The following is a 72,089-nucleotide window of genomic DNA, read 5'->3' as shown; positions in this document are numbered from 1 at the left end:
CCTCAAGGCCATTAGAACTCTTGCACATTGATCTGTTTGGCCCAGTCAAAACAGCATCTGTCAGAGGGAAGAAATATGGATTAGTCATCGTTGATGATTATAGCCGCTGGACATGGGTAAAGTTCTTGAAACACAAGGATGAGTCTCATTCAGTGTTCTTTGAATTCTGCACTCAGATCTAATCTGAGAAAGAGTGTAAAATCATAAAGGTCAGAAGTGATCATGGTGGTGAATTTGAGAAAAAATTCTTTGAGAAGTTCTTCAAAGAAAATGGTATTGCCCATGATTTCTCTTGCCCTAGAACTCCACAGCAAAATGGAGTTGTAGAGCGAAAGAATAGGACTCTACAAGAAATGGCCAGAACCATGATCACTGAAACCAATATGGCTAAGCATTTCTGGGCAGAAGCAATAAACACTGCGTGTTATATTCAGAATAGAATTTCTATAAAACCTATTCTAAATAAGACTCCTTATGAATTGTGGAAGAACAGAAAGCCCAACATTTCATATTTCCACCCTTTTGGATGTGTATGTTTTATTCTGAATACTAAAGATCATCTTGGTAAGTTTGATTCTAAAGCTCAAAAGTGTTTCCTTCTTGGATATTCTGAACGCTCTAAAGGCTACAGAGTATACAATACTTAAACATTGATTGTAGAAGAATCAATCAATATCAGGTTTGATGATAAGCTTGGTCTTGAAAAACCAAAGCAGTTTGAAAATTTTGCAGATTTTGATATTGATATATCAGAAGCAGTAGAACCAAGAAGCAATGCTGCAGAAGCTGGCAGTCTCAGAAGCAATGGATCAGAAGATCAAGTTACTGCATCTTTAGAGAATCTCAGGATTTCTGAAGAGCCAACAATCAGAAGATCACCTAGACTTGCTTCAGCTCATTCAGAAGATGTGATCCTTGGGAAGAAAGATGATCCCATCAGAACAAGGGCATTCCTTAAGAACAATGCAGAATGTCAATTAGGTCTTGTTTCTTTGATCGAGCCAACTTCTGTTGATCAAGCTCTAGAAGATCCAGATTGGATAATTGCCATGCAAGAAGAACTCAATCAGTTTACAAGGAATGATGTATGGGACTTGGTTCCTAGACCAAAAGGATTTAACATCATCGGCACTAAGTGGGTGTTCAGAAACAAGCTAAGCGAGAAGGGAGAAGTGGTAAGAAACAAAGCCAGACTGGTCGCTCAAGGTTATAGTCAGTAAGAAGGGATTGACTACACAGAAACCTTTGCACCAGTGGCCAGGTTAGAATCTATTCGTCTATTAATTTCTTTTGCCACTCAACATAACATCACTCTTTATCAGATGGATGTCAAGAGTGCCTTCTTAAATGGTTATATAGATGAAGAAGTTTATGTCCATCAACCTCCTGGTTTTGAAGACTCCATGTCTCCAAATCATGTTTTTAAATTAAAGAAATCATTATACGGATTGAAACAGGCTCCTAGAGCTTGGTATGAACGTTTGAGTTCTTTCCTTCTGGAAAATGGTTTCACTAGAGGAAAAGTGGACACTACTCTCTTTTGTAAAAAATTTAAAAAGGATATTTTAATTTGTCAAATATATGTTGATGATATTATCTTTGGAACATCTAATGCTACACTTGGAAAGGAGTTTGCTGAGTCTATGCAGGCTGAATTTGAAATGAGCATGATGGGAGAACTCAAGTATTTCCTTGGGATTCAAATCAACCAAACTTCTGATGGAACCTATGTTCATCAAACGAAGTATGTGAAAGAACTGTTGAAGAAGTTTAATCTCTCTGAAAGCAAAGAAGCCAAAACTCCTATGCATCCAACATGTGTCCTAGGTAAGGATGAGGTAAGTAAGAAGGTTGATCAGAAGTTGTACAGAGGTATGATTGGATCTCTTCTATACCTAACTGCTTCTAGACCTGACATTCTCTTTAGTGTTTGTTTGTGTGCTAGATTCCAATCAGATCCGAGAGAATCTCATTTAACTGCGGTTAAGAGAATTCTGAGGTATCTGAAAGGTACTACTAATGTTGGTTTGGTTTACAGAAGATCCAAAGAATACAACTTAGTATGATTCTGTGATGCTGACTATGCTGGAGATAGAATTGAAAGGAAAAGTACTTCTGGAAGTTGTCAATTTCTTGAAAGTCATCTGATCTCATGGTACAGCAAGAAGCAAGCTACAATTGCCCTCTCAACAACAGAAGCAGAATATGTTGCTGCTGCTGGATGTAGCACACAAATGCTCTGGATGAGAAGTCAGCTAGAAGATTATCAGATATATGAGAGTAACATTCCTATTTTCTGTGATAATACTTCTGCTATATGTTTATCTAAGAATCCTATCTTACATTCAAAAGCTAAACATATTGAGATTAAACATCATTTCATAAGGGACTATGTTCAGAAGGGTGTTATATCTTTAAACTTTGTGGATACAGACCATCAATGGGCTGATATCTTTACAAAACCCCTTGCTGAAGATAGGTTTAAGTTCATTCTGAAGAATATCAGTATGGATTTATGCCCAGAATGAGAAGATGAGAAGATCTTATGTATGAGTATCTTCTGAAATGAGATTGGATTAGTCTTTTATAAGAAGTTCTGTTTGTAATCAATTAGAAGTAGTGATTCAGTTATTACTAACACTTCATTGTCTAAGTTGATTCAGAATCTCTTTAAAAGTAAAACAGCTGTAACTGGCTATCCAGATGGTAAACACGTGTTCACTATTTCTGGACAAACGTGCGTGCAGTTGAGGGGACGCCTACTTAGGTAACTGTGCTAATCACTTCTTTTGTCATTATTATCTCTTCTCACGTCAAATAACATTAAATGCCATTCATCATTTCTTTTATTGTCCTTTTTCGTTTTTTCATACCCGTCAAACGTTTTCCTTCCCTAGAGCGTTTCCTTCCCCACATTCTCTCTATTTATTTCTCCATTTCCTTGCATTCTTCAGTCAATTTCTGTGCTATCTCTCTCTCTCTCTCTCTCTTTCTCTCAATTTTCTATGAATATTTGTTTGCATAAATCTTAGTTCATTCATCTTCAACCTAGCATTCATCATGAATCCGCCTTCAAGTTTCTCTCAAGAGGTTTCTCCACTGAAAACTTGCTTCAGTCCTTCATTTGTAACGGAAGTTTTGTGCAAATCTCATGTGGTCACTGATGATTTGGGTGCTTATGGTTTCAACCAAGATGCAAAGGCGAAGGCTCAAGGGTGGTCGTTCTATATGATTAGAACGGTTGGAAGGGTTGTCTGGTTCCAGGTTGAGAAACAACTATCGGGGATCACTGACATTGATTTCAAGGCGGATCTCTCAGGATTCCGAGAAGTCTCAAGTCAGATCTCTTCTGTGATGCTGTTATCAACATTTATCCAAAGGAAGAAGACTTTCTTGAGATATTGGATGATGTTAAGGATCATGTTCTTAACTTCTATGTTAAGGGAAAGCCCCGTTTGAGACATCAACTCTCATCCTGTGAACTGTCTCTCACTTCCTCCTTGAATTCCTGCATCTCTCCTACAGTGGAGGTTCTAGTCTGGACAGGCATGCAGAGTTTCAAGCTTTCATGGCTGAACAAACTGAGAAGACCGCAGGGATTCATGATATGTTAGCTAAGATTGTCTAAGCTAGGGTTGTAGTCCTTAAGTCTTTGTAGTTTTCCTTCCTTGTTGCATCTGTTTCTGCATACACCTTTTGTAATTCTGTTTGTTTAATCAATGAAAAGTTTATTTTTGTTTCTTTCCTTTGTCGTTTTCTGCATCTGAATTTTTTACTCTTTTTGATGTTATGACAAAAAGGGGGAGAAAATATATGATACATGATCTGATTAAATTTTATTAGTTACTGGGTAAAAAGGCCCCACATTACTAACAGAACTTGCAAAGTTCTATGTTTTTAAGTTGTGTTGTTGCAGGAATTGAAGATTCTCTTTTAAAGAGCAACATAAGAAGCAACAAGATGAATTAAGCTCTTGGATTCTTGAAGCATGCTGAGTGCTATGAAGCTTCAGAATCAGAAGCAAGAAGGAAGAATGTTCAGATATTCTGATGATAGAATATGATCTAAAACATTATGTCTATTTGTTCTGATACATTCTATATGGCTCTGATACATATTATATGCTCTGAAACATTTTTTTATGTTCTGATTCATTCATGCTGACTTCTGTCGTTTAGTTTTGTTCTGTAACATTTCAGGATGTAGAGATGCTCTGATGATGCTCTCGTACATTCAACAATGTTCTGATACAATCTAGCATGAAGTGATGAAAGAATAAATTCAAGTTCTGAAGCTGTCCGATGGAAGCAGAAATCAGAAGCTGTTAATGTTCTGAGGATCTAAAGAAATTCAAGTTCTGAAGCTGTCCTATGGAAGCAGAAATCAGAAGTCATGAATGTTCTGAAGATCAAGCACTGTGAACGTCTCTACCGAAATAATCAGGGAAGTCTTTTATTATTAAAATTCTTCTAGTATTAATTTCAGGGGGAGATTGTTAATCTCAGGGGGAGACATATTCACATGCTTATGCTATAGCTGTGTAATTGTCTTTAGCCGTCTGCTCTTTCTGATCGCAAATTCATATCATTTATATATGTTTTTGTCATCATCAAAAAGGGGGAGATTGTTAGAACAAGATTTGTTCTGATCAATATTCTTAGTTTTGATGATAACAAGGATATGAATTTTGTGTGAGATAATGTGGTACTCTAATACATTGCAATTTCCCTTTCAGGAAATATATAAAGAGTATGCACAAATCAGCGCTCAGAAGCTTTGTCTCAGAAGGTTCAGCATGCAACATCAGAACATGGTCTGGCAAGACATCAGAAGATGGTCAAGGCAGAATCAGAACATGGGTCTATGGAAGCATCAGAAGAACTTGAGATCAGAAGCAGAAGCACTGAAGCTCTCATGGTATCACGCTCAGAAGCACTTCAAGGTCAGAAGACAAGAAGATGCTATGCACCAAGCTGTTTAACTCTGATGATATTCAAACGTCTTATTCACAAACATCAGATCAGAAGAAAGTACAGGTGGCAGGCTACGCTGACTGACAAAAGGAACGTTGGAAGCTATTAAAGGCAACGTCAGTAGACACAGCGTGAACAAGGCTCGAGGTAGTTGACAAAAGCGTGAAACATTAAATGCAATGTTGTACGGAACACGCAAAGCATTAAATGCTCCCAACGGTCATCTTCTCAAGTGCATATAAATATGAAGTTCTGATGAGAAGCAAGGTTGACGATTTCGCTAACAATTAACTTGCTGAAACACTGTTCAAACTAAAAGCTCAGAAACTTCATCTTCATCAAAGCTCACTACATTGCTGTTGTAATATATTAGTGAGATTAAGCTTAAACTTTAAGAGAAATATCACTGTTGTGATTATAGCTTTCCAGAAGCATTGTAAAACTCTTATTTGATTACATTTATTTGTAAGTAATTAGAGTGATCACGTGGTGGTCAGGATACTCTAAGAAAGTCTTAGCTTGTGTCTAAGCATTTGTTCCTAGAGTGATCAGGTTGTGATCAGGATACTCTAGAAGACTTAGTTGTGGGCTAAGTGGAAAACCATTGTAATCTGTTGCGATTAGTGGATTAAATCCTCAGGTGAGGTAAATCACTCCGTAGGGGTGGACTGGAGTAGTTTAGTTAACAACGAACCAGGATAAAAATAATTGTGCAAATTGTTTTTATCTTTTAAGTTTTTAAGACTACACTTATTCAACCCCCCCCCCCCTTTCTAAGTGTTTTTCTATCCTTCAATATGGACCAAAACATTATAGGTCCTTTTCAAAAGTCAACAAAAAGACACTTTTTTCAAAAGGACATAAAATGAGCATGGAAAATAATTTTGATATGAGACCAAAGACACTGGTTAGAGGACTCTCTAAGGTTTCCAAAGAATCCACAAGCTTGAAAAAATATTGAGATATGAAGAAATGGCATGGTGTACAAGTTCACCTATTTTTAAGGGTGTATAAGAGAAAAAAAGCCTAAAACTCAAAATATTTCTAAATGGGCTTACATTCTTTTTGTTCTACCCTCATTATAGGCCCATGCACGCCCTAAAACCAGAGTTTTTATTATTTTTAGGGTTTAATCATTTATTTTATAGTTTTATTTGTTTTAAATCATAAATTAAACATATAAAATCATAAAAATAGTTAGAGATCTTATTTTGCTCCAATTCCAATCAAATATATCACATTAATGGTTCAAATTTCGTGATCCATAAAATTTGGTTGAAAAATATTGGAATTGAACTAAATTAGAAACTTTTAACAATATTTTCAATCAAATTTTCCAAAATTGCAAAACAAAGATTCATCAAGATTTTCTTCAATTTTATTTGCCCTAATCCATCCCTATAAGTAGACAAACAGTCCAAGGGCAAGGGTTCACGTTTTTTGGCAGCTTCAAGAGAACAAAATCCAAGTGAAAAATCAAGAAAAAACTCAAGATTCAATTCTGAGATTGAGGTCGATTCAAGTGTTGCTATCGATCAAGACTGGTTCCCAGGGCATCTTGGAGTGTGTCTCAATCCTCTTCCAAGTTCCCAGCTCTCTGAATCCATCGCAAATCCTCACGGTTTATCGTTTTTAAAATTTGCTCGATTTGCATATTACAAGCATCCTCATTGATTTATGATTGCATATTCATGTTCACATTGATGAGTGGATTGATTCTGGAGTTTTAATTACATTCCTATGCTGTCTCGAGAGTTATACCATGTTAGGGTTTCAAAGCTTCAATTTGGGGATTTCTATTTTAGCCAAAATCAGGTTAAATCGAGGCCATAATCGTGCTTAGGGGTGTTGGACGATCTCTTTTGAGTGGTCGCGCCAAATTTTTGGTATGGTTTGGGTCCCTTTTTATTTCTGCAGGTGTAATAGGTAATGCTATTTTATAGCGCATGTTCCAAAAGCGGTGTAAAAGAAGGTGTGCAGATTTTTGGTGAAGAAGGTGACTGTGTGGTGCAGTCTGATTGGCCCATTCAAACGTTGATGCGCGCGAAAGTGGAGGGAGGTGCCCTCGGATCCAATGCATCATGACGCACCAGCTTGCCATGCGCCCTCGTCTGCCAGCCACTTGATCTTCAATCCATCAAATCCAACGTACCTGGAAGCGCATGTGCATCATACACCCCCCAGACGCACCACATACGATCATAGCTAAGTTTTTTTCAATTTTTTTTTATCTTTTATTACATATTCTATTTTTTCATTTATAATATATATATATATATCTTGTTTTTTTTAATTTCTTTTTCTATCACAACAAAATATTATATGTTTTATTTTCAAAAAAAAAAACTTTTTTTTATATAATTAGTAATAATAAGTTATTTATTTTATTAATATCCTTTTAATATTTATATTATTTATTAAATTTATAATATATATCATTCAAATTATTATTTACATATTATTCTTATTTATTTATTTATGATTATATATTGCTTTTATTTCATTTATTTTCTTATTATCATATTTATTTAAATCATATTTATTTGCTTATATTTTCAAAAATTCACATATATTTTATTTTTACTCCAAAAATTTCATAAAAAATACTTGCATGCTCGATTTTATTTTCTCTGCCCGATTTAATTAATTAGGTCGCGAGACCAATAATTAATTAAAATCGTTTGTATTTTCTTATTTAATCCGTACCCTAATCAGGGTTTACGAGGATCATTCCATACACTGAAGTTTATTTCTTTTTCTGTGCCTTTTCAGGGTTGACTCTTCAAATATGCTCCGACTATGCGCCACGTCAAAAGAACGAAGCTAAGTTCTAAACCCCTTTTTTACTAATATTATTTACCTTTTATTTTGTTTAATTAGGGTTTAATCTCCTCGCACATAGAATTTCTCCTACATTCATTCCTTTCCTTTTTCTTTGCCAATCCTCTGATGGTCAGGGTCAATGCTTAAGGCTCGAGGCAAACCTTTACCTATCAACCTTCGTCAATTGAAGCTAAGTATTCTTTCCCTTTCTCGTATTTTTACTTTTATTGATTAGGGTTAACCCTGTTTGTGGCTGAATTGATAATGCACTCACCCTACTTTTTGTTTGCCATTTTTCCCGCCTTGCAGGGTTTGCCAAATGCCAAAGCGTCGCATAGTCGGTAACCCTAAGCCCTAATTATTACTTATGTTAGACCTTATTTGTTTATTATTCCGCTGGTTTCAATTCCCCTCTCCCTCCGCTGGTTTCAATTTCCCTCTCCCGTTATTGCTTTAATTATTAATTGTTGTGGTTAGTAATTTTAGGGAGTGATAACTTTGAATTGAATCTAGAATCACTTAACTATAAGATAAATATCTGAAACTGATCACGTGATTGGTGCACACACGCACACTTTTTTGGTAACCCCCCTCGTTGCCTGTTGTCTGTTGCCTGTTGCCTTTGTTGCCTTGTATTTTTGCAGAATAGCCAGTCCCTCGAATACGAGGATACCTCAGCCATGTTGCCTCGATTAAAGATCATGGTTCCTAATGATGCTGCCTTCGATACACGTGATCTCGACCCTCGGAAGTTGCCTACGAAAAGGCTGAGGTATCCTCTGGCTGCCTACGAAAAGGCTATTCTGGTTCTTCCCTTAGACTACCTGCCTCCCTATGGCATGGGACAGTCTTATGGCGAACGAACTCTCGATGACCCTTCAACCTCCAAATGAAAGGCTTCCTGCCCACTTATGGCAAGGATAGACCCTTTCACCCTGAAAGGCTAAAAGAACTCCTTTTTCAAACTATAAGGTAATTGCCCTTAATTGCTTTGCCTTGCTCTAAAAATATTTTTCATATTCTTTCTCATAAACCTTCAAAAGGGCTACGCTCATTTACGAGCTAAAGTCCCTATTCTTTTTCTTCTACATTTCTAAAAAACAAAGAGCAAAGCAATTAAGAGCCCATGGAAAACCATGGATGCAAATGGTGCCTTACACCTTCCCTTTGCATAATTACCCCCCGAACCCTATTTTATTTAAAAGGTTTTTCCTGTTCTTTTATCCTTTCCTAAATTTGGATAAAATAAAAGTCGGTGGCGACTCATGCTTAACCGCGACATTTCGATTATAAAAGTCAGTTCACCGTATTACAGAACTGGCGACTCTGCTGGGGATTTATTTCGATAAAAGAGGGGTTACCTTAAAAGTTTAGGATTCACTTTAAAAATGTTTTCTATTGTTTGTTTTGCTTGTTTTAATTTTCAAGGCTGTTTTGGGAATTCTGCTGTGTGAAAGGTCCTACACCCGGATCTAGTGTACCTTAAGTATGTGGCATGAGACCAGGGAGGCTGTACGACATGTATCGTTATGGTTGAACTGGTGGCCACCGTTAGTGCGACACTTTGGTTTGTCCTGATGGCCCTTGAATCTGATCGAGGAGACATTTGGCTACCGCGTGGTGTCATGAGCACTAATTCGCCTTTAGAACCTTAGTTGAACTTGACTTTGGCTTATAAGAAGTAGCGAGATGGCTGGCTTTGGATTCCTGACTGAAGCCGGTTGATACTCGATGCTACACTCATTGAGATTGGACTCAAGGGATGCTTTTGGCTTATTGAGTGCCATGTTGAGACAATGCCCACGAGAAAGATCAGGGATATGAGCACCATAGAACCTGGTTACTTTTTAGGACAGGTTGAACCAACTAAACGAAAGGAAGAAGGGTATATACCTATGAACTTCATGCAAGCCTACCCTTAAGGCAATTGTGTGACTTGCTTGTGTTTGTTATCTACTTGGCATCATAACATCATGACATCATGGCATATCATATCCACTAACAATTTCAAGGACCAAGAAATTTATATTCGTACTGTTTTGTAGGACATGGCTTTTGCTAATAGGGATTATGTACGACTCAACTTCGTGGGGATACCTTCTGAGCTTAAGGAGCTTGCCTTAGAAGTTCCTGGAGATTCTAAGTTTGCTGAAAGACATGGTTATCTACTCCGACTGGTCACCTCCCAATTTGAAGAAGATATGATGAGAGTCTTATGCCAATTCTTCGATCCCAAGCATCATTGCTTCACTTTTCCAGATTATCAGTTGGTACCTACCTTGGAGGAGTTCTCGGATTTACTTGGTATACCCATCTCTGAGCATTTACCCTTTACTGGTTTGGAGAGCACCCCAAAACCTGAGACTATTGCTGCTGCGCTACACCTAAAGAGATCAGACATTGCTTCCAACTGGGACACTAAGAATGGAGTCAAAGGTCTCTCGGCCAAATTCTTATTTGGGAAAGCTCGACAATTTCTGAAAGCCATGAGTTACCATGCTTTTGAAGATGTTTTGGCTTTATTGATATATAGTTTGGTTTTGTTTCCTAATCCTGATCAATTCATTGATGTGCATGCAATCAAGATCTTTTTAACCCACAACCTAGTGCCTACACTACTGGGAGATATTCTACACTCTCTTCACTCCCGTATCATGAAGAAGCGAGGGACTCTTATGTGTTGCACACCCTTGCTAGCTAGGTGGTTTATTTCACACCTTCCGTGTTCAGTGGTAAGAAACGATCAAAAGATGCAATGGTCTCGAAGAATCATGTCACTTTCTCATTCAGATATCCGTTGGCACGTCATATCTCAGGAGTACGTCACTATTATCGATCATTGTGGGAAATTCCCTAATGTGCCTCTCCTTGGCATTAGAGGGGGAATCACCTACAATCCTTCATTAGCCGTACGACAGTTTGGTTATGCTCGAAGAGATGGTCCTCATCACTTGATTATTGAAGGGGTTGTTTTCAACTATGAAGAAGATGTTCAAAACCAACGCCGAGAGTTCATACGCGCTTGGAATAAAGTGTACAAGGTAGATAGCAAGAGTTGGGGGCAAAAGAACTCCCTTCCTTCAGAACCTTATCTCAGATGGGTGCGCACTCGCGCTCAATGTTTTTTCATGCCATATCCCTATGTTAGACCTGTGATTGTTGAACCTGAATGTGAAGAAAAGGTTCCTTTGGTTATTCTCCATCCGGACATGCCTACCGATTTAGAAGAACTACAAAAGTCATGGGTTCAATTGAAAGAAGAAAGAGATGCTTTTGAGGCTCAATTCCGTGCTAAAGAGAAACAAGTGTTAGAACTCACGAGACTACTTCAGGCGGAGCAAGGTATCAACAACTTCATTGGATCAAAGAGGAAGCGCCCATGGGAGACTTGAAGGAGTTTTATCTTATTATTTCTAGTTGTTTTACTTATTTGTTTTCTTTTGTAAGCCTAAAAGTGGCAAAGAACCATAACTAAGTACAAGTTTATTATTATTATTATTATTATTATTATTATTATTATTATTATTAATAAATTTGTTCTTTCTTTCTTGTTTAAGCAAATTTAAATTTCAAGGTCCTTGAAAACATTGCATATGCATAATCATATCATTCATAAACATCGCATCACAGGTTTCATAAAAACAAATGCCTCATCTTTACGCTGTTTATTTCAGTAAGAAAGATGGATCTCGAACAATCTGTCAAAAATCTTCAAGCTCAGAATAACCAGTTCCAGAAAATAATTTTTCACTTGGCCAAGGGACAAGAAGAATTGAAGGCACTTCTGATCGAGAAGGAGAAGAGTCAACATAAGCATCAAGATAATCAGAGATCCAAACCTAAGCGATCATTTTCTCTGTCACCCATGCCGTTGTCTCGAGTTTTGCAACAACTGCTCAATCAAAACTTGATAACTCTATTGCCTCCGTATCCATTTCCTGCTAATTCTACTCCTGGGTACAAGTACCATGCGAGATGTGCTTATCATTCGAATAGTCCTGGTCATGATACAGAGGATTGCTGGCAATTGAAGCACAAGATTCAAGACCTCATTGATAACAAGATCATTGACTTCAACTCGCCTAAGGAACTTCATATGGCTAAGGCGGGGCACAACCAGAAAGGTCGAGACAAATGCAACCAACAGGTTGGGGAAGTTCTGATCTCTACATTGGCATCACAACCACAACGTAAACATAACGCGCCTAAAAGACAATTCACAAAGATCAACATGACTTTGGCTGAAGCATTACAACAGATGTTGAAGAAAGGGCTAATTACGTTGAGGGATCCGCCTCGGAATCCTAACACTTTGTCTCAACAGTACAACCCTAATGCAAGATGTGCTTATCACTCCGACAGCATTGGACATGACACTAATGATTTCTGGCTATTGAAGAATAAGATCCAAGATTTAATCGACGCCAAGATCATTGAATTCAACTTACCTGAGGAACCTCACATGGCTGATGCTGTGTACAATCAGAAACGTCGTAATGAACACAACCAATCTGTGGGAACAATTCTAATCTCTACACCAGTTCCACAACAAGGGCACAAGATAGAGGCACCTAAGTGTCAATTCACAAAGATCAACATGTCACTGGCTCAAGCATTACAACATCTGCTAAAGGCAAATTTGATCACCCTGAGGGATCCTCCTAAGAATCCTAACACCTCTGCTCCTAATTACAAGCCCAATGCGAGATGCGCATATCATTCTAATAGTCCTGGACATGACACAGAGATTTGTTGCCCATTAAAGAACAAGATCCAAGATATGATCGATACTGGTGAAGTTGAATTCCCTCATCCCAAGAATCCTGTAGTGATCACTACTCCCAGGCATAATCACGACAAGACTGACTAATGTCTAAGTGGATGAACTTTTAATCATTAGCTTTACTTTCATTTGCAATTTCTATTCTGTTTGTTTAAACATTCGAATTATGATAGACATTATCTGTTTTAAATAATCATCATCAGTGCATTGCATACGTTTGTCTTGAATAAATTATTTCGTTATCAATCATTTTAAATTGCGTCTTTACTTTGCATCTGTTTTATGATACTCAACTCCTGCTAAAGTTGTAAGCCTTTTGAGGGAGAATGACGAAGACGATGCTGCAACCTCATACAGATGCTTTTGAACAGATTATGCTGACGATGTACAGGCATTGTTTCAATTCCCAAACAGTGGAGATATAAGGATGTTAATCCCTCGTCAACCCCTTTGAGCCTAAGAAGTAGGAGTTTCTTTCTTGTACTAATTAAAACCCTTGATCGTAACCTGGGACAGGGTAGTTCTCAGTTAATTTGGCTGTGCATTCTATTTTAAGAGAATCATTCAGTACACCTTTCAACAAAGGTTTCAATCACAAGCGTTCATCCGTATACATTAAAGAAGTGTTGGAGATGTCAAAAGCCAATGATGGTTCATCAAATCAAGGCAGTCAGTATCTTTCAAAAAGAAAAGAAAATGAAAAAACATATATACAAAGAAAAGTCTGCTAAGTCAAAAATCAAAAAGATGACTTAGGCAAAAATCAAGGCATCCCGCTGACTATAAGCTCAAAATAGACAGTTCAGGCAAAAGTTAGGGATATCAAAAAGATGAAAAAGAGAAGTCAATAAATTCCTGAACAACACAATGTTGTGACTACCAAAAGGAAGAAGTGACTGCCATCTCAAAAGCTCTCTTTGCTTGTGAACCATCATCATTATCAAAGGTGCAAATCCAAAAGTCTTTAGGAACCTGAATGCATAAGTTGAATTAACTGAGCTTAGGACTGAAGATCATCACGAAGAGGGGTGGGTACAATCAAATTTTGAGCCTTTATCTTTTGTTTCTTAAAACCGTGAACCGAACCACGTTACAACCCTTAAAAGTCCTAACTGAAGCATGGTTAGTTCGAAAGCATACTGTCACCAAAAAGGTATCCTGACTCCTTAAGGTTTACCACAAATGCTGAGTTGACACTTCGTTTTTACAAACATCACGTTTTTATAAATATCACGCTTTTACATCTCTTGTTTTAATGTTTTTCAACAAACTCAAGACAAACGTATGCATTGCATCTCATGAATTCTTTATTAAGCATATTCTGCTACATAATTTCAAATGTTAGCATCAGAAAGAACTTGCACAGGGTATAACTAATGACTGAAAGTTACCCCGACAGACAAGATTACTCCGAGAAGCAATGTCTCCTACGTATACAAGGGGCATGACACGTTTTGCCCAATCAATCTGGGGCAATCAAGTCAAGACTCCGAGAATCTCTCAAGGGGGTCAAAAAATAGTCAGGGGCATCGTCCTAAGTTTATGATTACTAGGGGCACGTCGCCCATAGTACACATCTCATGAAGTCCTCGCGAGGCGAATCTTTCCAAAGTTCCTACTAACAGGGGCAAGTCCAGTTTGACATCTAGATCAATACTCAGTGGTATGACCTAATCAAATCCAGGAGTGGTAGTTACTATAACACTGGGGGCAACTTTCAAGACACCCATGTCTCCCCACAGAGCCGGGATCACAAAATCACATCCCCACAGAGTAATCATCAATAAGATATTTTCAAATGTTCTCATCCCGCCGAAGACATGGCTCCCCGACAGAGTTTACATCTTCAATACTACCAGTTCTCCAACAATTTGCTCTTCTCCAACATTGGTTTATCAAAATCTTTTAGCCCCAGTCAGGGCGCATCAAGCTACTATTCATCCCCAAGCAAAAATCATAAATCCCCAGCTGAGCATCTTCAAGACAAGATCATCATAAGGATATAGAGATTCATTTTCTCAATCAAGACAACATAAATCATATTCACATATCATATGTCATAAACATATTCATACATAGCATACATTACCTCATCCACAACATACAAAGTTTCTCATTTATTTTGAGGGACTCATTACATAATACATGCATCATGACATTGCATAAAGACTAAATATACCTATTGCAGGATACAGGTACAGACAAATGAACGAAATCTCCAACTTTCCAAGATCTAATTCAGTTACTACGAACGGTACTGACACGGTCAACGCTCAGAGATCTAATTCTATCATCACGAACGGTGTAGACACGATCAATGACCAACTAAGTCTAATTCAGCTACTACGAACGGTACTGACACGACAAAAGATCTAATTCAGTTACTACGAACGGTACTGACACGGTCAACGCTCAGAGATCTAATTCTATCATCACGAACGGTGTAGACACGATCAATGACCAACTAAGTCTAATTTAGCTGCTACGAACGGTACTGACACGACAAAAGATCTAATTCAGTTACTACGAACGGTACTGACACGGTCAACTCTCAGAGATCTAATTCTATCATCACGAACGGTGTAGACACGATCACTGACCTTCCCAGTCTAATTCAGTTACTACGAACAGTGCTGACACGACAAGAGAATCTAATGCTATCATCACGAACGATGTAGACACGATTATCTCTCCAAGATCTAATTCGGTTACTACGAACGGTGCTGACACGATCGACCTTTAAAGAATATAATTCTATCATCACGAATGGTGTAGACACGATCATCTTTCTAAGATCTAATTCAGGTATTACAAACGGTACTGACACGATCAACTTTCAGAGATCTAATTCTATCATCACGAAGGGTGTGGACAGGATCAATTGTCCTCCTCAGTCTAATTCAGTTACTACGAACGGTGCTGACACGACAAGAGAATCTAATTCTATCATCACGAACGGTGTAGACACGATTATCTCCCCAAGATCTAATTTGGTTACCACGAACGGTGCTGACACGATCGGCCTTTAAAGAGATCTAATTCTATCATCACGAACGGTATAGACACGATCATCTTTCCAAGATCTAATTCAGATATTACGAACGGTACTGACACGATCAACTCTCAAAGATCTAATTCCATCATCACGAACGGTGTGGACACGATCAACTGCTTCTAAAGTCTAATTCGGTTACTACGAACGGTGCTGACACGACAAGAGATCTAATTCTATCATCACGAACGGTATAGACACGATCCTCTTTCCGAGATCTAATTCAGGTATTACGAATGGTACTGACACGATCAACTCTCAAAGATCTAAGTCGTCTACTACGAACAGTAGTGACACGATCAACACTCAAACAACTACTTCTCAAACACTTCAAACATAATCTAATGCATGACCTACTGGATGGCATCTTTAAGCCCATCCCTATCATACACCTGGATGGCATCTTCAAGCCCATCTCCGACAAAGGTCCCTATTTCAGCAAGGGCAAATTTCTGGGTATTCTAGTGTTCAATCCTCTTCCACCTTCAGATTCCGACTGGTATACAAACCATTCTACGTCCTCAGGTTTAAGAAAATTGAACAGGGGCAGCTGTCATACCCCAAACTTTGCCCATACTATTTCTCTTATACAAAGTCAAATCAGTACATAAAGCTCTAGGACACACTCTCCTATGCAAGGCTCTGAAACTAAGGTTTGGTCTGCTCAAAGGAAAATCAGTGAATCAATGGCTCCAAGGCATCTCATATGGCTCAATATATCTCACATCATCTCCATGACAAATATCAAGTCTCATCTTAAAGAATTGGTCACTCAATTGTTCAGAAAGTCAACAGTCGACTAGGTTAACCTAAAAGTCAACTGTGGTCAAGGTAAAGTCAAAACTCCTGATTTTTTGCCAAGATCCTCATATTGAAGTATCATTCACCATTTGATCAAGAATTGATCATGGTTCATCAAGGAAAGATCAAAAATCAACAAATCAAAAAGTTTCTAAATTAGGGTTTGCATAGGAGAAAGTCAACTGAACTTTGACCAGCCATAACTCTCACATGGAACATTAGAAATTTTCCATCCAAAGCTCATTTTGAAGGAAATTGAACTCTCTACAAATTTGTCTCTCACATGCCAAGTCTAGAAATGATTCATTTGAGAGATATGGACCAAAACATTATAGGTCCTTTTCAAAAGTCAACAAAAAGACACTTTTTTTCAAAAGGACATAAAATGAGCATGGAAAATAATTTTGATATGAGACCAAAGACACTGGTTAGAGGACTCTCTAAGGTTTCCAAAGAGTCCACAAGCTTGAAAAAATATTGAGATATGAAGAAATGGCATCATGTACAAGTTCACCTATTTTTAAGGGTGTATAAGAGAAAAAAAGCCTAAAACTCAAAATATTTCTAAATGGGCTTACATTCTTTTTGTTCTACCCTCATTATAGGCCCATGCACGCCCTAAAACCAGAGTTTTTATTATTTTTAGGGTTTTATCATTTATTTTATGGTTTTATTTGTTTTAAATCATAAATTAAACATATAAAATCATAAAAACAGTTAGAGATCTTATTTTGCTCCAATTCCAATCAAATATATCACATTAATGGTTCAAATTTCGTGATCCATAAAATTTGGTTGAAAAATATTGGAATTGAACTAAATTAGAAACTTTTAACAATATTTTCAATCAAATTTTCCAAAATTGCAAAACAAAGATTCATCAAGATTTTCTTCAATTTTATTTGCCCTAATCCATCCCTATAAGTAGACAAACATTCCAAGGGCAAGGGTTCACGTTTTTTGGCAGCTTCAAGAGAACAAAATCCGAGTGAAAAATCAAGAAAAAACTCAAGATTCAATTATGAGATTGAGGTCGATTCAAGTGTTGCTATCGATCAAGACTGGTTCCCAGGGCATCTTGGAGTGTGTCTCAATCCTCTTCCAAGTTCCCAGCTCTCTGAATCCATCACAAATCCTCACGGTTTGTCGTTTTTAAATTTTGCTCGATTTGCATATTACAAGCATCCTCATTGATTTATGATTGCATATTCATGTTCATATTGATGAGTGGATTGATTCTGGAGTTTTAATTACATTCCTATGCTGTCTCGAGAGTTATACCATGTTAGGGTTTCAAAGCTTCAATTTGGGGATTTCTATTTTAGCCAAAATCAGGTTAAATCGAGGCCATAATCGTGCTTAGGGGTGTTGGACGATCTCTTTTGAGTGGTCGCGCCAAATTTTTGGTATGGTTTGGGTCCCTTTTTATTTCTGCAGGTGTAATAGGTAATGCTATTTTATAGCGCATGTTCCAAAAGCGGTGTAAAAGAAGGTCTGCAGATTTTTGGTGAAGAAGGTGACTGTGTGGCGCAGTCTGGTTGGCCCATTCAAACGTTGATGCGCGCGAAAGTGTAGGGAGGTGCCCTCGGATCCAATGCATCATGACGCACCAGCTTGCCATGCGCCCTCGTCTGCCAGCCACTTGATCTTCAATCCATCAAATCCAACGTACCTGGAAGCGCATGTGCATCATACACCCACCAGACGCGCCACATACGATCATAGCTAAGTTTTTTTCAATTTTTTTATCTTTTATTACATATTCTATTTTTTCATTTATAATATATATATATATATATATATATATATATATATATATATATATATATATCTTGTTTTTTTAAATTTCTTTTTCTATCACAACAAAATATTATATGTTTTATTTTCAAAAAAAAAAAACTTTTTTTTATATAATTAGTAATAATAAGTTATTTATTTTATTAATATCCTTTTAATATTTATATTATTTATTAAATTTATAATATATATCATTCAAATTATTATTTACATATTATTATTATTTATTAATTTATAATTATATATTGCTTTTTTTCATTTATTTTCTTATTATCATATTTATTTAAATCATATGTATTTGCTTATATTTTCAAAAATTCACATATATTTTATTTTTACTCCAAAAATTTCATAAAAAATACTTGCATGCTCGATTTTATTTTCTCTGCCCGATTTAATTAATTAGGTCGCGAGACCAATAATTAATTAAAATCGTTCGTATTTTCTTATTTAATCCGTACCCTAATCAGGGTTTACGAGGATCATTCCATACACTGAAGTATATTTCTTTTTCTGTGCCTTTTTAGGGTTGACTCTTCAAATACGCTCCGACTATGCGCCACGTCAAAAGAACGAAGCTAAGTTCTAAACCCCTTTTTTACTAATATTATTTACCTTTTATTTTGTTTAATTAGGGTTTAATCTCCTCGCACATAGAATTTCTCCTACATTCATTCCTTTCCTTTTTCTTTGCCAATCCTCTGATGGTCAGGGTCAATGCTTAAGGCTCGAGGCAAACCTTTGCCTATTAACCTTCGTCAATTGAAGCTAAGTATTCTTTCCCTTTCTCGTATTTTTACTTTTATTGATTAGGGTTAACCCTGTTTATGGCTGAATTGATAATGCACTGACCTTACTTTTTGTTTGCCATTTTTCCCGCCTTGCAGGGTTTGCCAAATGCCAAAGCGTCGCATAGTCGGTAACCCTAAACCCTAATTATTACTTATGTTAGACCTTATTTGTTTATTATTCCGCTGGTTTCAATTCCCCTCTCCCTCCGCTGGTTTCAATTTCCCTCTCCCGTTATTGCTTTAATTATTAATTGTTGTGGTTAGTAATTTTAGGGAGTGATAACTTTGAATTGAATCTAGAATCACTTAAATATAAGATAAATATCTGAAACTGATCACGTGATTGGTGCACACACGCACACTTTTTTGGTAACCCCCCTCGTTGCCTGTTGCCTGTTGCCTTTGTTGCCTTGTATTTTTGCAGAATAGCCAGTCCCTCGAATACGAGGATACGTCAGCCATGTTGCCTCGATTAAAGATCATGGTCCCTAATGATGCTGCCTTCGATACACGTGATCTCGACCCTCGGAAGTTGCCTACGAAAAGGCTGAGGTATCCTCTGACTGCCTACGAAAAGGCTATTCTGGTTCTTCCCTTAGACTACCTGCCTCCCTATAGCATGGGACAGTCTTATGGCGAACGAACTCTTGATGACCCTTCAACCTCCAAATGAAAGGCTTCCTGCCCACTTATGGCAAGGATAGACCCTTTCACCCTGAAAGGCTAAAAGAACTCCTTTTTCAAACTATAAGGTAATTGCCCTTAATTGCTTTGCCTTGCTCTAAAAATATTTTTCATATTCTTTCTCATAAACCTTCAAAAGGGCTACGCTCATTTACGAGCTAAAGTCCCTATTCTTTTTCTTCTACATTTCTAAAAAACAAAGAGCAAAACAATTAAGAGCCCATGGAAAACCATGGATGCAAAGGGTGCCTTACACCTTCCCTTTGCATAATTACCCCCCGAACCCTATTTTATTTAAAAGGTTTTTCCTGTTCTTTTAGCCTTTCCTAAATTTGGATAAAATAAAAGTCGGTGGCGACTCATGCTTAACCGCGACATTTCGATTATAAAAGTCAGTTCACCGTATTACAATGTGCCTATTTATAAATGTAATCTGGTAAACTCATTATGAAATAAATGTTTATTTCATATTTCTTAAATATTTAAATTTGTCTTTCTTGCTATTATATGTTTTCCTCCTTTTATAATGGATATATGTGCTTGCGTTATATCTATCTTTTTTTTTCCTTTCTTTTTGATAATGCCAAAAGAGAAGGAGTCTACTCTCAGGGAGAGTAAATTATACTCTCTTTATCTGTGAGAAGCAGTTTAACCGCTCCAATATTTAATTCGTCTATTTTATGTTTAAGTGATCAATTTAATGTAAAAGGTATAAGAGTATTTCTCAAGATATTAAGGCAACTCACATACACTCTCAAATATGTTTTAAATCCTCTCTTATTTTTTCAAAAATACATGAAAAAAATTTATACGATTAGGGACTTGTTTAATTAATTTGGAGCTCTTTTTACACTTTTTAATCGATTGCCAAATCAGGGTTAATTGATTAATATATTTGTAACGTCTTCAATTGATTATAGAATCCTTTAATCAATTAATGAATCATAATTAAAAAACTTTCCATTTCTTGGCTTGTCTAATTGATTAACAATTAGGGTTAGTCATTTAAACATTAAAATTCTTATTGATTATTTTCTTTTTGAGCAAAATCTTTTTCCTATATAAAGAGTACTTGTCTTCATTTCATTTTACACTATATTTCGAAATTGAAACTCTTCCTTCTAATTTTCATCTCTCTTCTTCTATATTTTTTTTTCTTTTTTTTACCAAAGTTGCTTTAGTGCCAAGAGATTGAAAAATATTAGTGAAATTTGGGTTGCATAGGTTCTTTGATAATGTTGTATTTTTCTCAAAAATGCATTTTCTCTTATGTATATCTTTGTAATATTTGTTATTTCATTCTTGAGTTTAACTAGTTAAAATGCTATGTTTCATTCTTGAGTTTAACTAGTTAAAATGCTATGTATATCTTTGTAATATTTGTTGCTTCATTCTTGAGTTTCATTTTCTATATTTTTTTCTTTTTTTACCAAAGTTGCTTTAGTGCCAAGAGATTGAAAAATACTAGTGAAATTTGGGTTGCATAGGTTCTTTGATAATGTTGTATTTTTCTCAAAAGTGCATTTTCTCTTATGTATATCTTTGTAATATTTGTTGTTTCATTCTTGAGTTTAACTAGTTAAAATGCTATGTTTAGTTCTTAAGTTTAACCATTTAGGATGCTCTATTTGGTTCTTGATATCTGCTTGTAAAATCTCTCTTTGGTTATTGAGATTAGCCTATTAAAATATTTGTTTGGTTATATAGTTTAGCTTGTGAAAAATTGTGTTTGGTTCTTGAGATTAGCTTGGTAAAAGACTTGGTAAAAGATTTATTTTATTCGTAAGATTAGTCTGTTAAAATCTACATTTGCTCCTAAGAAGGATCGTGGGAATATCCTGTGAAAGGCTCAAAATCATTTTAGTGAAAACTCTCAAGAGGAAATTGTTGGTTGGGGACAAAAGTAGACCAACTGTTTAGGTCAACCTATATAAATTTTTGGTGTATTTCTCTCTTCCCTTATTTCTTTACCTTTTTTCTCTTTGTTACTATGTTGTATTTCTTTCTCTTCATCCCTCTGATGTTCCTCTATTTAAGCATTATGCTACTCAATCTTTGTTTTTTTTATAAAATTAACTTAAAAAATTTTATAAATCAATTTTTTTATAATTAGACCTCTATTTTCAAGCATCACAATTCAACCCCGTCTTGTGTTTGAAGTCAAATGATCAATAATTTTGTAGATCGTGAAAGTTATTAACTAGAGAGAGATTAATTAGTTTTTATATATTTTTTAAAGGACCACAGGGGGAAACGTGGAAAGAGAATGGCATAACACCTTGCCCACAAGGTCTTCCTGATCGCATGTTTACCGGATCGAGTGCCCATCTTTCAAATTGATCGCTCTTCCATGGAAACATGGAAGTGACGTGCCCCAAGTTAACAATGATGCGGAGAATGAGTCATGCAGAAACTATCCATGCTCTCTTGAATACTAGGGGATTAATTGTCTCATTATCACGCTCTCTTGGAAGCGGCTTCTACTTTATAGGAGCCTGAGGTCCAAGCCCAGGAATTGCTATAAATACCTCAACCTTAAGGTTGAGGGAAAAACAATTTTATTACAAAATACCACTTACATAATTTCTCACATCCCTGCGTAAGTTAGCTCTAAACCCCATAACATACCTTAAAAGCCTTTGGCAACCCTTAATCATTATTGTTATCACATGTTGTAATTTTAGCAAGTATAATATGTGCTAGATTTAAGACACTAAAATAGAGTAAAAATGACATTTTGATTTGAGACATAGGGAAAATGATGAATTGAATCTAGTGAGAGAATGATTTGAATCAAGATGAAAAAAAGGAATTTTGATTGTTAGATTCGAGTCATGACTCGATTCAAGTGATTTAAATCAAACAAAAGCATGATTCAAGTCACAATTCCAATGAGAAATTCAAAATTGAAAAACTATATCATGATTCAAATCAAACCATATCCTGATTGGAGTCAGAGAACCTGATGATTTGAGTTAAAAGAATGGGATTAGATTCAAGTTCTCAAATATGCTCAAGGTTTGATTCAAGGCTTTTTCCTAACTCCAATCTTGTTTCCTAAAGAAAAATTATACAAAAATAAAAACTTTATGATTCGAGTCAAGGATTTACATGATTCAAATCTTGCCTATATGAGTTTCTTGATTCTAATCACAAACTTTCTGATTTGAATAATCTTGTGTTAACTTTTAGTGCAAAAGGCCTTTTCTAATAGATGTGAAAAGACATTTTATGCATGGAAAAGACATTTTAAGGCAAAGGGCCTTATTCTAATAGATGTGCAAAGAACTAATAGTGAGGGACTCAATTACTAGAGAGATAAATATAACACAAGCAGCCAAATACCTAAAAACTCATAGATACTCTAGGAACATTTTCAATTTGTATATCCACTTGGCAATGTAGATGCAAAGATAATGCATAGGTTTTCACCAAGGTGGACATAATACGAAGTTGAATCATATATTGACAGGAAATTTTGAGAGACCGTGGTCTAAACAAGGTGGTGAAATCATATTGTGTTTCGAGCTTGGCAAAGCTCAATCTAATAATAGATTGGATCATCCCTAAGCCACTACTATAAGAGATGGCCATACTATGGACCCTCCATAGAGAAACACTCAAATAGGCTTGATAAACCATTCAAGATTGTGCAATGAATATCACTTCATGGTGAGTCCACTATTATCCATCGGTAGAACTATCCAATTAGGGTTTTTGCGGTCATAAAACCCATGTTCTCCCCTATATAAGCTAAATTATGGCTCAATTCCAAGTAAACTATTTATAACCCTAAAAATCTCATAGTCGTGACGCTTACTCGATCGTCAGAATATTTGCAAGTACATTATCCTCTATGTAGAGGTACCGATCAACCATTGTCGTCTTCAACCATTTAATCACTCTCAAACCATTAATCTTAGGTTTGGTAAGGATCAGGATAATAACGTGGTATCATAGTAAAAGATAAATAAAGGATCATATAAGAATAATAGAAACAACAAACAATTTTATAATAAAGGGGAGTTGTTACAAGATGCATAATTACATCATTAGTTTACTTTCTATTATATAGTTAGTTAGAGTTGACTACACAATTGTTTGCTTCCTGACACCTAACAAGAATATAAATACTCTTTTCTCGAATTCTTAAATTCAATGAATCAATAAATGACATAGTTTTTTTTATTTCTCTTATGTTTTGTTTGGGAGTTTGAAGGGGGTAGAAAAAGAAGGCTTAAAAAAACACTTTTAAATGAATATGAAATATGTAATGTTTTTTAGTGAATGATTTTATATAGAATGATAAAAGAATGTTTATCATTAACATATTTTTAATTTTTGAAATACTATAATACATAAATTATATTTGAACAATTTGTCTAAATCATCTCAAAGGCTCTAAACCCCTCCTTCAATATAATTTTTAAATTCTCGAAATTAAGAGAATTTTGATATTTGAATAGAAATAAATCTCACAAATCACTCTCGGTAACACTCCGTTTTTTAGAAATTATTTATATTAATTAATTATAATTTTATGCATGTATTTAATTATTATTTGTGTAATAATTGAGATGTTTAGGACAATAAAGGTGGGTGCCCTTAGATAGAGAGTGTGGAAAGTAATTAGAGGTGGGTAGATTTATTAAGAATTATTTAAATGATTAAAATAATATTTTAGTGTTATTATTAAAATGAAATAATAAAATAAAAGAAAAATAATGAGTTTGGGGTGGAAAGTGTGAATTGTGGAGAATTAAAATAAATAATGTAAGTTAGTAATAAGCTGAGTCTTAGTGGAATATTAGAAAGATAGAATTAGGTTTTTAAGTTATAATGAGAGAAGTGACCGAAAAAGTTCACAGTAGGTGAAACTTTTGAAATTGGAGGAAAAGAGACAAGAGTGGAGAAAATAAGGAAAACCTAAGGATAACTCTAGGAAGGAGAAGCCATAAGCAAAAGCTTGGATTTTTTTTTCTGGAATTCAGGTATGGGTGAGAATTTGATTCAATAACAAGGGTGTGATTAAATGGTAGAGTAGGATTTCAATTTTCTATTCCATTATGATCATAATGATGTTTTGATATGTAATAATATGGATTATGTTCATATGTATTGATATGTTATTATGATGTTTATGGAACAATTGAATTATGATAAAATTGGTGTGAATTAGATGTATTAGCGCATGAGTTTGATGGATGATTCATGATTTAATTGTGTTAAAATTGTGAATTAACTTGAGATAATTAGGGTAGTGCATATGTTGTAATTTTCTGAGCGTTTGGATTTTTACGGAATCGAAATCGGAGGTCCATAAAGCCTCTGACGATGAAAAACACAGAAAATTCTGCATTTAGTCCGGGGCGGCCGCGCTTAGCGCGGAAGCTGTTGTTCGTGTTTTTTGACCGAAATTGTTTTGGCCATAACTTTTGATCTGTAGGTTCAAATATCGCCCGTTTGAAACGTTGGATAGCTAACTCAACTTACCATCAATGAAATTAGTTTCAAGGGCTGAATGTGTCATGATAACATGAATAATTAATGAGAATTCTGCATATTTATTGATGTTATCCTGTGATGATGTTACGATGAGAGAATGTTAGTTATAACTGGATAACAATGTAAATATTGTTGATGTTATAAAAACATATCATGATTATATGTTTATGAAAGTGCATATGTTGAGTTGCTGAAGCTGATGTTGCTATTGGTTATAGTAATATTGGTTAAGGTTTGTGTATGGTGTATGATGTTATGTTATGATGACGATGTTATTATGATGATGTTGTTAATGATGTTGCATGTTCAATTATATGCATTTTATGTTGATGGTGATTATGTTGTCGGTGGCATACACGGTCAAAGGGCCAATGTGTATGTGTTGTTGTTGCATGTTGAGAGTCCATTTCGTGTTGTTTGAATTTTAGTTCTTTATGATGAGCCTCGATCTTATGGTGATGTATCGGGTGCGAATAGCTAATTCATGGAGAATTAGTGAAGCGTTACCTATGGTGATGATGGCGATTTGGTGTACTCTAGTTCCAAGAGGGAATCGATCCTATGATGGAGAACGTGGAGGGAAATGGACCTAAGTGTTCATATTTTTCTACCACATGCATGTTGAGTCAGTAATTGAGTACATTTGCATTGTGTTGCATTGGTGATTATTTTGGTGTTATGTTATGTTGAATTGTGTTGCATTGGTGATCATTTTGGTGTTATAATGTGTGGATGATAATACTTGATATGTTTATTTGCTGTAATTGGCATGTGATGTTGTTAGTTAATTTACTCCAATTGCCTTTCACCTCTATTTATTGAATTGTATTCTCATCCCTTCTGTTTGAATGTTACCTTTACATCGACATCGTGCAGATACTCAGGAGTAGATCTCGCGAAAGTAAATGGAAGTCATCCCATGAAGTTGTTTCATAGTTTATCGTTTTATTTAGTTTGTTTCTTGCTCTGATTATGTAACATCGGGTTGCAAATGTTTGTTTTATTCCTTATGTTTGTTATGTTGAAGTCATACGACTAATTTTGTTGTTGAGCATTCTTAAGTTTTTGAGTTGATTGATTACAACTCTCTTATTTTGTTATTAAAGTTGAAGGTTGAGACTAAACGTCATTACTTACTTTATCTTTCACAATTGTTAATGATAATTCCGTTGCGATGATACTTTAGAATGAAAGTGAGTGTGCGATGACAAGTTATAAAATGTCTTATCATATGAATATGTGATACTGGTTAGATGAGTTGGACGTCATGTAAACATTCAAATTATAAATGTGTGTTTTTGAAACTATTATGTTAAAACTCGTGTTACAGAGCAGAATGTGTGTGTTTTTGATGTGTGTGACACCCTACATGGTTGCATTTAATAATTAAATTATATATTTCATGTGCGTGGTTTAGAGTGTTAAACTCTCCATTTAAATCTCTCTATTCTTTTCACTTAATTCTTCTTTTTTAAAAGCTCCTTCCTCCTTTACCCTCCAAATTTTAAAAGAAAAAAAAAAACCTTAATGACTAATCATTTCTTAGTTATATCATGGTCTCAAATTATTTTTAGGGTTTTACGGGTTTTACTCCCTTTTATTTGTGTCATGGGACTCTCAAGATAAATCCTTAGAAACAAGATGCCATTATGTCCTTAAATTTATTAACATTTTAAACTCAAGATTATTAGTAGCCATAAGATATTCAATACGTTCTAGCAATGTCAGAATGGTGGAAAACAAAGTATATTAGGGAATTAGATTTTCAATATGATTTTTGATATCCAAATATACAAATCAAGATGGTGAACACAAGTTTCAGAATTTGAAATAAAGTTTTGGCTAAATTATATTTTTGGTCCCTTTATTTTGCCCAACTCACGATATCAGGTTCCTTCTTTTTTTTTAAACAGTTTTAGTCCCCTGTGCCCATTTGTCAACCAAAAAATACTGAGTTTTTGTACATTTCTTTTATTATGTGGCATTAAAACAGTTTCCATGTCATAGAAAATAACTTAAAACAAATTAAAATTAAATTAAAAACACTTAACTCTAATTAAAAAAGGAACATCCTTTCTTTCCATGTAACTAAATTTAATGTAAAATAAGATGAAAGTTAGGAATTATCCATATAAATTACCCAAAATTTTAAGAAGAACACTACTAAAAATTAAGGATTTTTATTGTACTTTATATAACCCACAGCCATAGAACCTCCGACCTGGATTTTGAGTCGTCCACGAAGTTGCAAGTGGAGAATCTAACCCACAATAACATTGGATCCTTCTCCTCCTAGAATGAGAAGACAAGCATGATATTTGCACTGATTCAGAATTCATTACAAAGGAAAGGGATGAAGATACAGTAGTGAGAATCCCTTTTACGATTGGAAGAAGATATGGTAGGGAAGGCGACACAGTTGTAGGGAGAAGCAAATTTACGCTTGAAAGGGAGGTAGCGCTTCAAGAAAAACTGGAGAAGAGAACGATGAAATTAATTTTAGGTTTCAGCTTCAATATATTGCAATTTATTTATAATTATATGTTTTTACTTTATTTTTAATTTGTTTTTAATTAGAGTTAATCGTTTTTAAATTAATTTTAATTTGTTTTAAGTTATTTTCTATGACATGGAAACTATTTTAATACCACGTGATAAGTTGGACAAAATATGAGGACCAAAACTGTAATTTAGCCTAAAGTTTTCATGCAGCGAAAAACTCACCTTTAGATTTTACCGTGAGAACTCCCCAAATTAACTCTGCAACGGTCAGAGATTATTGATTTTTGTGATGTTACAGTAATTCTTTTTAAATCAAATCTATGCTGAATAAATTATTTGTAGTTTTTATTTTTATTTATTTTTTATATAATTTGTAGCTTCTGTATTTATTTTTTATATAATTTGTAGCTTTTGTGTTGAGGTGGAATCATTCCCAACTTTTTGTAATTTCTTATGGCAACCTAAACTTTTTCCTAATTTTATTATCCTTCCATCATAGCAACATAAACTTACTTTCACACACTCGGTGTTCAACAAAGACAGGGCAATGATGAGCTGTTAAAAAGTGAGAATACAGTGACAACTACAACCATGGCTGACACTGATACACATATATGATGATGAATCATGAATCTGACAGTACATGAACAAGATGGTCAACATAGAAACCTTGATGCTAAAAGCCAGAGCAAAATTTATGCTTTTTCCTTCTCTTTCCTTTTCATTGTTTGCATGTGTAAATACTAAACAAATATCATTACTTCAACGAAGTAATTGGTTGTCTCTACCACTTGCTATATCAAAATTCTAGCACTAATCAAATAATAAAATGATTAACAGGGAATTAAACCGAATCCCCAATATCTACAAGCTATTAATCATGCCATGCTAAGACCGGAATAGACCAGCAGGTAGCAGCAGCTACATTACACTCACAGCCAGTCCATATAAAAGAGCCCTTCATATGATCCAAGCCATGCACCCAAAGAAGAATTGTAGTTGTATTTGTTTTCTTCCTCTGCTTTAAATTCTATAAAACCAAAATAACACATTTCAACATTAGTGACAAGAAAACCACCCTTAAAGAGCTTCTCATGACTCCGAGAGTATATAAAATTGAAAGCATAAAGGGCAAAAGAATGTCGTGCTTATTACTTTTAAATGATTGATAGCACACAGTGGTGACAACTGAATTAGAAAATTTATCCTCCAAAAGCAATTCCCCGGATTTTATACTCCATATGCGTAGCTTGCAATCCTCCCCACCTGAGATGACCAAGTCAGAATTTTCAAACAAAAATGTTAAGAAATAACATCACTGAAATAACATTCACCTGACATAACATATCTCTCATCTGGGTCAACGCCTAGCTGTATTTGAGTATGGGAATTCACGTGCCCTTCATAAGATTGAACAGCACCCCTCTGAAGCATGCGACGGTCGTATAGCTTTATCTATAAAGTTAAACAACAGGTGATTAAGATGTAATTTCTCTAATTGTATGAAGTCTGCAATAAATACATGCTGAACATAGCCATCTTGTCAGTTCAAGTAATATAGAAGGAGTTGAATCAAAAAGAGTGATTTGGTTTGTACTTGTAATGCCTTCATCAGAAAGAGATAGGCTCAAATCCAAATTCTAAGAAGGTATGACGGCCTATCTAAGACAAGATCCATATGACCACCCGCTACCGGCCAACTAGGATCACACTACATATATCTAGTGTTGAACGTGAGGGATGTGTATTCAGAATACTACATTGGAAGAGATCAGGCATATAAAAACTGTGTTATAAGTGGTGGGTAGTCCTCATTTTAAAAGCAAGTAAAGCCAGTTTTGCAAGAGTTAAGGTAAACCATGTACTTCTGTGAGTACAGTAGATACTATCCTGCTTGCGTTGTTGAGCACACGAGGGATTTAGGTTCTGATACGTAAAAAGTGAATGAATCTATCCAGCTGCCTAGCTTGGCATTTATAGACACGGCTGTCTAATAGAGGAGTCGCTGAAGAGATCGGTTCTAATGCCTACAAACTCGGCTACACGTTTCTGCGCTTTGACTCACTGATGGAATGACTGGGGTAAATCATCCCTTTAATGGAGGTGTGGTAAATCCCCAGTACCAACGAGTACTTCAGTTATTGACTGAGAGTTTCATTAGACTCGCTTAAAACGTGACTTGACATGTTCTCCTACAAGATACAGCACAGAGGGGGTGGGGCTTGCTTGATCACATGCTCGCCACGTGATCTTGCCCCTTACTATTCAAATAATTTGTCATTTATGAGTTGGAGAGCTAATAGGCCGGATGTTTTGTCCTTTCAGTGGGCTCGTTTTATGATAGTTGGGTCTGGCCAAAGATATTCCAGTCCAAGCCCAAACCTAAATTCGAAGATCCCCTTGCAGATAAACACTCAACTATGTATGATCTATTATACTTGGTTTGTGCACTTTAAACACCTAAAACTTATATTCAATGTAAATATAAGAAATAGAGAATGAATTGACACAAATGTCTAAACATGAGATTCTGCAGCAAATTATCAATAAATCTTAGAAGTTTCCTGAAGAATAAACTAACCGATCCATCCACAGAGCTTGCCAAGAAGTACTGGTCATCATATTTAAGTGATGCCAAACTAGTATCAAACCAACAAATAAAAAAAAGAAATTAGACGGTCAAAATAAAATTCAATCCAATTAAGATATAAGTCAGGTAGACAACTTAGCCTGAAAAAGCTAACTAACCAGGATATAGATGAAGGCATCTTAATGGTATGTGAAGGATAAATGTTTCCGCCAAGCTGGAAAATGAGAGGGGCATAAGCATATCAACTATAGTGACAAGATTCGCATAGTGAATCATAAGTCACTGAAGAACACAGAATACATTCATAAGAACAAAAAATAACAAGCTCCATCAAAATAGAAAATGTATATTGGAGTTTAAATATGGAACTAAAGCGAATAATGAACAATGAACAAAAGCGAACATTTTTTATACATTCGGTGTATCTCTTTCCAATATTTAATTATGGTAAATTTTGATTATTTCTTGAAATCTTCTGTCTCTCTTTCATTCTTAATTTCAAAAATGAATAAAATACCTTAGAACTTCCAACTCTCCTATCTGAAGATACATGTGATATTCTATGCTCAGGAAATCTACTAGAAAGCAATCTTTTCTTTCTAAAATCTACGGAGACAACTTCCCCGTTTCTTAGTCCACATAAAATCACATTCCCCTGCAACAACAATAAATAATTCAAATAATATACTTTAAAAGTCACAACCTAAAAATATTTATAAAAAAGATATCACATCACATGGTTTTGTTAGAAAGCTGAAACCATAAAAAATGATAGAAACTAACAAATATCACATTTCATTTTACATAGGAATAAATTGTATTAAAGAGAGGAAAGATGGAATAAAAGTAGGCAGGGGGGAAAGATGTTTATATGATCAAAGAAATATAAAACGAACATAACGAAAAAAATAAATATGAACATCAATGGAAGAAACTCTCAAGTCCCTCAAGAAGTGTTGAAAATACTCCTTTGAAAAAGAAAAAAGAAAAATCATGAGTTCTGCACCAGAGAATCCAGGAAAAGATCCCATTTCTAAGGACAAAGAAGCATCATGAAAATACAAGCATTGACTCACTTCCAAAACACATTAATTAACCTCAAAATGAGTTTTTTTTTGTCCTTATTTTTACATTCATGAAATGGATATGAAAGTGTAGCTTCGAAACTGTCGAAAAATAAAAAGAGAGGAAAATTATGTGAGTCTGTGGCGGGGGTGCAGATTGAGAGATAAAAGTTTAAGGGCAACAAGCAAAGGCATGGAATGAAATAAATCATAAAACTAAATTGAATCATTCTCTTCCATCTTCATATTTTTGAAGTAAACTCCATGTAATCTGATGCTCCAAGAAACAAATGTTTGTCTCCGTGTTTCTAACTGAGAAACAAGACCAGGAAAAACTATGTACATAGGACTCAGCTTTATGTAAACCTCTGAATGGGAAATTATTGTGGATCCTCCTCATCTTTAACACAAATACATTGTCTAAATGCTAAAGAGGAGCCTTTTTTTACATTCAACAACAAAAACAACGACAATAACAACAACCAAACTTTAGCCCTACTAGAAGAGATTGATCGGCTATATCCAGCACCGCTTTTCCTTTAAACCTTGTAAATAATCTTTTCCAAAGAGTCATTAAAGGTTAAATAATTCTGTCAATTTGCATTTTGTGGTAAATTTGATAGCAAAACAGGTTGATGATATGATATGAATAGTATACAAGCCACCCATTTTGGTTCATATTCATTAATCAAACTCAATAAAATTATCATGAAGACATGATAAAAATGGTTGTGCAAAAACATCTATTTGTTAGTTTCTATCAGATAATAATTTTACTATGGGTAACTTACTGAATCAACAATCTGTTGTGCAAAAACATCACTTTTACAACGTAAAAACCATGACCTTGTCCCACTTTCCAAATCCACCGAAGCACCTCCCTGATTAGTACCTATGAAAGATAAAGAGAAACATAAATGAATCTTACGAAAGATAATATATAAAATTAACAGGGGTATCACAATTGCCCAATTTAAGAACCATCAATACTTTAAGTTATTAAACCAAACTCTAATGGCTCATTTTTCACTGTCTTGGCCTGATAAAAGCAAAAGGCAGACATAACAGAAGCGGGAAAAAAATCATTCACAATCGTATTATTGATAAAGGCAACACAAGACCATTCCATGCAGAACTTTATAAAGCTGAAGCTCAACCATAGAGATTTGATGGATAGGAACTGAAATAGTATTTTCAAGATGAATATGGTCAAAAATGCCAAAATATGATGAATCTGTCCAGTGAACTGAAACATACATTGTATCTCCTTAATCTAGAACTCATGCTAAACCATTAAGAAAAGTATGCATGTTATTTCCTAAAATGAGTATCTCTTAATCAAAATTAACCTGGGTTGGAAATTTGGAACCTATACAGGGAAAGTAAATGCTAATAAGAGAACATTAGAAATCCTATATTTGTATGGCAATGAGTTTGACCCTACAGTTAGATCCAAACTATGTACAAAATGCGTGGGGCTGTCTCTTCTGAGTTTAATATAATTTGGCATAAGTGCAAATCTTAGCATGTGTGTGTGTGTGTGAAAGATGGGGAAAGAGGAAGGAAAGAGACAGGAGAGCAATATATAACTTGCCAATTATAGCCCGATGTCTGTTATAGTCGTATTCAGCTGTCCAAAGGGTACACATGAAAGAAGTTACTTCCTCTAGTCTACTCCATGTATTTAGAATTCCTGCTCCAAGATCTATTGGCTCCGCAAGACTGATGGTATAAACAGATCCACCAGATGTTTCTGATCCCAGAGTAGTAAATCTATTTTGCATGTTAAGATCTTTAACTTCGTGTTCAATTTTGTCCAAAAATGTGGAATTGGAAGTCCCAGTATCCAGATAGAGAGGATTATACAAAAAAAATGCTACAGTATTAAAACTAAAAGTGAGAGGTGCTAATCTTGACTATTCAATCTTATGGATTGTCTAAAGATTAGAAGTCACTTGAAGATCACATGATTTACTATTTTAATTTTTATAATGCATGCATAATTGAAGGTTTATATTTAAACAGTGCTTACAGCGCAATAACAAAATGCAAACCTAAAATAAATGAATGAATGCATGAATGATGAAAAGATAAATTAAAGGATACAATGCATTTCCAACAATTGGACTATCACTCGCATCATGAGGGGCTAAATTTGGACCCAATCTTATACAAGATATTCTGGAGGACATATGCAGCGAAGCTCCATTATGTCTGAAAAGAGGCCCTGGCACCTTGCTATGCCCATCTTCCTTCCCTTTAATATTACTCTTCATACAATATGGCATCCACTTTACCCCATCATTAAAATTTTGCCCAATCCTTCCAACTTCAGAAAAACTGCGAGTACCAAACTTCACAAGCAACAACTAGTAAATTGTAATCAATCAAAGTTCACCAGAAATATACAAACTAAATGATTAATGCATACAGAACATATTAACTGTCACTGGTATGAGGTAACATAGGTATGTGATCAACTTAACTGCTACCTAGCCATCTCTTAATATTCTTTAGGCAATGAAAGGGTATCTAATTCCACTTTCTCTACGACAATAGTTGAAGATCATGCATTTCTTATTGTATTGAGCATGTGTTATTTGACCTCATTTACCATTACAGACTTAATTTCTGCTTTCTGTTCAGACAGGCATATTTTTACTTAAAAGTGTTTAGCTTAAGTAATAAGCACAATGCTTTTGTGCAGTGATATGAATTGATTATTTTGTATACTTTGATGAGATGATTATTAGAAACTTGGAATATAATAAAATATCTTATAATATATTGATATTATATTAGAGTATCTTAATTTATCTCCTAGGATCGTTTCTAAATTTATTTCAGTTGAAAAACTCTTTAAAGTAGTGCTTCAAGTAGCCCTTTAAAGTAGTGCTTAGAAGCTGATCCAACAATACTAATTTTAAGTGAAATCGCTGTAGTCCTTACAACACAAGAAGATACACATCCAAAAACGTATACCATCGCTAACTTCTTAGGCTACCAGCATTAGAACTAATACTTGAGGCGCTTCTTTGCAAAAGCTACTCTTCTTCCAAGAAGTCTAAAATAGGGCCAAATTGATTCACGGTTTAACATGGCAGGGGAACAAATATTGTCGAGCATAGAGTAATCATGCATGAAACTTAAAAATACTATCAGACGCTCTATCAAACACAATACCATCTCAGAATCTAAAAATCCCACCAATTCTAAGAAGGCCACGATACTCACAGTCTCACACACAGACACATATATCTCCATCCCATCACTAATAAAACTACAATTTGAAAACTTAAATATCATAATCTAAAAACTGTTCACTTCATATAAGACATAATCCAATGGTTAAATTAGATATCCTCTCCAATATCCTAGAATTTGTCAAAAATGTAAACTAACACAAATACTATCAAAACAAAAATTAAAAATTACCTCAGCGAGCCACTAATGCTTCCACTCAACAAAACATCTGTCCGATATCTACCTTCTAGTGTCTGCACATCAACATTCAAGTGTTCCAAAGCACTAATACACATCCTATCAGTCCCTTGATACTTCCAAATCTGCAAAATCCAATCTCACATCACACTCAACTCAAACAAAACGAACCACATTATCAAAAAAAAAAACAAAAATCAAACATACGGTAGGCTGAGACGTTCGAATTCTCCGAAACTCCTCAGTGAAGTTACACTTGCAATAATGTGATGCACTAACATGACGACCGTCTAACTCCCTAATCTGAAGCAGCTTGGACGTTCTGTTTCGAAGCTTCCTACAAGAAGTCTTACTCTTTTCTTGAAACTAAAATCAATCAAACATTATAACAGTTCCGAATTCAAATCAATTCAACTCAATTCGATCGAACATTAGAACTTATCGTAATACCTGATCGGTTTGGGGAGGTTTTGGAGTGGTGATTTTAGGTTTCTTGGAAGAAGAGCCGGGAATGGGGTTTTTGATTGGGAAATAGCGGTTTTTCTCTGCGTCGAAGTAGAACCCTGGAAGCGCTGTGTCAAAGAGAATTAACATGGGTGAATTGACATATTTAGGAAAACAAGAGAAAAAAAATGGTTTTGAATGTGAATGAATTGAACCTCGGGGTGGTGGCATGATCGTGCAGATTGGGCAGATGATTGAAACGAGTTGAGAATTTTTTAGGTTTGTTTGTGAAGATGTAGAGAGAATAGGCAAGTATCAGTTTGATTCACGTATTAGGTTTGCTGCTTGTTTGATTTTATTCCTTGTGATTTTCCATTCTATTGATTTTTTATTTTATTTTTTATTTTATTTGATTTTTTAATAAAACTCTAATTTTTATATATAGAGGACAGTTTATTTCTTTTATTTTAAATTTTATAATGCTAAATTTTAAGAAAAAAAAGGTGATGCAGTGTAAAATAGTTTTACACTGTCAACCAATCACAACCATGTATCTAATTCCATCACACTTTTATCTTTAAAAATTTTCAATGACATGGCAAATTGCTTGTTTCCTATTGAATGATAGTGTAAAATTGTTTTACAATGTCAGTGCATATCCATTAAACTCAAATTTTAATATGAATAAGTAGGGGTGCAACATATTGGATCATACCTAAATCTATAACCAAATTAAATATATTTTAAATATTTGAATATAATTAAATAATTATTAATCAATTTATTTAAAATATGAGTTTAATAGTTATGCACCGACAATGTAAAAAAGTTTTACATTGTCATCCAATTAAAATATAACGTTCTGTCATGCTATACAAGTTTTTTTAAATTTTCAGTCTGACTTGTCCTAATTCATGATCGTCATTAACAGTACTGTCAAGTACTATCGGTGCATATTCCTTTTTTTCTTAAATATTTTAGATATAATTAAATATTTATTAATTGATTTATTTAAAAATATGTTATCCAAAAGCATCAAATATGTTAACCTCTAGTTTTCAAAATCAAGAGTACATAAAACCATTTTTATCTTAGTACACAGTACATATATATTCCAGAAAAAGAAAAACATAATAGTTATGTGTATTTTGAATTTTTTTTTTAAATGATTTAACTTTTTTTACCAATTTATTTCGAGAAAATCTTAATCTATCCTTTAATCTTTTAACTACCTGACAAAATTTCAATTATGTCTCCTGTTTCCGTAAATGCATATTCATAAGCATTTTTTTTAAATTTAGTTTTTTTCGTAGGTGTATCTGCAGAAGCATTTTAAACTAGTATATGATGGGAAAAAATACACATAAATTCAGTTCAGAGATTGTTTCATAGGTACATCTACAAAATGACTTAGCGCCAGAATATTTTGTAGATGTACCTACGGAAGCATTTGATATAGTTTGAACCAGCATGATCACTCCCCATTGTTACATTTCTTCTTCAACACTCACTCGCACCACTCTAAAAAATCCTACTTCATCAATACCATTTTCCACTCCAAAGCTCCAACTTTTTGGTGCAACAAATCAAAGGGAGCAAAAGAAGACTGAATTTCAGGTAAATAGTCATCTTTATCCATTGCATTACTCACAATATGCATCAATTTTCTGCAAAAAAAAATTATGTTGCTTCTGTAGGTACATCTACATAACATGTTGAAGATGAACATGTTTCAGAGGTGCATCCACGGAACGTGTCTGTATTGTTTTTCCAACAGTCTTGTAATTTTGTGTTGTTTGTGTTATTGGTTACGAATAGATATGGTGCACCCCGATAATATCTCAAGAGAATTAGTTCATTTAGTCGATGTTTCTCCGAATGTTGAAGGGATAGTCGTAAAGGCGGTAGATGTCAGCGGTGACTTTAATAACAGGCAAGAGTTTTATGATCGGGAAAGCATGCTCACATGGATTTGTAGAAATGCAACTAACCTTGGTTTTGATACGGTAATAGGAAGATCGGATAATGGTACGGCAAGAAGAAACGCTTTCGTTACAACGTTGTGCGAAAGAAGCGGGAAATACCATCCTCCTCTAAGGAAGTTTAAAAGAGATGGCACGGGTACTAGAAAATACGAGTGTCTATTTAAAATCTGTAGTTACATGGTGGCTAGCAAGAAGTGGAGATTTAGTGTTATTTGTGGTTTGCATAACCATGACATGTGCGGAAAATTACAAGGTTATCCTAGTGTATGTCGGCTCAATCCAGAAGAGAAGACATGTATTAATGACATGTCCTTAAATCTTGTTCAACCGAAAAATATACTTGTCACGTTGAAACGGAAGGAACCCGACAACGTATCAAATATAAGGCAAGTGTATAACACCTGGTACCGCAATAATTAGGCGATTAGGGGAGATAGAAGTGAGATGCAACAACTGTTGAAGATGTTGGATGATAACAAATATGTGTCACGGTACATAAATTGTGGCAATGGGGTTACGGTCTGAGATAATTTTTTGGACTCATCCGGATTCTATAAAGTTGTTCAACACTTTCCCGACAGTGGTCCTTCTCGATTCTACCTACAAGACCAACAAGTATAGACTTCCGTTATTTAAGATGGTAGGTGTTACATCCACCGAGAAGACATACGCCATTGGTTTGCTTTTTTGAAGTGTGAAAAATAGGATAATTTTAGGTGGGCATTAGAGGTGTGTCGGTCAATTTTGAAGGAACAAGTCGAGATGCCTAAAGCGAGTGTTACGAACCGCGATATTGCTTTGATGAATGCGGTGGAAAAGGTATTTCCTTCTTCTAATGCATTACTTTGTCGATATCACATAATATGTAATGTGAGAAGTGAGGTTAAACCCGTGGTGGGGACGGAACAAGTAGAGACCGAAGGTGGAAAATCGGTGAAGCCCGGTGTGATTGTTGAACAAATAATGGATGCATGGACTCGTATTGTAAATTCTTCGACAAAAGAACTATATGCCGATTCCGTTATTCATTTTCGAAAAGTGTGTAAAAAGTATCCTGATTTATTGAAATATGTTTAAAGCACCATTCTTGATAAGGTAGAGGAGAAGTTTGTGTGTGCATGGACTGATAATGTCTGAAACCTTGAGAATACAACCACAAACAGAGTTGAGTCGGCACATGCTAGTTTGAAATTTTGGTTGGCTAATAGCAAGGGTGACTTGTGTCGAGATTGGGACACCATAAATCTAATGATTAAAAACCAACACAATGAGATACAAACCACATTTGGTCGGAGCATTACGGTGTTGGAACATCGATATAGGGACAACATTCTTTATTCTCAATTGATCGGCAATATGTCACAGGCCAGGTTGAATTATATTTTTCACGAGGTGAAACTGTCGGTTCTGATAGCGCAAAGTGTGGTTGCACTATTACTAGAACGTATGGTCTCCCATGTGCTTGTTTTATTGCTAAAAATGTGAGATTAAGTGAGCCAATAAGAATGGAAGAAGTTATCCCTCATTGAAAAAGACTTAGTTTTGATGATGATGGTTGCATCGAAGGAGAAAAATCGAATATCTCGATTACTTCCGAATTGGAAGCCATACAAGAGAGGTTTCTGAAGGCCGATGACAACATGAAACTTCACATCAAAGAACAATTGCAGAAGATTGGATATCCCGAAACAACTGACATGAATTCTCAACCGGTTAAGACAAAGGGTGCTCCGAAGAAATTGAAGCCTACACCGAATGACAACTCGACTACACGGGCTCCTTCATATTGTGAGCATGCAGATAAACTTTTTCCCGACTCATCGACTCCTAAATCTCAAAAATCTCCAAAAAGTTCAAACAAAGGAGCGCGCATATGAAAACCGCCTCCGACACCTATTCCACTAAAAATTCCAATCATCGAAGAGATGCATATTCCACCGAAAATTCCATTCATCGAAGAGATTCCGGTTTTTATGTACCCTTACATCGAGCGGATCGTAGATGTTGCGGGGGACGGTAATTGCGGTTACCGAGCCATCTCGACGTTGCTCGGTAATGGAGAGGATATCCATATGCTTGTCCGTCATCAACTCATCCAAGAGTTGAAGATGCATAAAGAAACGTACACACAGTTAAATGGAGAGGAAGCTAAATTTGAAGCGGTTAACGAAGCTCTTGTTCCTTGGATGGGTGCTTACACACCGGTGTCAAAATGGATGAGATTTCCGGAAATGGGAATCTTATTGCATGCACATATGAAATGGTGTGCATTGACTTGACGTGTTATGGTTTATTGGAAACCTTTTTCCCACTCCGCACTGCACCGCCTACAAATTCAAATGATCGCATCGTGTGTATTAGATGACTTTCAAAAGAAGGTTACTTTGTGCAAGTTTACTTGAAAACGGGATGCCACATACCACCTACATCACCAGAATGGATGCTCCATCATACCGTAGATGTCGAGACATGGCCGAATATTTTTGTTGATAGGATGCTCGAATTCGAAAGATTGAAGAACATCGAAAACAAATTGAATAAGGAAAAGTCAAAATTGGAACCACCAATAGATTTAGCCGGCGACAATTCTTTTGATGTATTTTCTAGTCTCAAAGTGTAATATATTCACTCTATAACATTGCGATATAATAATTTTTTGTCAATTATAACATTGTACTCTTTATTTTGTATTTTCTTTCCCTACTACTACTGCTATTTAACTCTGTTATGTTAAAAAACAAACAGGGAAATTTTCGTAGATGTATCTATAGAAGGCTCTTAATTGGAAATTTATGGGTTTTTTCCGTAGGTACATATCGTAAGCAAAACATATAACATCCTTCAGTGGATATACCTACGGAACATTCTGTTATAAAGAATGTGTGGTCCATATTCACCTAGGTCTTCTATAAATTTGGGGTTTCTAATGTTGTATTTCACACAAACACAAAAATGTCTCAATATAAGTACAACATCCGTTGGCATGTTGCAAGTGTCTCCTACTCCGACGGCAGAACACCCGGGCAGACGATCAAAGTGCAAGAATACACCTCGCTCGAAGATATCATCGAATAAATCCAATACCGCCTACCTTACGATGACAAACGGAAGGTTGTGAAGCTTGAGTATCGCTCACCTTTATTTGAAGACGGAGGGAACGTCATTTACAACAACTTTGAGCTCAAGAACCGAGCGGATGTTTTGGCGATGTGGCAAACGTATGAAGGTTTCGAACAAAAAATCTCACTTGAGTTGGTAGCAACGGTCCAAAGAACGGTCGGGCAAATCTTAGAGATGTGCAAGCGTCCACCGGGTTATTGATATGTAATATTTAATTTTCTGTTGAAATTATCTATGTAATACCGACCAATTTTAACCAATGAATGTTGCTTTTCTCATTACAAATGTTGTTTTTTTGGTTTACTGGTTGTGGGTTTATTCCGTAGATGTACCTACGGAGTGCTTCATATGTGCATCTACGAAACATATTTACGCAAATGTAAAAAAAGGGATAAAATATGGGAAATTTTAGAAGCACGCATGGTGGATAAAAGATCCAAGGGGTGAGGTTAGAGTTTCTCTTTCTTTTTCTATATACACATACTTTGAATGGTTGAGTTTCTCTTCCATCTAATCTCATTTTGCCAATTTTAAAAAGGGATCCATGACATACTAGGAAACAAAAGTATAGATGGAATATGAAAATCAGTTAGTCATTATTTAAAAGAAATGATATACTATTTTATTTTAATGTATACTAGTAAAAAATTCGTCTGGATTCACCTCACATTTCTATCCAACCATCATTGGTAAAATTTGAATTCATTTTTCAATGGTTAACATTGACATAATTACAAATATATGCTAATAATATGCACTAATTTTTAAGCATTAATTAGTACTTATAATAAATTATACAACTGATTATCTAACTTCAATTATATAAAACAGCAGCAAGAGAAATATTTAAAAGATTGACATTAAAATGAATAGTCTACAACTGATATCTCTCAGATATGTTTACATCTACCCGTGAATCCTGATGAGTTAACAAAACTCAGTTGAATCCAGATGGCTTAATTTTAAAACTACATATTTGAATAAAATCATTTTTTCAATTCAAATAACATTACTTGTTAGATATTACTCCATTTTTCCAAACCTAAAATTTATAACAGCTTCCCGTCAAATATCAGTTATAAATCCTTCTTATTATATCATACTTACAATTTTTACAAACCTACAATATATGACAGCTCTTCGTTAAATTTCAGTTCTAAATGAATATCTACACTCCATTATATCTTGAAATTTCAGTTCTAAATGAATATCTACACTCCATTGCATCTTGAAATTTCAGTTCCAAAAGAATATTTTCTCTATTTTTTTGTCTAGGAGAATTTCAGAATAGAAGTTTAACTCTACAAATTTTTTGTAAATTTTAAAATATTTGATATCTCATTGAATAATTTTAAATAAAAATATAATAAATTTTCTTTAAAATGTAACTAATAATAATAATTTTAAATTTATATAAATTTTAGTATGCTTGATAATAATATATATGATAATAATTAAAAATTAAATTAATTGTTTATAATAACTTCTTAGAGATACTTTTGAAAATCAACATATTTTCACTCTTAAAATTATGCTTAAATATGTGTTTTTCATTAGAAAATTGTATTTTTCATATCATATTTTTCTCATGTTTTTTATTAAAACAAATATTTACATCAATTTTTAGTATAAATATTATTATTTTATCATTAAAAATTATAATTTACTTAGGTATATAATTAATTCTTATAAAAGATAAAATATGTACTATTTTCTCTTATAATAATCACCCGTAATATTTTTCTCATATTTAATAAAATAATTAATAAATTTAATAGATTTATTTTATTTAGTAATCTTTCAAAAATATTAATTATATTAATAATTATAACTTTAATTTGCATATTTTTAAGACCATAGTATGACATGAAATATTAAAATTTGATTTGTAACTTTGATTTACATATTTACATAATTAAATTTTAAATTAGTGTAACAAAATTAGGGTGATTAATAAATAGGAAGTAAATGTAATCTTTTATGGGTGACAAAACGGGTTGTGGGCCGTCGGCCCGGTCCGCGCAACCGCCATAAAGTGGCGGGTTGAGATTTTGGATCCTCCTCTCACCAAAACCTGCCGACTACCAATGTTCGCCCCACCAAAACTTACCACCCGACAAAGTCCGCCTCGCCTATTCGTTCAATCTATTCCGCCTTAAGTCCGCATTTTTTTAGTTAATTCTAATAATTTCAATTCTTGATGATTTAATTTATACATCTATTTATAAATATATGCAACATTTTTTTAAATAAAATTTGGTAAAGAGATGTCACAACAAACCATCAACAAGTGTTGCAAAGTATTTCATCTATCTCACAACAAACATCGTTTAATTTTGATTTTGAAACTGCAATTTAAGGTTTTTGTTTTACAATTAATTTTTACATTCAACACAATTTAGTCTTAAATAAACTTAGTCTGAATTATTAGATTTGAAGCTAAAACATCTAAAATGAAATATATCTTATACCTTAGCGACATAAAAAAATCTAAGTTACAAACTAACTTTGATGAAAATCCCAAAATCACCACTGAAAATGTCTATGCATCAAGGGAGAAAGTTTCTTGTTCAGTTTGTCTCCAGGTTGGTTTTTTCCACTTTTTCTTGTAAATATGTTTATAGTGCTTACCTATACGTAGAGCTGTTAAAATGGGCTATCCGGCCCTAAACGAGTCGGCCTTAGCGAGCCCTGAACTTTTTAGGATTGGGCCAAAAAAACTAGCCCTAAACGAGTCGGCCTTAGCGGGCCCTGAACTTTTTAGGATTGGGCCAAAAAAACCCTTTGTAATATAGGCTCGAAATTTACTATCAGTGTCCGACCCTAGATGAGCTTCGGGCTACCCAGCCCTAAATGAGTTTTTTATTTAAAAACATTAAAATAAAAACTCCATAATATTTATTATAAATAAAATTACAAATTATGTTATTTTAAACATAATACATTTTTAAGTACTATATTATCTCTTATAAATACTATAATATGTTTCTAAATATAATATATGTCTAAATTGTATAAAATAATACTTGAATATTTATTATAAGAGAAAAAATAATATAATATGATGAAAAAGGTTGATTATATTAATGTATAATATTTAAAAGAGAATGATTGAATAAAATAGAGATAAAATTTAGTGAAGTGAGAAAAATCAATATGCTATTTTAGAGTAAAATAATATAAATATTAATGAGTAGCGGTCTTTTTAGGGCTGGGCTAAAAAGACCCTAAAAAATATGGGTTCTAATTTTAAGGCCCAAGTTCTGTGATTTTTTGGGCCTGGCAGGCCGACCCATATGGACTGGTCAATATTGACTGCTCTACCTTATTACCTATATGACATGAATAACAAAGTGTTATTTTGTGTTTGGATTTTGAATTTAATATTGACATTTTCTTATTATTGGTACATATGCAAAACTTTTAACTTGGAGAGACTTTTAGCTGTTTACCTCATTGTCATCACATGTTTCACCAACCTTGCATAGATCTGTGGCTCTTAAGACATGGTTGTTGCCCATTATGCAGTAGGGATATGTAATTTTGTAGATCAAAATTGAAAAGAGTTTTTTTTTTAATTTTGTTTGAGGTAATTTAATTCTAGGACTTACTTACAGTTAGAATATAACTATTGAGAGGTAATGCAGTAAATGTTGTATATGAATATTATGATCATATGAATATACGGCTACTTTTTGGCTTGTCCCATTCTTCTTTGTTCTGATAATCTATTTTATCTTTGGTTTTCTAAACAAAGAACATGAAACAATTTATTGTGGGGATTTTGTATATTGAGATATGTAATTATTGAGAAAGTTACTTGTGTTGCGACTATTGTGGGGTATTGATTATTGTGATAGTAAATGTACAATATTATATTTTTTTACACGTTATTAACAATTTGCGGGAGTTTTTAACCTCCAAAAACAAAACCATGTTGGTTCAGATTTTAACATGTCATGCCACGTACGCAAAAGTTAACATTTTTCACAAAATTTAACGGAAAGGACTAATTAGACTAACAGAACAATTTTTAAGGTATTAAAATGTAATATTTATTAGATAAGGGACTAAAGTGAAAATTGAAATTAAGTTAAAATACTTTACCAAAGTCAAAAATATAACATAAATATTAGGATGTCTTGCCGACATAACTTAAATTCCGTTTACACTATATAAAGTAAATTGATTAATCTATTAATTATTCTCATAAATATTTAATTCATAATAAAATATATTAAATAAAATTCATGCGATGCAAATGAATAATATAAATTAAAAATAACAATATTTTATTAAATAAATTATTAATTTTTTAAATTTTTATAAAATTAGAAAATAATTGTAATCTCTAACCCTCTCTTATTATTATATTAATTATAAGTACTCATAATCTTTTTTATATATTAAAAAAATCAATAAATTTAATAGATATGAATTAGAAATAATTTAAAGTTCGTGTGTAATATCAAATACGATATTTATGAAATGTATAATTGGTAATATTTAATATGAGTTTATTATTGGTAGTAAATCAAAATACTTTTTTTATATGAGTAAATGAATTATAATTGATATTAATTTTCATTATTAACTCAAAATAAAATTATTTATAATATCAAAATGATATTAATTAGGGAAATGCTAACGAGTGCTTCAGGGGCACTTGTTAAGAGTTTAAAACGGAAAGCAATACTTATATTTAATGTTTTAAAAATGGAAATAACTGACTTTTTTAAATAATAACAAATTTGTTTTATTAAAATTATTTGTATTCAATGTATTAGATATTGAAATAAGTCATTTATTTAAGGAATTTTTTTTTATATAGAATGCTTAAAGAGTATCTTGGGACACTCGTTAGCATGACCCTATTAATTATACTAATTACATATATGATTAAATAATTTTAAAGTACCCATTTAAATTGGTATTAACGCCAGTTATGTAAAGTTAATGTAATAAGTAGTAGTAAATTAAAATTGGTATCAAATTAGTTGTACTAATGTGTAATACAATTATATAATTTAATGTAGTCACTTGATATTCTAGTTTTTTAAATAATAAAGTCTTAAGTTATATTAGTAATAATATTTTCTAAAATTTGTTAAGAATTTGTAGAAATATATGTAAAAATAATGTTTTAATAAATTATAGAATAAAAAAGAGTAATAATAACCCATATATTTAATTACTTAAAAAATATAAAATTTCAAATAATTATAGTCAAATGTACTTTAAAAAGATAATATTTATACATGTTTCATTTTCGGATACAAATCTTCTATTAGCTGTTTGTGTCAGGTTGCTCAATCAGCACTAATATGATGTGCATTGACTTGACGCGTTATGGTTTTTCAAAAATCCTTTTTCACCCGGCACCGCAGCGCCAACAAATTCAAATGATCGCATCATATGTATTTGATGGCTTTCAAAAGCGAGTCACTTTGTGCAAACTTACTTGAAACCGGGATGCCCCATACCACCTACATCACTGGAATGGACGCTTCATCATACGGTAGATGCCGAGACGTGGCCAAATGTTTTTGTTAATAGGATGCACGAATTCGAAAGATTGAACAACACCGAAAAAGAATCAAATAAGGAAAAGTCTAAATTGGAACCCCCAATAGATTTAGCCGACGACAGTTCGTTTGATGTATTTTCTCGTTTCAAAGTGTAATATATGCACTCTTTAACATTGCGATATAATCAATTTTTGCCAATTATAACATTGCACTCTTTATTTTTGTCAATTATAATCAATTTTCCTTCTATTGCTACTGCTATCTAATGTTCTGTTAAAAAAACTATAGATGTATCCACGGAAGGCTCTAATTTTAAAAATTATGGGTTTTTTCCGTAGGTACATCTACGGAAACAAAATATCTAAGATCCTTCTATGGATATACCTACGGAACGTTCGGCGACAGAGAATGTGTAGTCCATATTCACCTAGGTCTTCTATAAATTTGGGGTTTCTAATGTTGTATTTCACACAAACACAAAAATATCTTAATATGAGTACAACATCCGTTGGCATGTCGCAAGTGTCTCCTACTTCGACGGCAGAACACCTGGGCGGACGATCAAAGTGCAAGAATACACCTCGCTCGAAGATATCATCGACGAAATCCAATACCGCCTACCTTACGGTGACAAATGGAAGGTTGTGAAGCTTGAGCATCGGTCACCTTCATTTGACAAGCGAATGTTTTGGCGATGTGGCGAACGTATGAAGGTTTCGAAGAGAAAATTTCCTCGAGTTCGTAGCAACGGTCCTAAGAACGGTCGAGCAAATCTTAGAGATGTGCAAGGGTCAATCGGGCTATTGATATGCAATATTTAATTTTCTGTTGGAATTATTGATGTAATGCCGATTTTAATCAATGAATGTTGTTTTTTCGTTACAAATGTTGTTTTTCTAGTTTACTTGTGATGAGTTTATTCCGTATATGTACCTACAGAGTGTTCCATATGTGCATCTACGGAACATTTTTACGCAAATGTTAAAAAGAATATTTTCAAAAGTATATCTACGAAAACAAAGAGACAACTTTGAAAGTATACATGATGAATAAGAGACCCAAAGAGTGGTGTTAGAGTTTCTCTTTTAAAATTGTGTGTCATATCTATTTACTATTCAAATAAAAGTTCATATATTATATAAACCATTTAAAAAGTGAAAAATGTCAAATGTGAAAATTCATTCTCTTGTTGGAACTTTAAAACTTAATTTGAAAAAGATTCCAACACTAATGCATTTTAAAATACATTTTTAAACAAAATTCATCCTCTAGTTCATTATTTCAGCAACTAACTTTCTATCATATTTCCCCCATTTGTTGTGTATTTGAAAATACGTTTTTGAACACCTTACTAAAACACGTTTTTTAATTTCTTTTATTGTAAAATTCTCTTTCCAAATGTGAAAACAAAACTGAACTATTACATGAATAATGTATTACTATTCTATACACTAAGATGTTGATAAGGTGCCAGATTTTGTGGTGGGAGTAGCATGTCTCTTTTCCTATATAGACCTCAAAATCCACATACTCCCAAGTTTGTTACTAACCATATCATATCAATGTTTCCCTTGTTGAACTACTCTCTTCTTTTCTTGATATTCATTCTTACCTACAAACTTATTTTTAAAACCAGAAACAAATTCAGAAACCTTCCACCAGGTCCAACCTCTCTCCCCATAATTGGCAACCTCCACCTCCTAAAACCTCCACTCCACCGCACTTTCCAACGTATTTCACAAAAATACGGCAACATCTTTTCCCTAAGGTTCGGTTCCCGCCTCGTAGTCGTCGTTTCATCAAACTCCGCATTCCAAGAATGTTTCACCAAAAACGACCTCGTCTTAGCCAACCTGCCACATTCTCTTGCCGGAAAACATATTTTCTACAACTGCACCACCATTGGAACATGCTCCTATAGTGAACACTGGCAGAATCTCCGTCGTATCAGTACTCAAGATCTTCTTTCGACACAATGAGTACTTTCTTTCGAATCTATCCGAAGGGATGAAACCAATAGGTTGATACATAAATTGGCCAAGGACTACTCCTCCGGCATGAAATTTGAACAAGTGGAACTAAGTTCTATGCTTCATAACATAATGTACAACCACTTGATGAGAATGATCTTTGGAAAGAGATACTACGGCGAAGAAACTGACGCGAAGGATGCGAAGGAAGCTAAGGAATTTAGGGAGACAGTTGCGGAGTTACTAAAATTTGCAGGGGTTACAAATAAAGCAGACTATTTGCCATTTTTAAGGTGGTTTGATTATCAAAACTTGGAAAAGAAATTACAGAATATCAGCAACAAATTTGACGCAATCTTGAGTTCACTCATTCATGAGAGTCGTAGTAGGATGCAGAAAGTGAATACCATGATCGATCATCTCCTCAAACTTCAAGAATCACAGCCTGAGTATTACACCGATGAGATCATCAAAGGACTTGTTTTGGTAAGGATATTGTTATTAGCACGGACACAGAGACACCAGACACAACACAGACACGCTGACATGCCTTATATAAATGTAAACTATTTCATATTGATTATTTACATGTTCTATAGTCTATGCTCTTTGCAGGAACAAACACTTCGACTGTAACATTAGAGTGGACAATGTCTAACTTATTAAACCATCCAGAGGTGTTAAAAAAAGCAAAAGATGAAATAGATACTTCTATAGGACAAGATCGTTTGTTGAATGAGACAGACCTTCCGAAACTTGTTTACCTTAAGAAGGTTGTTCTAGAGACACTTCGGTTGTATACCAGCTTTTACACTAAATTTTACACCTACATGCTACTTTGACACTAAATTTTACCTTACATGCTACTTTGACACTAAATTTTACACCTACACCAGCTTTTATACTAAAAATACATACTAATTGTTTTTATAATAGTTTTTTGTTTCATTTTGAAATCTGTGCATCACTAAGTTAATGATATACATACGGTGTAATTACTATACGGTGTAGAAAATAGATGTAAGCATAGCATAACTCATAAGGTAAATAACTTTGATGTTATAAACACTGAAAAATCTTTTCAAACGGGGTGTACTCAAGAGTGTGTTTGATGGAGTATTTTAATGAGGTAATGTAATGTTTTGAGGGAATTTAAAATGATTTGCACAAAATTTATTGTTTGGATACAAAAATGAAGAATTGTTAAAATGATGGAAATTTGTGGAGTATTTTATCTAATTTAAATTTAATATTTTGAAATGACACCAAAAATCAAAGAATTTGAAATTACTCTCATACTAAATAGAATGTATTTGTTACTATTATTTCTTCAAATTTTACAAATTAGTCCTCATATTTTTCAAAATTAAAAAATTGACCCCAAAAAATTGCAAATTGGTCCTTAATAATTTTTAAAATTTACAATTTGGTTCTTCAAATTTTTAAAAATTGCAAATTGGTCCCTACTTTTTTAATTTTGTCCAAAAAATTTAAATTTTATAAAAAATGACCCCAAAAATCTAACAATGAATTATCTTAATACTTCATCCAAACAAAATAATTTAAAAATGAATAGATTTCAATTGAATCATTTAAATTGCTTTGAATTTTAAATTCCTTTAAAATTTCTAATTACCTCATCCAAACACACTCTAATGGAAATTTAAAATCCTTAAGTAGAGATAAAGTAAGAAAACATATAAGCACTTGAAGTTGTTAAAGCACCTAGGATATTGTCGGAAGGCGTCTGAGCCGCAGGGAGGCGGTTCGGCGGAGGTGGGAGGTGATCGTCAAAAATCGGAGCCACGTGGTGGCGGACAACGGTTGTCGGGTGTCGGCCTACAATCTAGCCGCATGGTGGTAGACGCTAGTCGTTGGGTGTTGGGTGGCAGTGCCAAGCCAAGGCCGCACGATGGTGGGCCGGAGATCGAGTTGGCGGTGAGCGATGGTCGAGTTCTTGTCAGAGGCGCCACTTGGCTGACTGTAGATGACCTATGGAGTGTGGCGCCAATAGTCGCGTGTTTTGGGCATAGTCATTTTAGTCAAGGACTCGTTCGTTGATGAGTTATGTTTTGGGCTTGTTATAGATATGTTGTATTTCAGCAATTATAAATATGTATCTCTTGCATTTTTATTAGAGAATTTCTTTGCCAACCTCCCAACTCTCTAGCCCACCCCTGGTGAAAAACCCAAACTACCCTTGACTTCGGAAGTTCATTTCCGAAATGCAAGAAAAAGGTGTTTTCGGAGATGCATCTCCGAAAACGCCTTTTTTTTTGAAAAAATTGTCTTGTTTCGGAAGTTCATTTCCGAAAACAGCATTTCGGAAATGAACTTCCAAAATAATGCGCGTTTTACAGATTAAGCAAAACAGCCCCCCTCCCCCTAATCATTTACCCTAATCATCATCAAACACTTCCAAAGGAGAAATCTCTGCAAAAAATCTGCAAAAGCAAGTGTGAAGTAGCCAAATTCTTCTTCCAAACTCAACCAAACTCATCATCAAACACTAATTGGTAAGTTTATCATTGTTTTTTCAAGTTTTAGATCTATTTGATTAAACTATATTAGGGTGTTTAGAAACTGAAAAAATCACATTAAGATAGGTTAGTACTGATATTAGGATGTTTAGTAGGCATAAAAATGGTTTTGGTTTAGGTTTTTGGGGTCTGCCATTGGAGGTTGGATTGAAGCTCTGCGCAGGGGTGTTTCGGAAGTTCATTTCCGAAAACACCTCCATCCCAGTTTTCGGAAATGAACTTCCGAACTGTATCAGAAGTGCATTTTTTTTGTTTTTTATTTTGTCTCGCATATTAATCGATTTCGATTGTTTACAGGAACATGTCAGGCAACCAACCAGCACGCATCAGACAGGGTAGGGAGACCCAGACTGCGTCGACTAGACGCGAGCGGGCGGCGGCGCAGCTGGCGTCGACACAGGGACAGGGGCGGGGCCGGGGACGCCGTGTGCGAGTACCCGAGGACGTGGGAGAGGGTACATCTGGTTCAGGATCTAGGAGTCGGCTGGCTCGGGCATCTTCTTCCCGCCAGCGCGAGGAGGAGGAGGAGGAGGAGGTGGCGGCAGTGACTTACCACGAGCCGGAGGGGGTACCGGATGTTGACCCTCCAGCCGGGGAGGAAGATGAGCAGGAGGACGGCTATCCGGGAGGGCCCTTTGACACTTTCGTGCTGATTCACTACCACGATCACGTCGCTCGGCGGATCTGGGAGGGAGAGGTATTTTTTTTAATTTAACCGTTTATTTGTCACCATTTTTTATAATTTAACCGTTTATTTGTCGCTTATTTAATATATGTCGCTTATTTGTTTTTTTTTGTAACAGGAGAGAGAGCCGCTGAAAATGGTGAACCACGCCCGCAAGATTTTCAGTCTGTTTAAACCAGCAGCTGAGTGGTTTAATGACCATGTGCGAGGTTCAGGGCTCAGCGGGCTCTGCATGACGGGGTACACCACCATCAGCACCGGCATGCAGGGGGCATTTGTGGAGCGCTGGCACAAGGAGACGTCCTCTTTCCACTTGCCGGTTGGGGAGATGACGATCACTTTGCACGACATGCAGTGTCTTCTCCACCTGCCGATTAGGGGGCCGCTGTTGACCCACTCCAAGATCCAGAGGGTGGAGGCCATTGAGTGGATGATGCTCTACTTGGGCATGGAGCACGAGGTTGCTCACTATGGGTGCGCCACGACTTCTGGGCCTCATGTCCGGTTCACCATACTGAGCACTTATTTTGACCACCATCTGGACGCGGCTGCCGATGCTGAGGGTGAGGGTAACGAGCTGTTCACAGAGTATCACCGCGGCTGCGCTCTCCGGTGCTGGTACATGCATGTGGTAGGCGCTGCATGCTTTGTGGACAAGAGTGCCAGGTACGTCGACGTGACCTACCTCCGCTACTTCATGGACCTGGATACCGTTCACCAGTGGAACTGGGGGGCAGCTACTCTGGCATACCTCTACCAGAAGCTGAATGAGGCCTCCAACTGGAGGACGATGCAGTTGGTCGGATCCTGCACACTACTTACGGTACGTTTTATTTTAACATATTATCGTATTTATTTATTTATTTATATTTCGTATTTATTTTTAATACATTATCGTGTTTGTGTTTCAGAGCTGGATCATTTCCTACTTCTCCCGCATCCACGGCTTCCACATCGATCCTGCGTACGTTGACGCCATGCCCAGGGCCGCCAGATACGCTCTCCAGAGGGGGAACGATGCGGTGGGACCATACCGTTTGTACCTGGACCGCACGATGCACGACGACGTCACCTGGAGGCCGTTCGTCGACTACGCTCAGATTGTCCCCTTTGATGGCATTGCTCTATATTCAGGCTGGTTGGCATGCGGGACCGGCATCATGGTCCGGTATCTCCCTGAGCGGTGCATGCGTCAGTTCGGATTTGTGCAGCGGATACCCAGGTCACCCTTTGAGGCAGCTCCCGACACAGTGACCCGAGTGCAGCTCACTGCCATATGGGAGGACTGGCAGCATCATGTGGTACCGCAGGAGTACCGTCTCACTCGGGTCACACAGGACTGGCACAGTGAGGAGGGGTACGTCACATGGTTCTACCGGGTGTCCCATCCTCTACTGAGACCCGACGTTCCCGGCGCTCCTAGGCCAGCACATGAGGAGATCCTGGAGAACCAGCAGGCCGAGGATGACCACGCCATTGATCTCCTGCCGATCTGCCAGCGGATAGAGATGCTTGGGCGGGACGCCTTGGATCGGGGTGTTGTTCTTCAGGGCGGTCCAGATGCAGTCTCCGTGATGGAGGCGATCGTCACTGATGCGGGCCGTGCGGCGGGGTACAGGCGGCAGAGGAGGGCTCAGGGTGAGAGGGTTAGGCACACCCAGTAGTGGTCGGGTTTATTTATTTTTTGTTTTCGGATTGTATATTGCGCACACTATTATTATTTGGTTCGGCTTGTATATATTATTTGGATTTTATTTATCGTATTGGTATTTTCTGTTTATATGTCGCTTATTTTATTTGGCGTTTGCGTTTAATTAAAATGCGAGACTGTTTAAGAAAAAACATAAAAAAAAAACACAGTTTCTGCATAATTCGGAAATGAACTTCCGAATTCACCCATGAGGTGTTTTCGGAAGTTCCTCTCCGAAGACACCCCCCATGAGGTGTTTTCGGAGATGCACTTCCGAATTATGGAAATTTTTTTTTAAAAAAAGCGCTTCGGAAGTTCATTTCCGAAGCAGGGGTATTTTCGGATTTTCGCTGGGGGTGACCCCCATAGGGAGGTGGCTAAAGAAATTTTCTTTTATTATTACAACCTTTAGAACTTTACCGCTGCAAACAATGGGAAGAGGTAGCAATTCTAGTAAAGGAATACTTATTGAGACAAGAGATGAGAGAATTGTTTGTAGTGTGTTTGGATGAGGGAATTAAGAATTTTTAAAGAATTTAAAATTCAAAGCAATTCAAATGATTCAATTGAAATTCATTCAATTTTAAATTCTTTTGTTTGGATGAAGTATTAAAATGATTCATTGTTAAATATTTTGGTCATTTTATCAATTTTAAAACTTTTGGGCCAAATTTGAAATATAAAAAATAGGAACTAATTTGCAATTTTTGAAAATTTTAAGGGACCATTTTGTAAATTTGGAAAATTATTAGGGACTTATTTGCAATTTTATGAAAAAATTTGGGATAAATTTATAACTGTAATAAAATATAAGGACCATTTTGCAAATTTAGAAAAATTTAATAATAAATAATTTAACACTCAAGTTATGAAGCAATTTCATATTCTTTACTTTTTGGTGTCATTTGAAATTCTTTAAATTTAACTTGAATAAAATACTTCATAAATTTACATCATTTTAACAATTCTCCATATTTTTCATCCAAACAATGGATTTTGGTCAAATCATTTTCAATTTCCTCAAAAAATTACTTTCCTACATTAAAATGCTTCATCCAAACACACTATTAGAGTATCTAAGGGAATTAAGAAACACTTCTAAACACATTGGATTTATGTGATTCATATATAGAGAATTGGAGAAATTGAAAAACACTTGGGTGGAAAATAGGATTTGTTCTTGAGAACTTTTGTGACTATTTTCTTGTAATTTATTTGTAACAATTTTTGAATGTATAGTAAATCGGAGAGCTATTATCTCCCTTAGGTTAGATCGTTTGATAGAACTATGTAAACAAGTTATTGTGTTTCTTGTCTTTATTTTATCTTCTTCTACCAAGTAAAACTGCTATCTTGTTACATAGTGAGTCATTTTTGCTAAATGACATTTATTTTGGTTGACATTGTTCTTTTTCACAACACATCAAATTTCTTGGTGTGATTGAACCATTCCATTTCACAACAAGTGGCGTCCATCATGGGACATAGGGATTTTGTTTAGAAATGAACACCATGGGTTCTAAATGGCACATTGAGAGGGTTTTTTTGGAGACAACGATTTTGTGAAACAACAACTCAACTCATTTTGAATGGTAGAGAAAAAATCCATAATGGAGTAGTTGACAAAATTTCACAAGATCATTGATGATTTGGAGAATATTAAAGTGAAAATTGAAGATTATGACAAGGATCTACTCTTGTTAAGTTCATTACCTATTTTCTTTGATCACTTTAAAGATGCATTTCTTTATGGTAAGAAAAATACTTTTACTTTGGGTGAAGTCCAAATGGCTATAAGATCAAAATATTTTTCAAAGATGAAACATTTGAAGATTGACGATAATGGTGAAGGCTTGAGTATCTCAAGAGAATTAAGTAAGTGTAAAGGGATATCTAAATCAAAGAGGTTTGACAAGTCAAGGGTATAATGTCTCACTTATAAACAAATCTGTCACTTCATAAAATAATATTGTCTAGAGATGATGGGCAATGATGATTTTGTTCAGATTGCAATTGCCTTCGATGAGAATAGTTATGAGAGTACTAGCGCATTAGTGGTATCGAGTTTGAAGAATGAAGCCAAATGAGTCAAAAACTCAGGTTGCTTATCACATGCATACAAAAAAATGAATATTGTGAGACTTTGAAGTTGGAGCATGCTGGAAGAATTTACCTTGGTGACAATAAGGCTTGCAAGGTTCATGGTATTGGTGCTGTCAGACTTAAATTATTCGATGGTCGTAATTTTCTTCTTTACAACATGAGGTTTGTTCTAGAGATTAAGAGATATTTGTTATCCATAAGCATGTTTGATGACCTAGACTATTGCACTAGAGTAAAACATGAGGCGTTGAAGATTTTGCATGGTGAAGTGATTATAGCTAAAGGTCTAAAATATGTGGTTTATATATTTTATAAGGTTCCAATATTGTTGTTCATTCATCATCTACTAGTTAGACTTTCATGACAAGAACAAGTTTTGGGATTTGAGGTCAAGGCATGATGGATGTATAAAGATTGTTTAAAAGCACTTTAATGAATTTTGAAGAAGACAAGAGATAAAAATGCATGTGGCCATTGAGGAGTTTCTGAAGAAAGGCCAGTGCTAAAGTGACTTACTTGATAGGCAGATGTTCATTTATAGGAATAGACTTCAAAATAGATATGGAGGTTTGGCGCAGGAAGATTGTAACCTACTCTATTTTAAAGGTTTCCAAAACATTGCCTATTGTACAAATCAAGCTAATTCAGCTTGTTGGTAACCATGTGGAATTTGTTTTCAATGGCTATCTAAGAGTTATGAAGGGTTATGAGTTGTTGAGAATGAAACTTGGAGGATCGAAGTTCATAAATCGCAAATGCATTACTTTTTAATGAGTCTTGTTAGGGGAAGAAGAGTAAAAATCTTGGGATTAAGCTTTTGAAAACTATGGCGGTGAAAAATCAGTTTGAGGTGGAGATTCCTATTATTTATACTAGTACTAGTGAGGTAACAATTACAAAGGCATGTGATAATCATTTGACTCGTGATAAGTTAAGGAGGGAGATTATACCATCTCAAAGGGATAATTATGTGAGTATTGTGTGTTATGATTTGAATGTGGCTGAAGGATTGCAAAACTCAAAACAAGGACCTTCAAGGAGACATTCGAAAATAGGTGGAGTCAAAGATTGTTGAAGAATCATACTTGTGGGCTTGTTAGACTATTGAAACATACACAAGTGGTTGGGAGAAAGTGGATGTAAGTGGAAAGCTAAAGGTTCAAGTGAGACTTAAATTTCATAAAAAATATTCAATAGATGTTGAATTGACATAGAGTAGTAAGGTAGTTGATTGGTAAATTGGCATCACCACAGTTTCAAGACAAAAGAAAGATAATATATTTTGAGATTTCAGAAATCAAAAAGTCGTTAAAGTAGCTAAGATGTTGTCAGATACGTAGGAAGGCTTTCTGGCAGTGAAAGGAGGCGATAGCCAAAAATCAGCGGCGATGGATCCACACGACCGCAACATCCTTCACTTGGTTGGAAGCGGAAGTTCAAGTCTATCCGTGATGGTTTGGATTTCTGGTCATCCTATCCCATTTTCTCAGTTTGCATGTTTTGGGCTTCTATGTTTGGGTCAGTGGATTTGTTCGTTAATTGTTTGAGTTTTGGACTTGTTGTGGATCTGTTTGGTTTCATCAGTCTTAAATATGTATCTCTTATATTCTTGTTATCACAACCTTTAGAACTTTACAACTAAATAGAGGGAAGAGGTGACAATATTAGTAAGGGAAAAATCAGTGAGGCAAGGATTGAGGTAAACTTTTGGGGGTGTCTAAGAGGATTGAGAAACACTTCTAAACACCTTAACTTGTATGATTCATATATAGAAAGTTGGAGATATTAGGAAACACTTGGGTAGAAAATAATGTTTTTTTAAAACTTTGATGACTATTTTCTTGCAACTCATTTGTAATCTTTTGTAACAATATTTGGAAGTATAGTAAGTCGGAAAACTGCTGTCTCTCGCACAGAGTAGATCATTTGATCCAACTAGGTAAACAAGTTTTTATGTTTCTTGTATTTATTTTATCTTCTTCTGCCAAGTTAAATTGTTGTCTCATTTGAGGAAATTCCCTTGTTATTTTGGAAATTCCATCACATAATCCTCAAATCTTTCATGCGACTTCTTTTTGCTCTCATCTTGGCTCTTACATCCATAACGAATACTTTACACTGAGAAGTCAAGATCTCTCATAGTATAACTTTACAGTCCTAATAAGAAAGAAATCTATTTGAGAACATGTCACCTCACTCTTTTATGTGATAAAATGCTCATCTCTTTTCGAAATCCGTGTATCAGCTATAATAAGATCAAAAGCCAACGAAAACTCTAGGATGGATTTATCCTCCGCATTTCCCTCCCAATACCATACCCCACATGCACTATCGCAAAACCTCTTGTTACGCTTCCTACATGTCCATTTAGATCTCTTCCTTCAAAAATATTCTCTCCTTGAGGTATATTCTAAAATAAACCTTCTAGATTCTTCCAAAATTTTACTTTAAGGTCTTCTACTAACCCAACCTAAGGTGCCTAAACACTAACAATATTAAAGTTGTCTTGTTCCACTATAAATTTCACGATTATGATCTAATCTCCTTCTCTTTTCAGATCAATAATATCCTTATTCCACTAATTTTCTACAATAATTTCTACCCCATTTTTCAATCAAACTTTGTCGGTGTACCAAAACTTAAATCTCGAATTGTCCTATTTTTTTTGCCTTTTGACCATCCACTTAGTTCCTTGAATATAGTGAGTTGATAATCTTTGAGACGTCCGTACCTTTTCTGAGATGTTGATAATCCTTGATAAATGAGTACGAACGTCTGAGACGTTCCTTGATAATCTTTGAGACACTTCGAATATCCAACAACTCCACTATTTCTACCACAATATCCTCCAGAAGATTGTTCATACCAAATTATTGTATAATTTATTAAAGAATTCGGTAGTATTAATTTCATTTTTTAAAATTAATTACTAAAAAGAAGCCAACCAAACTTTTTTAGAAATTCGATGCACCTCTATATTTTAGGTTATTTTAAAAATCTAGTATAGAATCAAAGGGCTTCCAAAAATTATGGTTTTATATTGGATATTTAAAAAAATTGATATAAGAAAATACAAATTTTCTCAAAATTTATGATTTTATATGGGACGTTTGAAAATACTGGTATAAAATATCAAAATTTCTAAAAGTTTAATTTTATTTTTTATTTGAGGAGTAAAATAGTCATTGAAAAAAATATAGGGATGTTAGATATAATTTTAGGGGTGTCAGGTATAATTCTCATTGAAAAAGAAAATAAAGTGAAAAAAATTGATTGTATTTGGGTTAGGAAGAAGGACTTGTCATGGATTAAGCTTGGCCCAACCTACGGTGGGATTTATTGCGGGCTTGTTGGTTCAATGTTTTGGAGATTTTTGTCCTACCATCCCCTAATTATACATGACACCCCCTTTATTTTTGTATTGACCAAAATGTCCTTTCTCATTATTTACCTATCCCTAAATTAAAATTGGTTAAAAGAAACTTCTTTCTGATTGAAGTTGTAAATTTTGAAATATTCGGTAGTGGTAGCAAAAAATTTGATTCGAATATTTCTAGAATTGGTGAAAACTGTGCATTTTTACTATATTTTTAAAAATTCGTTGAGTTTTTATCAGATTTTTTAAAAATCTGGTGCATTTATACTGTATTTGCTGAAAAATCCAGTATTTTCAAGAAAAAAACCATTATTTTTTTCCAATTATTCTGAAAAACCCGAGAAGCAGCAAAATTACTGAATTTTTTATAGAAAATTCTGGTATACCTGGTTTTTAGCCTAGTGTGAAAAATCCCGTAGTTCAATTCATGATGCTTTATTTGTACACTCTTGAGTTGGATGGTTCCTATATAAATTTTATGCAGTTCTTCACCACTGACAATGTATGTTTTACTTGCATGTTTTGTTTTTAACTTGTACAAAATTTAATAGGATTTGAGTATCTCTAGCATAAATAATTCATTCTTCATATGTTGAAAATGATCGATATTTTCCCTCTCAGACTGACGTGTTGGCATGTGCACAATCCATTGGTATACAACATGGTATTATTGTTGTTACTGTTCGTTCTAATATTGCATATGAGATCAGATGGAGGAAAGATAAATTGATTATGCCAAATGGTAGCGGTTTGAAGGTAAAAGATAGGTGTGGAATTTACAATCATGAACTAGCTACAGAGTTAGATGGTCATCACATACTAGGTCATTTAAAACATAATGAAAGACAATTTGCGAATGATATGATAAAATACAATATGGCTCCTAGGTACACTATTGCTGCTTTGAAAGATAAATATCCAAAAAAAACTGACGAGTGTTACACAGGTGTATAACGCAAGATCTACATACAAGACGAGCAAGAGAGCTCTATTGTATGAAATGCAACATCTTTTGAGTCTAATTCACGATGAGAATATATGTATTTCTTCAGAAACATGGTCAAATCAAATGTTGTTGTTGATATATTTTGGACACAACTTGATTTAGTGAAGTTGTTGAACATATTTCATTTGGTGTTGATTTTTTATTGTACATACAAAACAAACAGGTATTGCCTTCCCTAAAAATATAAATTTTCCTTCCTTTGATTCTAGGAAGTTGTTGATTAAATTTCATACTGTGTTGATTATTGACTGTACGTACAAAAAAAAAACAGTTACCGCTTCTCACTACTTGAGATTGTTGGTGTTTTTTTTTTGACATGAGATTGTTGGTGTTATGTCAGTGAAGTTAACATTTTTGGTTGGATTCGCCTATTTGGAACATGAAAGTTAAGTTTGTAACTACTACAAATAACACGTTTCACCTCGGACGCGAAATGCATTTGACCTAGGCTACAAAAGTGAGGTAACGAAAGGCGTCATGAAAAGTATCAACTTTACCCCTCAGTTTTAAAACACCGAAGGGAAAATTTTATGCACATAGATTTGAAACCCACTTTATGCACTTTTAATATTTTCAAAACTAGTGTATCATACCTCTCGGTTTATCAATAACACCGAGGGATAAGATTTATATTTTTTTAAACTCGTTACAAGCTATATAATATTAATAAATTAATCGTTTACCCATAATATTACATAGTTTACACAAAATATTTCTGTATGTGTGTGTGTGTGTGTATATATATATATATATTTATTTATTTATAATAATTTTTGAATCTGATTCATTATCATCATTGTTGGTGAAGATCAGATGTTGGATCCTTGTTTCATTGAAATGTCGGGGAAGATAAAATGTTGGATGCAATATATTCTAGATCCCTTTTGCATTTATTTGTTTTTGATGTAAAATAAGAAAAGGGTTAGTTAAATGAATGAATATATGATTATTGAAGAATATTGTAAAAAAATGATTATTGAAGAACACAAACCTTAAACACAATTTATTTCTTCTCTTGCAATCCATTGTAGAGAACTTTACCAAATTTTTTACGCTTTAAAGTTTTCATGTTTTTTGTTTCATTAACAATTGTTGATATTCATAATACTTTTATAATGGATGCCTGTTATAAGTTTCACGCGGAGCACTAATGGAAGTGTCTTAAGTGTTGATACTCATGAAATGGACGACACGGAATAGTTTAAGGACGATGATCAATATCATCAATTATCATGCCAAAATTATACCCTCAGTTTTGTAAAAAACCGAGGTAAAAAATATTTACCCATCGGTTTCATTAGAAAACCAAGGTGTATAAGCTTTTTTTTAACATTACATTGTTTACACAGAATATTAAATTATATTGTTACAACAAATACAATGTTATCATAATAGCTTTTATTCTTGGAGAACAACACATCTTTGCTGTAATCCATATCCTGTCGGATACGTTTTGTGCTCATTATTTTAAAGTTCTATGAAATGCATGTAATCAACTTCTAAGGAGCTAGGACTTATCAGTTCCAAACATTTAAAATATTACATTGGTTACACATAATATTAAAAAAAAAAATCCAAATTCATCATCATTGCTACAATTCGAGATTTTGTTGCATATATCTTTTCAAAGGTTAAACAACCTTCTTTGTTTAATCCAGAAGCAGGAATGATTTTATGCACTTGCAATCTATCATAGGGAACTTTTCTAACATTCTTTAATAGAGAGTTTTTCCAAAAGTATAAAATCAACACCATTATGTGAGATAAATTGCAAGAGCAGAAAAAAATATTTTGTTCAAGGATAGAAGAACATTGAAGACTTTTCAGTCTTGCGATCCATCCCAAAGTTAGGATTAGGGTAAAATTTGTTTAACGATTGTTTTTATAGTAAAATCTTATTATTTTATCTCTTGGTTATTAAGAAAACCAAAAGATAGATCATTTAGCTTTCACTTATAAACAAATAAAAACATAAACTGCAATAGCTGGGATTCAAAGCATGTCCTGATATAGTTTTCCTCTCAGTTATATTAAAAACTGAGGGAATATGTTGCTTTTATTTTTATAAAAATAAAACATGGCACGCCTTGGCATAATACCTCAATTTTTTCTGGCTGAGGTGAAAGGTTCGTCATGAAATGTATTATTTGTAGTAGTGACCTTGGCATGATACCTCGGTCTCTGAAGTTAGGAGTTCGTCGCGAGTAGCTAGCTTGGGTGTTCAGGATCGTGACAAATGGAAGACGATTCATGATATGGATTACCCTATTTTTTCTTGAAACAATGTGATATTGGTCTTGCTTTTTAGGAACCTTAACATCACTTTCTTTCCACCACTGGTATCTCCATCTATGTATGCAAGTAGACATAAGCTTGTTGCAATTGGTTTGATTAACAACAACCATTGGGTTTAGGTGAAGTTGAAACCCGATTGTCCATTGTCTCCCGCCGTTGATCGCTGAAGACAGAATTACAGTGTGTTGAAGATGAACTTGGTGGTTCATCATTCTCAGTTCATACACAATGATAAAGACGAGAAAATAAGAATAAGCAATGAATGAAAAAACGTTTATATTTCTTACTGATACAAAGCAAAGCCTTAAGCTTTCACACAACATACAAGAGTTAGTTAGTTGATCTGTTAAGTTTTAACCCCTAACAATTTCCAGTAACCAACTTATACACACTACACTAACAGAGTTAAGCTTCTGTTACATTTTTCCCGCATAAGTAATAAACTCAATATATCTCTAACATCCCCCTCAAGCTCAATGGGAGTGAGATGCCGACACAACCTTGAGTTTGGCACGAAGATCTTGAAACGCCGTGGTTCCCAAGGGCTTGGTTAAGGTGTCAGCTAGCTGAGCGGCCGCAAGCACATGCTGAATCATGAGTTTCTTAGAGACAACTCTTTCTCTAACAAAATGGATGTCTAGTTCGATATGCTTATTACGGGCATGGAGAACCGGATTGTACGAAAGTAAAACATCACTAAGATTGTCACAAAGGAGAGTTGGTGTAGAGACAGGCACATTTAGCTCAGCAAGAATAAACTCTAACCACAAAAGCTCAAAAGTGGAGTGTGCAAGTGTCAATTCTTATAAACACAAATTCTACAAATTTTCGTACAAAAATGGATTTTCAAAATTTTGATGCATCCGAACTTATAACAAACCAACTCCTAATTTTTAATACATCCTCCAATCATCCTACAACTTTGGCTTCGCCTCCACCTACTCAATAGAATTGTTTGGTCGTGGTTATCGTGTCCCAATTCGTACACGATGTGGGACCGGTAGTCACTATTATAACGAAGATGACAAACAATAAGAAGAAAATTAATTTAGTTTTATATTTTTAAATTTTTTGTATTTTATAATAATATTTAATATTATATTTCAATTTTAATCTATTATATACCTATTTAAATTATTCTCATCAAATTTATTTATTTTTAATAAATTTATCAATTTAATTAAATTTTTATTAATTAGTATATTAAAATAATATTTCAAATTTACTAATTAATTTAATTAAATGTGGAAAAAAGGGATTAATCCAAGTTGGATAGCGGAATGACACTGTTCACCTAATAGGCTTCCGCCATCTTAAATGCTGGCATGATTATTTTAATTAAAAAAATGAAATCAGTGGCAGCTTGAGAAATTAATTTCAGGGGGAGGTATTTCAGGACAAAAATTTCAATAACATGGCATGGCAGCAGAGTCAAAAACTCTATTATCATCTCATATCACTCGATCTAGTCGTAGTATAAATTTTTCAATAACATGGCATGGCAGCAGAGTCAAAAAATGATCTAGACTTATAGCCTAGGCAAAGACTGCTGTGGTTGTGGCTATAAGTCATTGACCCGGCTTAGGCAGGTAAGAACTGTTATGGCTATCCATTAATAGTTACCATAAAGACCATATTAACCTCATTTAATTTTTAAATATTTGTTTTACTTTTATTTTTTATAAAAATTATTCATATTTATTCAATAATATAATATTATTAATGCCATTTTTTATTGTCACATACTTTTATGTAAATAAATCATTAAAAATACTATTAAAAATATGTGATTTATAAACAAAACAATAGTTTATCATTTAAACAATTAATTATGTTTTTTCCTTTACTAAAAAGAAAAATTATTAAAATAAAAATTATTTATTAAAAACATCGTATACCAAATAAATGATGTCACTAAAAAACTACTAAAATTTGATTTTTTTTTAATATTATTAATATAAAAAAAACAATTACAATACACCAATTACAATTTTAAGTTGTTTTTCCTGAAAATAAGTCACTAATGAATGATGTTGAGACCTATAATTTATACGTAGGAGTATTGTTTATGACTAATAAATTAGTTAAATTTAATTTTTTTTTCTATCTTTTAAATAAAAATTAGAATAATGATAATATATTAATTATAATTTATTAATGATTTTATAACATCTCATGTATTCTATACATTTAATTAATATAATGAGAATAATAAGAAGAAAAAAAGGATATATACACATAAAATAGTGTTACAAGGTTAACCAATGGTCACCATGTATCTTTTGTCAAATTAAACTTAAATTTTTTAAATAATTTGTATCACATAATAAAATGATATATTTTTATTGAATGACAATGTAAAGCAGTGCATGTCCATTAAACTATAGTAACATGACACCAAGGAGTCGAACTTAGTAACATGACGTTAGTATTTACGTATCTCGTTGACATGTCAAATGATTTGCGATTGATGTTAAATTTTTTGATTGACATTAAACTATAGTAACATGACACCAAGGAGTCGAACTTAGTAGCATGCATCTCCGATAACTCTTTACTGCATATTCGTATAACAAAATCCACCGTTGAATTGAAAGATATTATCATGTATATCATGTCCATAAAATTTAACATCAATTAGAAATCATTTGACATGTCAACAGATGCATAAAAATTAACATAAATCATGTCCATAAAATTTAACATAAATCAGAAATCATATGACAAGTCAACGAGATGTTTAAAAACGAACATCTTACAAAACTTCATGAAAACCGTTAATTTTTATTATTCTCTTTAACATATCAAATCATTTTTTACTTATGTGAAATTTTATACGTGTGATCTATATGATAATACCTTTTAATTCAACAATGAATTTTGTTATATGGACATGGGGTGAAGAGTTATCGGAGGTGTCATCTTACTAAGTTTGACACATTGGTGTCATTTAATCACGACCCTATATGAATCAGGATCAAATAATACCAAGGAGTCAAACTTAGTAACATGTGTAACACCCTTCTAAACCCCGTGAAATTAAATAAAAATTCAGAGTAAAACATAAAAACAAGGGTGCCACAATTAAAATAAATCAATTTATCATAAGTCATTTGTCATGCCACACTTAGGAACAAATCATCAAATTATCATAATCATGTTTCTACACAGCAGAACATTCTTCAACGGATAAGCATAACATCATCCATGCAATATCCCACAAAATTAATACAATAACAACAGAATAGAGTATCATCATAGACTCTAAACTAGCGTTCCCTAGTGCTACAATATCAGAGCATGACACCGACGCTATACTTAAACAAACTGGCCTATGAGCTATCATCACCAAAGCTAAAAGCCGCTACTCGCCAATTTGAAAATGTCAACAGTAAGGGTGAATTGTAACACCCGTATAATTTTACTATTAATTTAATTGGAATATTGAATTAATAATTAGAATTATAGGGATTTTGTGAAAATAATGAATAAATAATGGTTTATGGCATTTGGGCCATATGAAGAAATAGTAAAGATGGGGGTGTGGTTTAGTAAAACTTTCACTAATCTCAATATTATTATTTTTCATAAAATAATTGGGAATTGGGAAGAAAGAACGTGAAAGAACAGAAGTTAGAACGAGGAACGTGACGGAGAACTGTAGAGGGAGAGACCAAGAACCAAGACTTTTATCCGAGGTAAGGGGAGACTCTCCGTTTAATCTCTTTTATCGTATTATAGGTGATAGTATGGATTAGGAGTATGGTTGGATCCATTGATTCTATATTCTGAATTGTTATCTGTGTTCATCATTGAAATTTGGACTGTTAATCCCTAATAACTGATAGATTTAGGGTATGATGAATGAAATTGATTATGGAATCATATACTGTGGTTGTGGATGAATTCGTATGCTGTTTAGATGTGAATTTTCTGGTTTTTAGACTCAAAATCGTGGACTGGTATGAGTAAAAACGAATGGGTTTTGGACTGTTACGAAGTTGCAGGTTCTGGACAAATTTTTATGGTGTTTCGCGTATGAAACAGTTCCATACGCGTATGAGGGACATTCCCCAAGGGCTATACGCGTATGATATGCAGCTGCCCTGTCCCAAAGTACCTTGTGCTGGTGAATTGCGTATGAGAGCGTATGAGGATGCTCATACGCGTATGGAATTTTTTAAAAGAGGAAGTTGATCTGATGATACGCGTATGGCAAGGCTGATACGCGTATGAGGTTGTTTTTAGGCCATTTTTGATTCTGAGAAAATGCGTATGATACGCGTATGAGGGATGGTGATACGCGTATGGACGCGTATGGACTTGATGATACGCGTATGGCTTCTGTATGTGAAATTTCTGTTTTGTGATTTTTCTGGAAAGTTCAATGATGTGTAACTTTCGATCTGTAGGCCTATTTTGTATGCTGTTTGAGACTGTGTAAACCCTGTGATGTGATTCCGTGGTTTACTGATGATTGATTGTATTGAATGATGTTAATGTATATATGAACATGCTTAGTAATGATGATGATGATGATGATGAAATGAGTATAGATGATGCTACTCATAGAATGGTAATGATGAAAGTATGCTATATATATGCTTGCATGCATTCATAATCATTTGATGAGGGTTGTATCTTAATGATGAGAGGATACAATGAAGGGCAAGATTCCCATTGTGTGGAATCTGTGCTGGCAGGGCCGTATCTGGATGATGATAGATCGGTCGGTGGATGATTTCCACTGGTGATGTTGGTACCACATGCATAGTGTCAGTTTCATACATGTGCATGACTTGTTTTAATATGATGATATATGTTATATGACGACTTGTCTGTTTATCTGTGGATGTGTGAATGATGATTTGTCTGAATATGAAACAATTGGGTGAATGATATAACTATGATATGTTATTATTAATGATGCAATAACATTGGTTAACTGTGATGAGACTCACCCTTACTTGTTGTCATTTTCAGATTGAGGATAGCGGCGCGACTTGGTGAGGATTAGCTCATAAGTCGGTTATTAGTTATCGAGTCGGTGTCATGCTCTGGTAGTTGTAACACTGGGAACGCGTTGTTTTGGAGTTTTGGGTTATAACTCTATTTTGTTTTGTTATTTGAAGTCTTATACATTAAATGATGAATGTTGACTTGATGAATTAATTCCGCTGTGCAAAACATGACTTTAGTTAATGAGTTATAATTTCAGACGTTTCAGTGAATGCATGACATGTACCAATGTGATTTTCTTTACTTATGAATTGTGACACCTCTTGCATGCTTACTCTGATTTAATAATTGTTTAATTGCCGCGGGTTATTAGAGGGGTGTTACATGAATCATAAATAACAATACCTCATAAGTACATCATTCACCCAATTGAAAACATATTCAGAATTCAGACAAGTTTCATCCTCATCAAACCAACACATCATAACAAAATCATAACACTGGAAAACATCCAATCATGTTATAAAATCATGCATATGTAATGACTAACACTATGCATGTGGTACCAAACATCATCGATGGAAATAACCCACCTACCGATCCAACATCATCAAGATACGGCCCTGCCAACACAAATTCCACACAATGGGAATTATGCCATTCACTGAATGAATGTAACATATATGAATGAATGTAACATATATGACATACTTATACCATCATCATCATCATCATCATCACCATCAAGTATGTTCATATATATTAGCATTATTCAATTACAATTCAACATCATCATATACTCAAACAATCAACATATCATCACATTTTAAAAGACAACATGTATTGTTATAATTCATCATATACGTTCACAATACATCAATACTCAAATAAGAAAATTCATGATTTAAATAAAATCAAATTACTGTTCATTTCATCACTCTAAACATCAAGAGTATCTCACGTGCTTCATCCTGCTCGAAATGGCATTGAAAACGGACTAACGGTGTGAAAGTTATGGTCAAAACAAACATTTTTCAAAAAGACTGACAAAGGTAACCGGTTACTCAAAACCATTTAACCGGTTACATGCCCCGTAACAAGTCACGTTTTCAACATCCTTCAGTGGTAACCGGTTACCCAAAACCATGTAACCGGTTACTACTCCCTAAACCATAATTTCACGCAAAGCACAACAGAGGTAACCGATTACTTCAACTATGTAACCGGTTACTTCAACATGAAAATCAAATCTTCACTACTGTAACCTCAGGTAATCGGTTACCACCCTCAGGTAACCGGTTACCACGTACCTGCAACAAAAAATTCAACATTTTGATAGCATTATTCATCCTAATCGATCCAAAATCAAGCCAATGCATTCATAGACACACAACAACATTATTCCACACATTATAACACACATCTGTCATGGTTTACTGAATTATTTAACATCATACATCACGTTATTTCATCAATTACAATAGTTCATACAAAAACCCCAAAACTCCAAAAGCCTAACATGTGAACAATTGATCTAAACAACCTACTCAATCCATATCATCACATATAACCCAATAATAGAGGTTAATTGGAAGAGTCCCCCCTTACCTTAGCTAAGAATCTGGACTTTTCCCCTTCTTCTCCATCAAACCTGTAAGCCCTCTTTCCTCAATTTCAGCAAGAATCTCCAATCTTCAAACTCGCTTATCTCCCCCATCAAGAATTTCCCTAACACAAATTAATATATCAAATCGAAAGAAATTTTGTGTAAAATCTGAATCTTCAAGAGTTACCTGATTTGGAGCTACAAGCAGAAAGTTATGACATGATTTGTGAAGGCTGCACCATGAATACAAAAATGGATCTTTGTCCACGAGCTCTCTCCTTCTTCCTCTTAGGTTTTCCTCTTTTATTTTCCAATTTCCTTCTTTTTCTTATTTTATGAAAATAGATTATGATATTATAAAAGAGCTTACTAACATAGTACCCCCTCTTTACTAACACCACACTTGGCCCCATAGCCCATCTCATAATTCTCCAAATAATTCAACAAAATACCAAATAATTCTAAATAATAATTTAATTTCCGATTAAATTAAAATTAGAAAATATGGGGTGTTACAACTCTCCCCCACTAAAAGAGTTTTCGTCCTCGAAAACATACCTCCAGTGAAAAATTCCGGATAGGAGTCCTTCATCTGACTCTCCAGTTCCCAGGTAACATTCCCATCAGTCGATCCTCAAAAATCCATCTGATATAACCAACAGAAAACATGTTTCATACATTCAAATCCCAGCTCTTACGTCGCATTTAACCATCCAAAAGTATACCACTCGTTATATCTCCAAAAGGTTAACAACAATATAACATTGAGGTACAACCCATACAATGCGCCCAATAACTGAATAATATAATTACACAACCCTGGTATGACCACACCTGATCAACACTGGAGTAATGCATTCCATCTTCAGAACATAGCAACCTTAGATACACTTTTCCATCTGAGTGATAAAATAATACTTACACTTTTCACCAAATGCTTCCTTCAAAAAACTCAATAATCATATTCCTATACCATTGAATTTCAACTATCTGACTCCTCTCAAGTCACACCAGCAATTATCCAACACGTTACATTCCGCTTTTGTTGCACTATTCTGATTACTCATTACAACCATCACTACCAATTAGATTTCCGAGTTTTACCCGATTCTGGCTCTCTTTACTCATTCGTTCAAGAATCATTATTTATCATACGTGGTACTAATCTACCGCTTGGCAATATTTACTCGCACTCAAAAACAAATTCCTGATTTACTTCCTCTATTAAAACATTCTAACCATCAGAACGAGTACACACAAGTAATTATAATCACACTCATCAGCCTCGATATACCATTGCTTACAAAATAGCTCAAACTGAGTCTCGCTCTTCTCTAAGAATTAAATCAACTTTGTCCTTCATAGAGTATAATTCCTCATTATGTTTTGAATCTACAATAACACCTTAACAACGACACAAAATTATTATAGCATCATATAGTATCAACTCATCGTCTTAACTTCTCCGAATGCATACTCGTCAACCACGTACAACCATAATAACATGCTCATCATCTCGACAATTATTTAAAAGAGTTCTAATCCTCCGGCACGGCATCCTTACATCCACTATTCTAAATCCAACATATAGATCAATTCATGTTCTCTATGTAGGCTTTCGACATATTAATTCCTCACTGCCCACGAGTAGTACTCATAACACTACTCCACATCACACTTTCGCTGCGCGACTTTGATTACCCATCTTAAGTCATTGTCCATTATGTTTCACTCATTCATATTCACTTATTCATAAGTTCACACAACATGGTGAGTGATTATTCTCACGGTTTAATATCCATCACAACTTATACCATTAAGGTAACAAAACAAGTTCATCCCATTTATATGATTTCATCTACTACCAACAAGAGATTTAGGGTGATCAAGTCCTAAATTTTTCAATAGATAGTCGACAATCATATTTAAGCACAAACCGTCGTTACTACATAATAGTGTCCGTTTCCGAGTTTGCACTCAAACTCATTAACATCGTCATAGCCCAATAATTCAATTTGAGTCTTTACAACTCGCACATTTCCCTCTTATTAGATCTTGCCGATGAGACACACAACATGGTGAGTGATTATTCTCACGGTTTAATATCCATCACAACTTATACCATTAAGGTAACAAAACAAGTTCATCCCATTTATATGATTTCATCTACTACCAACAAGAGATTTAGGGTGATCAAGTCCTAAATTTGTCAATAGATAGTCGACAATCATATTTAAGCACAAACCGTCGTTACTACATAATAGTGTCCCTTTCTGAGTTTGCACTCAAACTCATTAACATCGTCATAGCCCAATAATTCAATTTGAGTCTTTACAACTCACACATTTCCCTCTTATTAGATCTTGTCGATGAGACACCAACGTCCAAAAATTTTACACAATCCGCTTCATAGTCACTTAGCATCACACACTTGTTAAATACTTCCAACTTCATAATCACTAATATACTCGTACATTACTATTTATCTCGTTCCAAATCAAAATCCTCATCTTAGCAAAAGACCGTGCCAACATTCATAACTCGTGGTTTTACTCTAAATTCCATGACATCTTTCGCGTCCAAATATCATTCCACTCGGAATCTCAAAAAATTATTCCTCACATCAATAGGTTTCAGAAATCCTCTACAATTCTTCTTTTATACATGTCGTTGCTTTGACATCACAAATACGACTTCAACAGTTCTAAAGTTTATTTCACCTTTACTACTAATTATCTCCTCACTAAAATCCATTGGCACTCAAATCATCTTTATTACCGAACATCTCATCAACTTATTCATCAACAACATGTTCTACTTAACTTCGTTTCAAACAATTGCGGTAATAACCATTCCTATTCAACAAGTTTCATGCTTCCATAACAGACCTCACATTCTATCCTCATAGGATCACCTCTACTGTATTTATAACTCTCCCATAAGGTAAAACATAATCTATCCTCTTTGTAGGTTCAAATGGGACAGTAATCCGACACTCGAAATCCAAGATATGAATTTTCCAACGTCATCCGAAATACAACATCGTCATCATGCAGCAACACTCTATACGATATCTCCAAAACTCCTCAAATGGTACATTTAATTCCTAAAATTGCTTCTCAACAAACCTTTTAATTATTCCTTCAATCCGTTCAACTCTGACATTGGCATCCCGTACAACACCAACAAACAAGTCTAGTTCTAAGAATAAGCGTAACCGCAACTTCACCTCTTTCCAACATCATCCTGTCACAATTAAATGTGTTACAGCTTCTGCAACCATTTTTATAACAAAGTTCATCTCGCTAGCTTTCCTACACTTCAAACGGAACTCAAATCAGATGTCCAGAACTCCAGTTATGAATTTTCGAAGTTTCATAACGATTCAATAACTTTCCTGCGTTTTTCTTACGGAAATTCCGCTTCAAAACTCATCATCTTCAAATCAATCACATTCCAAACAGCCCTTTATCATATCTCTTTGCTCCTAAACTTCTTATAACTTTAGCGACATATTCCATCGCCGAAGTCCGATTTCTAAAACATCACGACAACAATCCTCTTTGCAAACTTGCAACTGAACCTCTTCCGAGAAGCAGAACTTCTCCCCCACTTCACTCAAACCAACTCCTGCAACAAAACAAACAAGTACCGACAGTGATTCACTCACATGTCGCGTACCAAGGGATAATACGCCGACAGTATTCAACTGTCGTGCAACTCAACTGACTCGACAATTGGCCGGACGAACTGACCTACTCTGATACCACTATTGTAACACCCTTCTAAACGCCGCGAAAATTAAATAAAAATCCAGAGTAAAACATAAAAACAAGGGTGCATCAATTAAAAAAAATCAATTTATCATAAGTCATTTGTCATGTCACACTTAGGAACAAATCATCAAATTATCATAATCATGTTTCTACACAGCAGAACATTCTTCAACGAATAAGTATAACATCATCCATGGAAT

General features: G+C 34.5%; 3 protein-coding genes across 3 annotated transcripts; 2 read left to right on the top strand and 1 right to left on the bottom strand.

Annotated features, from left to right (window-relative positions):
• Positions 1–28,375: 28,375 nt before the first annotated feature.
• Positions 28,376–35,605, bottom strand: LOC131595164 (uncharacterized). Its single transcript, XM_058867449.1, has 13 exons — positions 35,466–35,605; positions 35,257–35,378; positions 35,014–35,172; positions 34,801–34,931; positions 33,472–33,705; positions 32,960–33,138; positions 32,157–32,257; positions 30,819–30,956; positions 30,460–30,515; positions 30,293–30,350; positions 29,046–29,166; positions 28,867–28,977; positions 28,376–28,741 (listed from the first exon to the last, which is right to left on the bottom strand). The coding sequence occupies exons 1-13, from the start codon at positions 35,479–35,481 to the stop codon at positions 28,644–28,646; spliced, it is 1,524 nt and encodes a 507-aa protein (XP_058723432.1). The 5' UTR covers positions 35,482–35,605; the 3' UTR covers positions 28,376–28,643.
• A 1,465-nt stretch (positions 35,606–37,070) lies between these two features.
• LOC131597818 (uncharacterized) lies at positions 37,071–39,112 on the top strand. Its single transcript, XM_058870482.1, has 4 exons — positions 37,071–37,621; positions 38,114–38,284; positions 38,399–38,679; positions 38,802–39,112. Exons 1-4 carry the CDS (start codon positions 37,071–37,073, stop codon positions 39,110–39,112), a joined length of 1,314 nt encoding a protein of 437 aa, XP_058726465.1.
• Positions 39,113–47,340: 8,228 nt separating this feature from the next.
• Positions 47,341–49,368, top strand: LOC131595163 (isoflavone 2'-hydroxylase-like). The gene is made up of 2 exons (XM_058867448.1): positions 47,341–48,339; positions 48,453–49,368. The coding sequence occupies exons 1-2, from the start codon at positions 47,941–47,943 to the stop codon at positions 48,693–48,695; spliced, it is 642 nt and encodes a 213-aa protein (XP_058723431.1). The 5' UTR covers positions 47,341–47,940; the 3' UTR covers positions 48,696–49,368.
• Positions 49,369–72,089: the final 22,721 nt, after the last annotated feature.

Source organism: Vicia villosa, linkage group LG4 (genome assembly GCF_029867415.1).
Source record: "Vicia villosa cultivar HV-30 ecotype Madison, WI linkage group LG4, Vvil1.0, whole genome shotgun sequence".
Lineage (NCBI taxonomy): Eukaryota > Viridiplantae > Streptophyta > Magnoliopsida > Fabales > Fabaceae > Vicia > Vicia villosa.
The sequence above is the reverse complement of the archived record's forward strand: the minus strand, read 5'-3'. Positions and strand labels throughout refer to the sequence as shown.

Bases quoted from the DNA above. Each gene is read 5' to 3' on its own strand.
- LOC131595164 (XM_058867449.1), bottom strand. The intron at 33,706-34,800 runs GTAATTTTTAAT...TGGTACTCGCAG, and splicing joins AGCATTAGTGGCTCGCTGAG to TTTTTCTGAAGTTGGAAGGA. The intron at 30,957-32,156 runs GTAAGTTACCCA...TTGTTGTTGCAG, and splicing joins CACAACAGATTGTTGATTCA to GGGAATGTGATTTTATGTGG.
- LOC131597818 (XM_058870482.1), top strand. From the start codon at position 37,071: ATGGTGCACCCCGATAATATCTCAAGAGAATTAGTTCATTTAGTCGAT. The intron at 37,622-38,113 runs GCAAGTGTATAA...TAATGTGAGAAG, and splicing joins GACAACGTATCAAATATAAG to TGAGGTTAAACCCGTGGTGG. The intron at 38,680-38,801 runs GTATGGTCTCCC...GTTGCATCGAAG, and splicing joins GGTTGCACTATTACTAGAAC to GAGAAAAATCGAATATCTCG.
- LOC131595163 (XM_058867448.1), top strand. From the start codon at position 47,941: ATGAAATTTGAACAAGTGGAACTAAGTTCTATGCTTCATAACATAATG. The intron at 48,340-48,452 runs GTAAGGATATTG...CATGTTCTATAG, and splicing joins TCATCAAAGGACTTGTTTTG to TCTATGCTCTTTGCAGGAAC.